Source organism: Crinia signifera, chromosome 2 (genome assembly GCF_055691185.1).
Source record: "Crinia signifera chromosome 2, ASM5569118v1, whole genome shotgun sequence".
NCBI lineage: Eukaryota > Metazoa > Chordata > Amphibia > Anura > Myobatrachidae > Crinia > Crinia signifera.
The window spans coordinates 316,019,760-316,091,848 of NC_139218.1; the positions used below are offsets into that span (position 1 = coordinate 316,019,760).

The following is a 72,089-nucleotide window of genomic DNA, read 5'->3' on the forward strand; positions in this document are numbered from 1 at the left end:
AAAATTATAAACTCTTGTCGACCTTATGAGTGTCAATCGAGTTCCCGTCAACCTAACGCTTACTGGCGATCTAGACGCTGTAGACTATCTATAGGTGTCTAACTAGAAGCGTTCGGCTAAGCGTGGTCGGCCATACCATGTTCGATCTAGACACCGCCGATCCCTCGACCAGATACTCTGAGATCATGCGACTCTTCTGGGGATCTAGGGAACTACCTACAAAATAGTGAGTCTCACACAACTTCCAGTGCTCTGCATATCTCACAGTTCTGTATGACATGACCTCATGACACAATTCCGTTACCAATCCCTCATTCCATATGACATCACCTTATTCAGTAGGACACGCGCTCACTCTTGGTGGTATATTGGTCACTAGAATAACATTGTCTTCCCAGCAACCACATAGATACTATTCCTATCTGTTTGCTAGCATGGTTTAATTACCCAGTCTTGTTTGATTACTGTTTTGTAAACCACAACTGAACATGCTGACACTATGGGGGGGGGATGCACTAACATCCGCTGTCCCACATCGCCGGCATTCACCAGCTACCGCATTCTTAATAATCGCATATGCACTAACGTATGTTATTATTAACGCACTTGTCATAAGAGCACTTGTAATGTGGCTCCGAGGCATGTTGGGACTGATCCGTGACAGATACATACAGTAGGTTGAACTAGATGAACTATTCAGCCTCATCTACTATGTAACTATGTCGCACAGAGCAAATTGTTCGTAAAAAGTAACACCATTTCCCCAAAAGGGTGTAAACATTACTTTTATTCCAAGTCTTTTTTACAGGTACCACTCAATACTCGTCTATATTTACATATAACTCTCCCCTTTTTTTGTCCTCCATTTATAATTGATATTAATAGCGCTCTTTATTCTTTCTCAGTATGTAAGCTCACACAGCAATCCGGAGAGAAGCCCATAGGCTTCCATAGGGTATTGCCAGCTTTTTACGGTACCACAGGGTGCGGGTATTAGTGCATTTGAAAATGTGGTAAAAAACACACAGAAACCGGGGTTTTTACAGCATTTTCAATTTAGTGCATCCCGCCCTTTATAAGTAATTATTAATAATAATAATAATAATCGTCATAATAGTATAGCTTTTGTTTGAGTTGCTTACTTGCCTACTCTCCCAGATATTCCATGCGAAGGGTGTGAGGTGCTGTTGCTGCACTTGACCCCCTGTTGAGTGTTACATTTACTAAGATGGGAGTTCTATTGATGATGGGATGTTGGCCAAAGCAACCAATCAGATTCTATCTTTTATCTTCCAGAAGGTGCTATATAAGTAAGTAGACTGATGGGTTGCTATGGGCAACATCCCATCTTCAATAAAACTCTCATCTTAGTAAATTTACCCCTTAGTGCAGGGCCAGTGCTAGGGTGTCCGGCGCCCTCCTGCAAACCATACATTTTGCGCCCTTTCACATTGCCATTGCAACAAGCTGCAGCCCGATTGTGGGAGCGTATGCAACATGCGATCCTACTTTATGGAGGATCTCCGGTGCATGTACATGTACTGTACATTTTGCATACACCATCTCAGTGCTGTGTCCGCAAAATGTTGCAGGCACTAAAGGTGCCCATACACGCTGCGAGAATCGCATACATTATGGGTTAGATCGCATCGCATGGCATGCATGCAATGTGTGTGCGATGCGATCCGAAAGCAGTACAAAAAGCACTCGTGACTGAGGGGGAAAGGAGGGGAGACAAGGAGGAGATGGAAGAAGCGGGGAGGAGAGGACTGGCAGTGGCACTGGCACAGCACACTGAGAAGAGGGAAGGAAGGGGAGGCGGCGCTGCTGCCTGTTTGTCATTTGATTGACAGCTGACAGGTGCAGGGAGCAATGGGTAGGGGGCGGATCCGGACATGACATGTCATCCAGGCATTCACAGACAGCGCTACATGCCTCAGCGCAAGTGTCTGTGAGGAAGAGGGGGTAGGTCGCAGGAGGAGGACAGTGTGTGCGCGGTGCAGGGAGCTGCTCAGCCTCTCCATACTGTCGCCTGCTGTCAGACAGGCGCTGCGGGCAGCGTGCAGGAGGCAGTGACAGTGAGGGCTGAGACAGCTTTAGCAGAGCAGGGAGGGAGACAGCGCCTTTTCAGCATGGCGCCTCCCTGCTTTGCAGGAGCTGCTGAGTGGGTAGCGCCGGCCCTGCCTTAGTGCCCGTTTTGCAAATTTTTGCTTGCAGCCATGGGTATGGGTCAATAGGTCAACCAAATGAAGGTGGACATAATTACCACTAAAGGTCAACACATGCATTAGGTCGCCATTGGGAAGGTCAACAGTCAAAAGGTCAACACGACTACCTTATCTGTGCTTTGGGCACGGTGTATCACTACGCTCAGCACACTATCCTATTCTCCCTCCTTGCCCTAGTGGATGGTAGGGCATGAAATACCGCCTCGGCTAAAAAAAAAAAAAAAAAAGGGAAAAACCCGTTTACTTTTTAAATGTCGACCTTCCCAATGTGGACCCAATGCATCTGTTGACCTTTTGACCCTGTCGGCCTTAGGCATGCTGACCTCTTGTCTGTGTCGACCTAAGCCCTGTTGACCTTCAGTGGTCGACTCCATGTATGTCAACCTTAATTGTGTCGACATAATGACCGTGTCCCCGCAGCCATATGTAGCTGCAAACAAAACTGTAGCTGTCATTAATCAGTGCAGTTTACAAAATGAAAGCAAACATCTAACCGGTTGCCTGTGGTAACCTATGCCTTTATAAATGTCTCAGTGCTATGCGGAATTGCTGGAATAACATTGGACTACATTAATGTTCACATGAGCCTGCACTATCATTGTTATAGCCTTGGTTATGGTTATGTCATTAGCAAACAATAGTCTCTGTATGACTTTCTCCTGAGGGATTCTACTGCTGAACCTCTCTCTAGTTCACGGATACACACGATTAATATATTTTTACATGTGAACTTGTCGGGTGAAATCAGAAAAGATTCGGTCCTGTCTGAGTTGACGTCTTGAGCCTTTATATACTCAGAAAGAAAATAAAACTGGCATGCATAAAACGTCTGTAATTAGCTCTCCCTGTGCTGGCAGAGCCTATAAATATAACCTGCCCCCATTGTTGTCTGTGGAATAACTGCTGGAGCTTGTGACACAAAAGGCATGAGAGTTATTTTGGTCTTTTCTTTTCTGCAGCTAATTTTAGCTCACTGATGCAGAGAGGGATTCCACTGACGTCAATGAGGCTCTGCACTGACGTCACTGGCCCTCCCTCCCAGGCAGCAGCAGCAGAAAGAAGAACCTGGCAGCCAGAATGCGAGCAGGACAGTGTTCAGTGCAGGGACACAGGAGCATCAGGTTTCCAAGCCTGGGACATGGGCTGCCTACGGAGCTTCCAGACCTGGGGAGAGATAGGAGGGGGGAGAGGGCTGTAAGTGACCCAGGGATCCCAGCTTCTTCCCCCCATACATAGCAGGTGGATGTGTCTGGGTCCTGTGTAACCTGATCAGAGCACTCGGGACTGGAGAGAGAGAGACACACAGAGAGTCCCAGTGTGTAAGTACAGAGGCTGCTATTCTTGCATGTGACAAGATAGATGATAGATTATTTTTATATGTGTATTTTAAGATTGTTTATGTTGTCGTTGTTGCCACTGCAAAAAATACTGTATAAAATAGTTGTCTCCGTTATGTGGACTCGCCATACACAGCACACAGTCATTATTAATCCACTGTGTTGTACCTACTATACATGATCCTGTAACTTGTTTTGCTATGAGTGTAGAGCTGTTATCCATTTAACATTAAAATGTATTGGGAATTCACAGTAGTATGACGACAGGTAACATATGATTATGGTAATATGAGCTAGTGAAATCTGTCAATGTACATGTCCATTACCACAATAAGGGGTGACCATATGAGATTGCAAGGTGAGTGATTTTATACAGGGTAGTATGTGTTTCTGACGTGAGTCACGTGACTAATATTCTCATTGCTTACAGTGGTGATGAGGTGGCATTGCATCCTTATAACTGAAAATTGCCAATAACACTGAAATTACAATATCCCCCAATAAAGGTTTTAATGATTGAAATGACAAATATTAACACTTATATTATTTATGTCACTGGTGTAGTACAATGACATAAAAAATCCCCTGATCCATACTTACTGTAGTTGTTTCCCATATAAATGAACTCATCATTTATTATCTACTGTGTGATGACATGAAGAGAACAAAATCAGGGAGTGTTTGTATAGCGAATTGCGTGGCGTCCCCTGATGGGAGATGCTATTATATTTTTTTCCCAGCACACACCTCTACTTATGTCAGTTTAGAATCCCTGCTCCCCGTCATATCTCTTATATTGCTTTCCTACCGCAAGGCCCAGTCGGAGCCGGGTTCTTGATCCCGGCTCTGATCCCTTAACACTAAGGGGGTTGTTCTGGTTGATTGATACGCAGCCTTGCGAGTCCACCAAACCCTGCCTTGCGACTGGTGGCCTGGCCGCCACCTATTCACAGCGTGTGTTCGCACACACTGGCTGCGAATGGATGTTTGATACAAGCATCCGGTCACCGACCATCGAATGATGTGGAAGGCACACGCATATCTAAGGTTGCTCAGAGTAACCTTAGATGTGCATGCACATTCTGAAGGAAGTGGGTGGGCAGCTGAAATCTGGTGATATTAGCTACCATGGGAACGCCCGGCGTTTTCATGGGAACAATCTGTTTGCCATGGACACATGCACATGTGCATTTCAAAAACATTGCACTCGCATGCGAGCATACGGACCTGCATAAGGTCTTAACCTGCGTCACCCATTATACAGAGGGTGACCTGGGTTTAAACCTTCTTATAACCCAGTAGAATTGCCAGGTTGCTTGACCAGGGTTATTAGGTTTGGTCCTTTCACACCAAACCTCAACCCGGGTCGACCAGGCAGCAATACTGCAATAACCCGGGTTATAAGTGATAAGTTGCGTTGTGAAAGGGATATAACTATATCCACCAGCATTGCAAGCTATATAGACATTGCTTGCAGATGTCTGATCCAATTGGACATAGCAGAAATACAACAACAGTAGGGATTATGGATCCATAGGAGCAATAGCAATGCAACTTTCTAAAAAAATAAGTTTGATTGCAATAGGACATAACTTAATGGAGACACATGCAGGCAGGAGTGTGGTTAAGTGTAGTGAAACCCGGGTGAGCACCTTCTACGCACACCTTCGATGCACTTTGTTAAAAAATAGGGATTTGGCCTCATGGTCCTCATTTTTGTCACTTTGGGTCTCTCAGAGATGTTGGGCTGCCCCCCAAAAACAGTTTGTGTGCAGTGCCAACTTCTACACTGTGACAGGAGCCAAGTGATCCATGTAATGTTACAGGAACCAGCTGTGCCATTGGCACCAGTTGGCACCTCGACAGGTGACACCCAGGAGCACCCTGTAGTGACACCACTGCTTATGGGCATATTTATCAATATTTTGACTAAAGTCATGTGAAAAGGGATGATTCAACCCTTTTTTAAATATTATTTTAGTGTTGCCTAAATGTACTAGAGGGAAATTGGAGGAGAATTCAAAAAAATCTCCTCCAAGCCCTTAATATCGCACTTTACTGTGGTAACTAGATTACATTTTCTATAAAAGTAGCTGATTGGCTGGTCCCGTGACAGTGTACCCACATAACAGTGCATGTGTGGTTACACTTGCATGGGACCAGCCAATCAGCACCTAACTGCTATGTTACAGGGTGGGTTTAAAAAATGAGTTAGGAGCTGGTTCGTCTGAACTTTATCTGTCCACATTGTCTCTATGGAAGGGGCATATGTAATTGCGTCCACGTTCGCTGGATGTGCGGGGATGAACTCTGGTGTTTTTTTTTTAAAGTGTCAATTATTTACAAGGCACGGTTTGCCTTGTAAATGATAGTCACTTTATAAAAAAAAAAGTCAGGGTTTGGCCAACATCTCAGCTCAGACGCTATTACATATGCATAGAACAAGATATGATATTATTCTTCTCAAACAGCGCTCTCACCACCTGGTGCGCGGTCTAAATTGTAATTTCATTGTGCTATTATATATGCCCCCAATGCTTAGTACATGGATCCCACTATCCGGTCCATGTGTGTAATCACTAGGTAATGATATGTGCAGAGGTGACATATCATTACTTAGTGATTACACACATGGACCTGCCTGCATTGTTATCATTGTTATAAGTAAGAGTATTCCTTGTGATCTGAGATATCAGGGGTCCGGCTGCCTAATACCCGTATTACACCCCCCCATCTGGGACTCGTCTGCTACAGGCCTTCCTCCCCATGGAGGCGAGTCTATATTGTCGGAAATGGGCATGAATTGATTAATCTGTGGCTGTTTCTTTTGACAAAATAGCGCAGGTTTTTTTGCCTATCCACTGACTTTCCGACACTCGACAGTAGGAACATTGTCTGCCGAGATCATCTTGAAAGCCAGTGAAAATAGCTGGGATTCTGACTGTCGGGACAGTCTCCTTTAACATGAAGTTAGTAGCATTTTTAAGTAAGTCATGTGGGATTGCTGTTTTAATTGGACCGGACTATTTTTTTCTAAACCCAAGACAGCATGTACATTTCCATTAATGGCTGATATTTGTATGGTTCTATAGGCCCCTATACACTACAGCGATTGAGGCTGATGTCATTGTATATTGTGTTGCCTGGGAAGTTATTACAGCTACTTTGTAATCGGGTTAGTGAGTAAACAATGGACATATAAAAGTATTCCTTGTAAGCAAACTGAAAGGTTATACCCCTTTTACACCAAAAACACCGGGTCGCACCCGGGTTTTTGATCCCCGCTTCAAGCCGGGTGCTACCCGGCGTTTGCACCCTTTTACACCACCGCATCTCCCAGCCGCCGCTTGGAGATGATGTCATCTCCAAGCGCCGATCGCCGCCGCCGGGAGGTGAATGGATGCAGCACAAAGGCATCCATTCACCTCCTCCGCTGCTGCAGCTGCTGTCTGCAGAGCATAGCAGACAGCAGCGGAGGCTGTGTGTGCCCCCCCGCCCAACCTGCGGATGCTGCGGTCCGCAGGTTGGATGTCCCCCATTCATGTAAACGGGTGACCCGGCATACTCGTTTACACCGCCCTCTACCCAGTTCCTAGCCGTGTTCTACCCAGGTCAGGACCTGGGTAGAAGTCCTGTGTAAAGGGACACAGCGTGACCCATTTACACCTTTTCTGACCCGCCGATGACACAGGTTTTTGCGGCGGTGTAAAGGGGTATGAGATTCTACTGTATATATATAGATATTTCTGTGTAAATGAGTTTAGTTACTACTACTACATATGTGCTTGCCTGCATGTAAGAAGTCAAAGGTGCGGATTAAGCAGCGCTATGGATTAAATTAACCATACAAATGATAATGCTAATGCAAATTTAATAACATGTGGGAGTGGTCACACACAGTATATTACATCAAATATGATAACAAACTGCTTAGGTCTGTAAATAGTAATAGAAACCCATCATTACTTCCCGATGTGACATCTTTGTATTGTATTATTTTTGTAACAAAGAGCTATTTCAGCATTTGGGGAAAATGTGTCACACCAACAGCCTCATTGTCATGGTAACTGCATGTTAGAACAGGGACTGTTCCAAGTGATCACACACAGAGCTCGTGCACATAGAAAATCCTACCTAGCATGATTATAGGAACGTGGTTAGAACATTAAAAGAATTGCATAGAGTACAAATACGATGAAGCATCTTTTGGAGGGAAGGGGGTGCATTGTAGAGGTATTAAATGATCATATTTTGATTTAAAAGGAAAGCTACAACAGATACATAGTTGAAAGCAAATGTAGGCCACGTTCTAAGCTTTTTAGTGTTCTACAATTGTAAAAAGCAAGGGTTGTGCACATACTATAGGTGTGATGGATAAGACCTCTGGCTGTATGCACAGCTCCAGCAACTGGAAGCAATGGAAGGAACTGCTGAGCAGAGAATCAATCGCCAGGTTAGATGTTCAGCGGCCAAAGAATTTGCATAGCCAACAAAAAGTTGGCTATTGGCGCTAATGGCAGCTGTTCCTGGACAGGATCGACCATTAATAAATATTGCTTATGGTACCAATGATTAATGACCCCTAAAAACTGAATTAGTGACTTACTATCACTCATAAATTGATATATACATTAAAGCCCCTATAGTGCCAATCAAATAAAAAAAAATCTTCTGTACGTAGTCAGGGCCGTAACTAGGGGGGGGCTGGGGGGTCACGCGCACCGGGCGCTGGAGGTGAGGGGCGCTGTGAGGTCCGGTGTATGTGGACGCTGTAGTGTAGCGGCGGGCCCGCCGCTACACTACAGCGTACACATACACCGGACGGAGTCGGTCCATCTCCTACTAGCGCGGCTGCAGGAAGCTCTGATGACTTCGAAAAGACTTGCCGGACGCTGATTGGCTGAATTCAGCCAATCAGCGTCCGGCAAGTCTTTTTGAAGTCATCAGCGCTTCCCGCCGCAGCGCTAATAGGAGACGGACGAAGATGCGGCTGCAGAGTTGAGTAACCCAGAGTGAGCGGTGAGAGGACTGTGCAGGGAGGGGGGGGGGTCTTCGGCGCCAGGGACAAGGCGTCAGTTGGTCGGTCCCCCCTGTCAGCTGCTAACTAAGCAGCGGGGAATAAACGCTGTGCGCATGCGCACAGCGTCTATTCCCGCAGCCAGGGGGCTGGGGGCATGGCTAGAGGCTCACAGAGCCTCTGGGTCATGCCCCCATAGCGGCAAAATGGGGGCGTGGCCTCGCGGGAGAGCAGCGATTATAGGCCACGCCCCCAAATTAGGCCACGCCCCCGAAAAATTTCGACGCGCCTCCGGCGCGCAGCAGCATCGCTGGGGGGGCATCAAAAGACTGCCTTGCCCCGGGCGCCGGAAACCCTAGTTTCGGCCCTGACGTAGTTCTGCAGCAACATACACCCAATTTTAAGGACACCTACAATTCTGGCAGGGCCACATTTTTTGAGTTGTTGTTAATGTACGTAATATCTTTTTAGCCGTAAAAAAAATGGTAAAACTGGACAGTCAAGTTCTACAGTATGTCCTACACGGTGACTTTAAAGTGAGATGGAAAATGTATACTATGATTCAGTCCTTTTGAAGTTTTACAGACAGACTGACAGGGCTGGTGCTAGGGTGTTTGGCGCCTTCCTACAAACTATAAATTTGCACCCTCTCATACTTCACAAAGGGATAGCCCATGGCCACACAATAGTACCCCATTCCAAATGACACTACACGGTAGCATAATCTTATTCACATTACACAGCACCAGTGCTGTAACTAGTCATTATGGTGCCCTTTGGCAATTGGTGACTGCCCCACCAGTGGAAACGCCCACAGTTACATATAGTTACACATACATAACTGCTGATCTTTGTGGGCTGCCTGCTAAATATGTTTTGTAATTATTTCATGCTTATATCAGTCTGACTGGGTTCTACAGTGCAATGTTGGAGCTAGACCCCAGGAAGTCTATGGCAGTGTGACATACTCTATTATATATCCCAAGGCAACCCCATCCATGGCTGGAGCAGCTCCTACCTGAGACGCTGTCAGTCACTGCAGCCTGGGGTCTCCTTCTCCTCCTACCTCTCAGGTCTGACCTCCAGCACCCGCTGATCCTTCCTAAGTCTCACCCTGGCCCCCTACAGCTCCCATTCCCTCTTGCCTGCCCAGCTTCTCCTTCCTGAGTGCGGAGTCCGAGTTCCCGAAAGCGCAGCCTGTTCACTCGTCACCCCCCGCGCGCGGCGCAGGGTGTGCGCAGTTCTTACCAAATCTCTCACTTTCTGAATGTCACCCACAGTATTTGCTGCGATATCTCTGCCATACATTTGGGTGGTGCTAAATATTTATTTGGGGAATTTGATGCAAGTATTTAATGATAAATGGGCCTTTACCTCTAAAGCAGCCAGTTAACCCATATACGCCAATTAACTGATATCTATTTCTTTTGCTTCTTAAACGCTTCATAATAATAATGAAACTCGAGTGTGTAAAAGCACTGCATGGGAAAAAGACTTTTACAGATCAAAATCCTTTTTTATTGTAAATGCCTTTTAATAACGAATTCTTGCAGAGAATAACTATACCAGTGACTATAGTTTAGGTACTAATTCTAGGTAGCGGCATGCTGGAACTGTGTGCGCTGCTCCATATCCACCCTAGGAACCTGCTTGGTTGCCTCTGACATGTTTTCTAACTTTCCACTTCATTCTCTTTGTGCTATTATTCAAGGCAATTTATTTTTGCTAATATCTAAGCTAAACCTAAACATAAAATTCCTTTTTGTGTTACAGCAACCACTAACAGCACATACAATTTATTGGCAAAATATTAAAAGGCAAAAAAATGGATATGAGAACTTAATTGACATCTTGAATAATAATACAAAGTAAGAAAGTAGTTTGTAATTGTTGAAATTGGGGGTTATTCAGATTTGATAGCAGCCCTGCGATTTTGCAAGAAGACCGATTATTGAATGACAATGCATGCATACAGATAGTAGAGGGTATGCGCGAGCCAAAACAGCGATAAAATCCAGCAGAAGGGTTTTCACTCTGGCAGGGCAGAGCTTATCTGATCGCAGGGCTCTGGTAAATTGCCCCTCTGCGATCATGTCTGCATAACCCCCATTGTCAATATGAACAGCAGGAAAATAATAAATCTTGACCGTGAACTTCCCATCTCCCATAAAGCAGAACCTGCATATGTCAACTTTGCTTTACGGAAGCAGAGCCGCGCTGATCGCCGGCTCCCCCCAACTGACCCTCCGCCCGTGGGAGAGTGGGACTGTCCCGCTGTAATCAGTCATTTGGGAGTTATGCAAACACTGCTCCCCATTACTGACCTGTACCTACACCAAACACTGTTCCCCATTACTGACCTGTACCTACACACCAAACACTGCTCCCCCATTACTGACCTGTACCTACACACCAAACACTGCTCCCCCATTACTGACCTGTACCTACACCAAACACTGCTCCCCATTACTGACCTGTACCTACACACCAAACACTGCTCCCCCATTACTGACCTGTACCTACACACCAAACACTGCTCCCCCATTACTGACCTGTACCTACACACCAAACACTGCTCCCCCATTACTGACCTGTACCTACACACCAAACACTGCTCCCCCATTACTGACCTGTACCTACACACCAAACACTGCTCCCCCATTACTGACCTGTACCTACACACCAAACACTGCTCCCCCATTACTGACCTGTACCTACACACCAAACACTGCTCCCCCATTACTGACCTGTACCTACACACCAAACACTGCTCCCCCATTACTGACCTGTACCTACACACCAAACACTGCTCCCCCATTACTGACCTGTACCTACACACCAAACACTGCTCCCCCATTACTGACCTGTACCTACACACCAAACACTGCTCCCCCATTACTGACCTGTACCTGCACACCAAACACTGCTCCCCCATTACTGACCTGTACCTACACCAAACACTGCTCCCCATTACTCACCTGTACCTACACACCAAACACTGCTCCCCCATTACTGACCTGTACCTACACACCAAACACTGCTCCCCCATTACTGACCTGTACCTACACACCAAACACTGCTCCCCCATTACTGACCTGTACCTACACACCAAACACTGCTCCCCCATTACTGACCTGAACCTACACACCAAACACTGCTCCCCCATTACTGACCTGTACCTACACACCAAACACTGCTCCCCCATTACTGACCTGTGCCTACACCAAACACTGCTCCCCATTACGGACCTGTACCTACACACCAAACACTACACACCAAACACTGCTCCTCATTAATGACCTGTGTCTACATGCCAAACACTGTCCCCACTACTGACCTGTACCTACACACCAAACACTGCTCCCCATTACTTACTTGTAGCTACACACCAAACACTACACACCAAACACTGCTCCTCATTAATGACCTGTACCTACATGCCAAACACTGTCCCCACTACTGACCTGTACCTACACACCAAACACTGCCCCCACTACTGACTTGTACCTACACACCAAACACTGCCCCCACTACTGACCTGTACCTACACATCACACACTGTTCCCCATTACTGACCTGCACCTACACACCAAACACTGCCCCCACTACTGACCTGTACCTACACATCACACACTGTTCCCCATTACTGACCTGCACCTACACACCAAACACTGCACCCACTACTGACCTGTACCTACACACCACACACTGCTCCCCATTACTGACCTGTACCTACACACCAAACACTGCTCCCCATTACTGATCTGTACCTACACATCACACACTGCTCCCCATTACTGACCTGTACCTACACATCACACACTGCTCCCCATTACTGACCTGTACCTACACACCACACACTGCTCCCCATTACTGATCTGTACCTACACATCACACACTGCTCCCCATTACTGACCTGTACCTACACACCACACACTGCTCCCCATTACTGACCTGTACCTACACACTATACACTGCTCCCCATTACTGACCTGTACCTACACATCACACACTGCTCCCCATTACTGACCTGTACCTACACATCACACACACTGCTCCCCATTACTGACCTGTACTTTATCAAACTAACCTGAGAAAACAAACTTTTGGAAAAAAGATAAAGGAACATACTGTCACTTATGCTACCTTTTTAGGTGTATTTGTTGTAATGCTGTATTTGGGGGGCTTGTTATGTTGAACATCTGGCACCCTGAACTAGAGGTCCCAAGCAGAAGGAGAAAAGAGCCAACCACTAGATTTCAGTGTAATCAGAGCTGATTTTGCATTCTCAGTGGCAGTATTATCTGCACTAATGTAATTCTTTGTATAGAACACATTGCTACGGACAGGCCATCTGTCATATGCCACTTTTTCAAAACTGCTGATGTACAGTCAACCTTGCAGTGTTATTGAGCACTCTGCATCTGCTAATTTTGTTACTAATTTTGTTACATCAAATAACTTAATAATGGCAGATTTTTTTTTCTGATATACCTACCAAGAAAATCTTTTATTTTAACTCTATAGTAATAGGCTTTTCTCCCCTTACATTTTACAGGAATAGTATCTGAAATGTTTTGGGTACTTGTGTATTATCACGGCACCCACTAAGCAATTTGCTTAGTGGGCTATTCTGCGTAGGAAAATCGCATTGCATCGCATGCGTGTTTTCTTTGCGTGCGATGCGATTGCATGTGATGCGATTTTCCTATGTAATTTATTCACTGCTCTCTGTCCCGCGGGTGCGATGCGATCGCATGCGATTTCATAGCTTGAGATGCCATTTACTTTACTTGACATTTCTATGCGATGCAATGGGATTTAGCGCCCCCCCCACTATCCACACCACCCCGAAGCGTGGCGAGCGCAGCGGAATGTGTCCTGCCGACCTTTTCATACCCCCACTATCCACGTCGGCGTGGAGTTGATTGTATACAGTCTGGCGAGCCACCGAGCCCCAAGCGTGGCGAGCGGACGCGGATTGCGTTACATATTCCGCGTCCCCTCGCGGATTTTCCTATGGTGCCATACGTATGCAAATTGGGCCCCGGGCTACTACACAAGTACCATGTTTTGGACTCATGAAGCTGTCAAGTGCTTTATTTCAACAAAACTACATGGAAAAGGCTCTTTTACTGCTTTATGCCTATTGCCAAAGGGTTATTGCTGGAGAGATAGAGATTTGTGTGGCCTTAACTCATTCATTGTCACTTGCCACAATCATAAAAGGAAAAGTACTACTGGGTGCCAATAGGAACACATACGGGATGTGGTTACAGTGCCAGCTACTGGACTGCCAGCGGTCAAAATACCAACCTTAATAGGGATTACACACATGCCTATATTAAGGCATTTTCTAAGACTTTGCTTAGTTTGGCAAAGTCGCTTATAAAAGGCTCCTACATCGGTGTGTGTAGGGGCTATAGTGACAGCAATGCAATCCTCCAGAGAACACTGGCGCTGTCAGCTTGCTCCGCACACAGAGCTGAAAGCTTGCGCAGTGTGTGGGCTGTCAGCTCTGTGTGCTGAGTGACAGCGGCCCGGCACTGCCCGACCTAGCATAGCTAGATCGCCCTACACACATCACTATGATCCTTATTCTAGTTCACTCTTTCTGACAAAATCCTTCTTAGATGGACAAAACCATGTGCACTGCAGGGGGGCAGATGTGACTTGTGCAGAAAGAATTAGATTTGGGTGGGGTTTTACTTCAAAGTGAGATCTATATTGCAGTGTAAAAATAAAGCAGCCAGTATTTACCCTGCACAGAAACAAAATAACTCACTCAGATCTAATTCTCTCTGCACATTTTACATCTGGCCCCCTGCAGTGCACATGGTTTTGTCCATCTAAGAAGGATTTTGTCAGAAAGAGTGAACTAGAATAAGGCCCTATATGTGTAGGGCCCATAAGTATGCTGGGATGTCTTAGCGTTAGGCAGGTAAATGTTAGGTTTGGGCACTATGTGTAACTTAGGGGTGGGGTTAGTAACTAAGGAAGAAGGGTTAGAGTGAGGCTGCAGAAGGTGGAGGGCAGGGGCAAATCTAGACTTTTCTGTTGGGGGCTGTTTAATAATAAATCCTGGATTGAGCACATTCACATTTTAAAGAAAAAGGGCCATCCATGAAAAGCACATGTAGTTGCATGTGTACACGCACTAGGGTCGATCCTATTAGATGCAGATGACTCGCACTCGTGAAACATCACAGCACCGGACGCACTTTACGGCGGACTAACTCCGCTTACAAGTGCTCGTACCTCCCATAGCATTTAAACGGCAACTCACACCCTTCGGCACTAGTAGGATTGACCCGACTGTGTACTCTAAAAAAGGTGCTTGATTCACTAACTATTGAATACATTCCTAAAGTAACTAAAGGTAAATTCAACAAAAAAAGCCACCATGGTTGGACAAAGAAGTAAGGTCAGCTATCAACTATAAAACCAGAGCCTTTAAATTCTATAAAAATAACTTGAATGAGGAGGCGTTCGCAAAATACAAAGAATCAAACAAAACTTGTAAAGGGGTAATCAAAGCAGCTAAAATATTATATGAAGAGTGCATAGCCACTGAAAGCAAAACCAACCCAAAGAAGTTTTTTAAATACATAAACAGTAAACGTTTAATTAAGGAAAACATAGGCCCACTAACTGATACTAGTGGAAAAAGTGTTACTGAGGACAAGGGAAAAGCAAAACTGTTAAATGAGTTCTTCTCATCAGTATTTACTAAGGGAGAGCAGACTGTGGAACGAACATTTACCACAAACGGGACAAATAAGCCAGATCTCATTGTGGATTTCACGCCGAAGGAAATAATACTGAGGCTAAGCAAACTCAAAACAAATAAGTCACCAGGGCCAGATGGGATTCATCCGAGGGTATTAATGGAATTAAGGGATGAACTAGCTACCCCCCTACATTATATCTTTAGCAAGTCACTATCGTCAGGTATAGTACCAAAAGATTGGAGAATAGCAGAGGTAGTGCCAATATTCAAAAAAGGAAGATCCCGCTAATTACAGACCCGTTAGTTTAACATCAATTGTGGGTAAACTATTTGAAGGATTTTTAAGGGATGGTATCCAGGAATATTTAGATCATCACCGTCTACTTAGTACTAACCAACATGGGTTCGTGAAAAATCGTTCATGCCAAACTAATCTACTAGGGTTCTATGAAGAGGTTAGCAAAAACCTTGATAATGGAAATGCTGTAGATGTGATTTTCCTAGATTTCGCTAAAGCATTTGATACTGTCCCACACAAGAGATTGATTAATAAAATGGAGAACCTAGGATTGGGTGAAAATATCTGCAGATGGGTAGGGAATTGGCTATGTAATAGAGAACAAAGAGTGGTTGTGAATGGTGCCGTATCAGATATGATACCGGTACTAAGTGGAGTGCCCCAGGGTTCGGTTTTGGGGCCCATTTTGTTTAACATTTTTATTAACGATATTGGGATAGGGTTACTCAGCAATGTATCTATCTTTGCGGACGATACAAAACTTAGCAAAGTCATCAAATCACCAGAAGATGTCACCATGCTTCAAAATGATCTTGCAATTCTAGATGAGTGGGCAAAAAAATGGAAGATGAGGTTCAATGTAGATAAATGTAAGGTTATGCACCTTGGGAGACACAACCAGTGTGCAAGTTACAACCTTAGCGGAGAGGAACTGGGTAATTCCATACTTGAAAAGGATCTAGGAGTCCAAATAGACAGCAATCTAGGATGTAGTGCCCATTGTAATGTAGCTACAAAAAAGGCCAACAAAATTCTGGCATGTATTAAGAGGGGAATGGAAACTAGGGACTCAAGGGTAATTATGCCACTGTATAAAGCATTGGTGAGACCTCACCTAGAGTACGGAGTACAGTTCTGGGCCCCACACTATAAAAAGGACATCATAGAATTAGAAAAAGTCCAAAGGCGAGCAACAAAGCTTATTAGGGGAATGGAGAATTTAAGCTACGTGGAGAGATTATGCAATTTGGGACTATTTACATTAGAAAAGAGACGTTTAAGGGGGGACATGCTCAACATGTACAAGTATATCAAGGGCCAATATAAGGAACTGTCACACACCCTATTTTCTACTAGAAAGGAATCTAGGACGCGAGGGCATGAGTATAGATTAGAAGAAAAAAGATTTCATTCAGCTAGTAGAAAGAATTTCTTTACGGTCAGAACAGTCAAACTCTGGAACTCTCTTCCCAGAGAGGTGGTAACGGCTGGCTCATTAAATGCGTTCAAGGCAAAGTTGGACAAACATTTACTGGAGAAAAACATCCATGGGTACAAATAAGAAATATAATTTGTCTGTAAAATACCAGAACCTACCAAATCAGCAATGGATATCTATACCAGGTTGAACTAGATGGACGCAAGTCTTTTTTCAGCCTTACCTACTATGTAACTATGTAACTATGTGTGGGATCATTGTGCACATGCTTCTCAGCGATAAGTATTACTTGTATAACACTTTTATCAGGAACGCTTATCACCACCGATTGCATAATATTGATTCAATTCTTCATTCCCAATTGTTTATCAAAGTCAAATGCTAATAAAGACTGATAAGATTCTTATATATATTCCCATCAATATTGAGTATTTAATAGTGACTGTACCTAGTTCAGTTCTGTTGTCCTCTGTATGTACAAAAGTCACTGTACTAGAGTAGTGTCTGTAGAAAGAGTTGAATAAAAGAGGAAGCATTGAACATTCTACTTCGTCTTACAGTTTCCCATTGACGCTGACTGTAATTCTCAATAAAGTTACAGTGGATGCCTGCTAGGACACTCTGGGACCTGTGGTTCCACAGAATGTTTAGCACTGTTCTTCTTTTACTGAGACCGTTTATGTCCAGGTTAGGAGTTACCTATATCACCAAAGACAAAGATATTCTCCATTCCTCGCACAGATTTTACAGTATGATAGGCTTTTGTTCTTGGTGATATGATAATAGCTGCGTGAGCATTACCTGCACCACTTCTCCCAACTGTAGTCTTACTACACCTATTGGGGCAGCCAGGGCCGCCAAGAGAAATCCTGGGCCCCGGTACAACAATTTTGTGGGGCCCCCACGGACGGAGCTCCCCGCACACTCTACGGACCCTTGTTATGCCACTGCTTCCAAGGTGGATACAGGGACAACAATTTACACCGTAATGCCTATTACACATGTCACACACCCATTACATATTATACCACATGCCATAATGCTCATTACATGTTATGTCACACACCATAGTGGGCAGTAAACATTATGCCATACACCGTAATACCTATTACATATTTTACCACATGCCATAATGCCCATTACATATTATTCCTCACAACGTAATGCTCATCGCCGATTATGCCACACACCAATGTATTACATATAATACCTCCCATTTTATGCCCCATACTGTAAGTTCTGCTTACCTAAATGCTCATTGCTATGGGCTTCATGCTTGATGCCAGGGGTTAACATGCTCTACCAGGGGTTAACATGCTTGCTGCCATGGGTTTACATGCTCTGCCTGGAGTTACATGCTCTGCCAGGGGTTACCATTCTCTGCCAGGGGTTAACATGCTCTTTGCCATGGGATTAACCTGCTCTGCCAGGGGTTACATGCTCTGCCAGGGGTTACATTTTCTGCCAGGGGATACATGCTCGTTGCCATGGGTTTACATGCTCTGCCAGGGGTTAACATTCTCTGTCAGGGTTTAACATGCCCTTTGCCATGGGATTAATCTGCACTGTCATTGGTAACATGCTCTGCCAGGGGTTAACATGCTTGTTGCCATGGATTTACATGCCCTGCCATTTGTTACATGCTTTCCAGGGGTTATAGTACATGCTTTGCCAGGGGTTACATGCTGACTTCCAGAGTTGGATCTCAGCCCCAGCAGCATGCAGGGAGGCAGCAGACATAGAGCAACCCACCTTCCACCTTGGAATGCAGTGACCTGGACATGGGTGGGGAATCAGGTCTGGAATTGCTGGGCTGGAGACATGGCACTGGCACCTGCTGCTGTTGGTGGCAGCAGCTGGGATGGGAATGTGGGGAGTGGGGCAGCTGGGTGGGGAGCTGGGGCAGAGTGGGTGGTACTCCCGAGGGAGGTGGCCTCTCTCTGTACCGGCACACAGGGACTACCTACCATAAGTGTCCTCCTGTCACTGAGCCATGGTAAGCTCCCAAGTCACATGGATGGCTTTCAGCAGGCCCTGTAGTTGGAGAGCAGAAGGACCTCTGTGATGCTTCTGCCCCCACGTCCACCCACATCCGCACTCCCAATGCAGATGATGAAAAGCTGACTCCGGCACACTCAGACCCAGTGCACTCGCCGCCAAATTTAAAAAAAAAAATGTGTGTCCAGACCGGGGCCCCCCTGACAGGCCTGGGCCCGGGTAAATTGTACCTGCTCCCCCCCTCTCTCGGCACCCCTGGGGGCAGCCATCAGAGGGGGACTGTGGGGACTCCAGTCCTGGGCCCAGACAGAAAGGGGGCCCAATACTGGAGTCTATAAAGTATCATTTGTCAGAATTTCACTTGATGCAATATACAGTACCTGTAGTTGTTAAGTAGTGCGGCCAGTGCTGCGGATATGGGAGGTCTCACCAGACATGCCAGGGATTCGACAAGTGGGAGGGGGGCCCTTCCTAATTTGTCAGTCCCAGGCTCCACAATTTTTGATGGCAGCCCTGACACCTATACTAGTGCTTTGTAGCATCTATTGTGCACCTAATGACTAAAACGCATGTGCCAGGCTAACTTCTGTAACCTTCTCTATGTTATATGGGGCCAGGTGTATCAAGCTTCAAAAAGGGATACAATGAAGAGTGATAAACAGCCAGCCAATCAGCTCCTGTCATGTTTCAAACCCAGCCTGTAACATGGCAGGTAGGAGCTGATTGGTTCGCTGTTTATCACTCTTCATTGTATCACTTTTTAAAGCTTGATACTGTACATCTGGCCCAGTGCACAGTAACTTTGAGCTGTTGCCTTGGTCTCTGATACAGGAATGAATGACAAGCTAACTTACTATTACATAAAACTTATCGCTATATTTTGTAATAACAGTAAATATAAATCTTAACTGGCCATAAATATACCCCCTTTTAACTCCTTGCTGCAACTGACCTCAAAATGAGTTGGAGAAAGAATAGTGTTGAGAGATAATAATTAAGTGTTAAGTAGACAGGATCGATGTCACTACAATATTAGTAACCTGGCACACTCTACGCACTGAGACAGCTTTTTGTAGCTGTATTAAACTCAAGATGTTCCTCTATGCACAATAATTTGTTTCATAAATGTTGAACTTGTGGCGATAGTTGCGTGTTTCATGTCCCACATTTCCTTCATGGCTAAATCTAAAGGACCATGCACACTGGGCGACTTTGAGCTGAAAGACGCTCAAAACAGCAAATTTGAGTGGCTTTCAGCTCAAAGCCACCCAGTGTGTATGGGCCGGCGATGAGCAGCAAGCGCTGGTGTGCATTCCCGCATCATCTTTGCCGGGAAAGCCACTCATCTGCTGGTATTACCAACAGATGGATGGGCAGTATGCACTGAGTGGCTTTCCCCCCAGCGATTACAGCGGTCATCGCTGTCCATACACGCTGGGCATAATCGCATGTTATTCGCTTCACTGTTATTCACTTCACTAGAGCAAGAAATATGTTCAGCAACTAAACCGATAACGTTAACATTACTGGTTATCATCATGTTTCGTGATTTCTTATAACGGAAAGTGAAAACTGAGAAAATCCCATGTCAGGAAAGACTTTAATGTCTTGTTCCACTCTCGTTGGTGGGGGTTTTCTTTCTGAGTGTATACTAATTCCCCTTCCTGCGCTCCTTTACTGGTGGTAGCTCATGGAAGGAATGTACAGAATCTCCTTCTTTTATCACTGGGGTTATGGAAAACACCATGGCTTGTAAATTGGTCTCGTCACGTCTTGATTTCGTCAGTATGTTGCTTGACAACAGTTTTCCACTGTTCTACAACACTGCGGTACACTAACCCCTATCCACTATTAAGCCACATCTCAGCCAGTAACCTGAAAAACACAATAGAAATAGGATAAATGGTTCTTATGGGCTGGCTCCCACCATTATCTTTTAATATTTTAACTTCAGGAGTAAGGTTCCAACCAATCAGCTGCTGTCATTTTTTTAAACACAGCCTGTAAGTAACATTAGGTGATTTGATTGTTAGTACTTTGGGGGTGATGCAGGTTGGTTTGCAAAAGCAAACTCTTCTTTAATGGACAAAACCATGTGCACTGCAGGTGGGGCAGATATAACATGTGCAGAGAGAGTTATTTTGTTTCTGTGCAGAGTAAATACTGGCTGCTCTATTTTTACACTGCAATTTAGATATCAGTTTGAACACACCGCACCCACATATAACTCTCTCTGTACATGTTACATCTGCCCCACCTGCACTGCACATGATTTTGTCCAGTAAACTTTTGCAAAGTAACCTGGCCCTTTTACCTTTCTGCAATCTTTTATACATATGCCCCTTTTTGTGCAAACTAGATTATATTGATAAAAGTTAAACTTGTCAAAAGGACATAAAAAGCCGTTTTTGTTTAATCCGAGAGTAACTCAGCAGTCTGAATTAAATTTTCCGACTGTCGAGTCTCGGAAAGTCTGCGGATCTGCGAAAACAGACGCGGATTGTCAAAAACGGTCGTGAATTAAACAATCTGCACCCATTTCCTACAAAACAGATCCGACTTTATAAAAAGTTGGATCTGACAACCTTCAATGCTGTTGTTAACGGCAGCATTGAATAGGTGAGTGTCGATCTTTCCCCTGTTGGGAAATATCGTCACAGATTGAATACCCCTGTTAGTTTTCATGTGTCTTCACCCATTTGTCTAGCCCACGGGAAGGCAACTCAAGGAAAAAAAGAGCTATATACTGTATTGAAGCCTTTTCTTGTACAGAGCGGTGTTCAGTATAGAGCAATGGATAGGGTGTCCAATGCACTTGCCAGCTGATGAGGAGCTGGATATACTTGTTTTGGTATAAGGTATGAAATGCATACCAAAAAAAAAGGGCGTACATGCTTTTCAAGAGACAAAGACGCAAATATACCCGTCAGCAGGCATATGTCATGTGGATTCTGGCGCAGTGTGACTGAGCAGTAATGTCTAGCCACTGCCAGTTGTGTGATGACCGCTCTGATAGTACTCACATCATTCATGTCGCAGGTACATTATGTGGAGTTGTAGCGGTCTATTTACATGACTTGACATTTCCATTTAGATGACAACAGCAGAAGGTTTTCAAATGTCATTTTTATAGGGAAGAAAGATCAAATTATATTTATTTTAATTATATAAAATGTATATGATCACATTTTTATATTGAGCATGCGGCTTTTTGTATTTATTCATAATGCAAGTGTCTCCAAAGTATAGGACACTTCATTATATTATTTTTATTGTGTACAAATGGAGTAATGGAACTCTAGCATTTACTGCTAACACGGTGAAGCCTCTACACTTTGGGGCATATCCAGTTACACTACGGCTAATTATCAGCGCTGACTGATTCAGTTACTGCTGATTACCCTCCCATTAAGCCCCAGACAGGGCATTTTTCATCACAGCCTCAGTAGCTAATTACCCTCTAGGATTTAACACGCAAAAGAAACCCAAATATTCCAACATTTTACAAGGAATCGACATGTTTCCGACCAGTTAACCTCAGGATAACGAGCATTGCCCCAGGGTTTACCACGTGGAGAAAATACAGCATATTTGAATCACTTCGGACTTTCACATGCCTAATTGGATGTGTCCTTTTGTCCATGCTATAATATGGGAGTAAATATACCCACTTGTACATACAGTATGCCTTGCTTATGTCTGTTACAAATGTTACTGTTTTTAAAGCTTTACATATATCGAGTCTGCATATTCATGGAAACGTCCTTGATTCAATTCAGGGTGCAAATTGCTGCAACTTTAGTTGAGTCTCTAGGCTGGGTACACACTATGGTGATGTTTGGACGATTTACCTGATAACAATAAATCATGTATATTCAGGGGCGTAACTAACTATTTAGCGCCCCCCTGCCGCACCTAACCTGCCCCCCCTTCTTACCCGCGGTCTGCGTCTCGCCCGGCTCTCTGTCGGGACCTTCCTGACGTCACGGTCCCGGCCGGCTCCTGCTGCTACAATGAAAACGGACTCTTAGAAAATGGCTGCCCCCATACTGCAGACAAAAAACTGTCTGCAGTATGGGGGCAGCCATTTTCTAATTGTCAGTTTTCATTGCAGCAGGAGCCGGCCGGGACCGTGACGTCAGGAAGGTCCCAACAGAGAGCCGGGCAAGACGCAGACTGCGGGTAACTATAGCCCCGCAGCCCCCCCGGCGGCGCCCCCAATTTCTCTGCGCCCCCCCGCCACCGCGGGGGCTGCGGAGCTATAGTTACGCCACTGTACAGTATATTGTATAGTGTTTTCACCTTATCACACATAGCTCATTGCATACCCCTCAGCCACCCTGTTCCACCACCTCTGCCCACGGGTATCACAGGCCGCCCAAATGTGTCATAGTGATTCAATGCTGTGTCCTAAGCTCCAATCACTACTGCAGCAGAAGGCGTCTACTTGTAATAGACGTTTCCTGCTGCATTTACATACAGCGCTATTGCTGCTACTGACAAGGAAGCAGTAGCCATAGCTTCTCTGTCCACATCTGAAATAGCCCCATAATATGGACTAGGGTACTACTATGGTAGTAAAAAAAAAGTGTGAAAAAAGATTTATATATATCTTTATTATAGATGATTCATTTATGCTATCATTGGTGTCCCATAAAGTGAGCCAAAAAATGGCAGCGCTGCGGCTTCTTTTGTAACCACGCTGCAGAGGGAGGGTACCGCCCTTATGTTAGTGGTCGCAGCGTTTTCTGTATTGCGGTAGCATTGAATAGATAAACCTTTTTTTTTCTTTTTCACTATCATTACATTTGCAAACAACTTAACCCATTGCACTTAATTCATAAAATGCATTATACATCATGAATGAGTGACAGCATTATACTTTCATACAGCCAAATTCCTTACATAGTCCCTCTCCTTGCATGTGCACAAGCATTACGTACTGTAGTGTCTGAATGGGGACATTCCTGCAGCGCTGCTCTCTTTTAGGGAATATCCAGATGAACTTTTCTTTATGATTTGCTTAGATGCTTCGGATGTTCCCGTAATACGTCTGTACATTCACATGAATGGAACTCCAAGGAACAAGCTATAAGCATTATTTTTAGAACTTGCCAGATACAGGCTTGGAGAAGGACAGCCTTATTTTCCACACTCCTGGAACTAGCACGAGATGAAAAAAAAAAAATACTGTCACCTCTGTTCTAGAGCTGTGCGGTCTGGTTCTCGAGACATCCGAATCCCTCCAAATGTTGTGGATCCTTCAAAACAAGCCCAAACCCTGGGCCTTATTTTGGTTCATTCTTTCTGACAAAATCCTTCTTAGATGGACAAAACCATGTGCACTGCAGGGGGGGCAGATGTCACATGTGCAGAGAGAATTAGATTTGGGTGAGTTATTTTGTTTCTGTGCAGGGAAAATACTGACTGCTTTATTTTTACACTGCAATATAGATCTCACTTTGAAGTAAAACCCCACCCAAATCTAATTCTCTCTGCACAAGTAACACCTGCCCCACCTGCAGTGCACATGGTTTTGCCCATCTAAGAAGGATTTTGTCAGAAAGAATGAACCAAAATAAGGCCCCCTGTCTGGATCTTCCAAGAGATTTTTAGCTTTTTTTCATCAAATTTTATCAATGATTTTATTTTTTAAAATCAAACTAAAAATCGAATCAGAAACAAAAGCACTTAAAAAAACCCACAGGGGTCCATGCACATTCTACCCTGCTGCCAACACTAACTTGTAGCATGCACACATCAAGGAGCAGATTTTATTGCCTTTTTATAGAAATCACGTCTTATCTTGCACCTCCAGTCAAGTCTGTTTTTTTCCTACAATTCTTAATTTTAGGAAAACGAAACCTCAAAAACAAATCTAATTTGCTTAATTAAACTAATGTGGATGTGAAGATGTGTTATGTTTTATGTGTCGTCATAATAATTTTATGATTTAATTCTATATGCTTAATAAATCCTGACTAATATTTTACCACTTGAATTTGAGCTCTCTCAATATGGGCCAGATGCACTAAGCTTCAAAAGTGATCAAATGGAGAGTGATAAACAGCCAGCCAATCAGATCCTACTTGCCATGTCACAGACTGTGTTCAATAAATGTGAGGCAGGAGCTGATTGGTTGTTTTTTTTAATCACTCTCCATTTTATCACATTTGAAGCTTAGTGCATCTGGCCCTATATCTTTTTAACTTTATTAAGTAACCAACCAAACTACTACAGGGAGCAGTAACTTCAAGAATTTGAGGATCTAATGTGTATATTGATTTTTTTATATATATGATTTATTTGTGGTGATACGTATTGTAAACATTGCGCCCGATTCTCTGTTTTTCAGTCTTGTAACATGTAAGCTGTAAAGTATATTTTTGAAGCATGAAAAGTACCCTGGGAAATGTCAGGTGGTTCCGAAACAGAAAAAAATGTCATCTCTTACTACAGTATAATTTACAATGATCAATTTGAAATTTATAGACTCCACATCAGAAATCAGTGTTTAATAGTTATACATATCTCCTTTTAATTTGCATTGTCTGAACATCTAATAATTGTTGTTGTTGTTGTTGTTGTTGTTGTTGTTGTTGTTGTTGTTGTTGTTGTTGTTGTTGTTATTATTATTACTACTTATTGAGTACTCCCTGAAAGGTGCCAGATACAGCACACTGGGTTTATGGAGTGTTGGATAAAAATAAACACAATTTCAACTTGTTTCCTGGAACATCTATAAATTGAATGCATATAACGATCCACATATACTGTATCAGCTACTGCCTCTTCCTGCAGCCACTATGAGCTATTGTGGAGAGACTGTGACTTTTTTTTTTGTAAGCTTAATATGGAAAAAGTTACAGGCTTTACAGACAGTAAACCCCTCAGCACTTGGTATTCAGATGGATTTTGTTCTCATAGTTAGAAAGACTTCACACAATCCATGTAGGAAAAATGCACAACTCCCAACCATGCCACAACTTTACTGAACTTTTTAAAACCTTCCAGAATTGGAAATGCATTGAGGGAACTGAAAAGGCAAAGCTCTGTCATACGGAGTATATTCGTGTATGCCAGCTCTTCCAAGCTCACATCTGGAGATGCATGTTGGGGTAGGAAGAACTTAATGGTGGAACTTGCATCATAACGGCATGCCCACCACAGCATTAGTGAGGAACATTATAGCGGGCAGAGTCCAAGGGTGTGGCTATGTAACATAAATTGCAAGACGCTCTATGGAATATGTATGTGTGGGGATTATTCACTATTTCATGAATCTCCCAGGCATTTTTGGAAATTGTGCAAGTGTGATTATATCTTTATAATATAACAATAATACATTAATGTATTTTTGCTCAAGAACACTACTGTGAGACTTAGGCCCAGGATATTGCCAGGTCGCTGAGGTAACAACTCGGGTCGAGGTGCGATGTGAAAGCACCAAACCTTATAACCCTGGTCTTGCAACCCGGCATTTCTACCCGGTTTATAAGAATGGTTAAACTCTGGTCGCCCTCTTTATAATGGACGACCCGAGTTTAATGTGAATGCGCCGGACCCGGGTTGGAGACGGATCGGACCGGGGATCGTGATCTTGGGTCCGACCCTGCTTTGTGATGTGATAGTGGCATTAGGGAGGTATTTATCAATGCCTAAAGAGAGATAAGAACCAATAAGTTTCTAATTTACATGCTACAAGTGTGATTGACAAATGTCAGGAGCTGATTGGTTGGTACTCTGGGCCTGATTCTAGTTTGCTTGGTAAGCCGACCATTAAACGAGTTCTCCTGGCTTCGCAAATAATGGGAACTGACTTTCATTTGCGAGCACTGGGAAAAAGACGGGGCGTGCGGCTGACATCCTGTGAGGTCAGCCGCCTGCCCCCGGCACACATCGTCCCGCCCATGTACTCATGGGAACACCCAGCATTTTCATGGGGACGCCCATAAAACGCTGGGCGCTCCCATGGGTGACCCCCGTCCTCACTGCTGTCCACCCCGGGCACGCCCTGATCCTTGCAAAATATGCAAGTCGCCGAAGCCATTTGCAAAGGGGAGCTGCACATACGCATAATAGACCATGCATATGCACAGAGCCACAGACATTGTAATGGGGCCGAATTTGCCCCCTTCCTAAAGAATCAGAATGAGGGCCTATCTCTCTCTGAAGGCATCTTCATTAGCTGTCGACCTAGACACTGTGAACCTATTATCTGTATGCTCCCACAGTTACATGCAGATGAGAACTTGTCATAATTAAACATAAAGTAATATAAAGACCAAAAAACACAGAAATAACAAAACTTAATGAAATAAACACATTCTAAAATGCCATCTGTGCAGATCTTTCTTCTCTTACTGATGTATGATTAATGCATGTAATATAAAGTGTTCTTTAGGCAGTGGCTGGGATCCCAGAAAGTTGTTAGCAAAGCAGTACATAATAATAACCACCATGGCATTCCGAAAAGCAGCAGCCCTGGGCCTTTTTCCAAGAATCCAACGCAAACATGCCATAAAGTTGTATTAATTACGCCTGTGTGTGGACCTGCTTAACTGAACCCAGAGAGAACTCCAAAAATAGAATTTAACAATAGGAAAAGTGCATAACCTATTTCTGTTTGCATTTCTCATTGCACGTGTGGATTTCCAGATCTCCCTTATCCATTGCCAAGCGTTGACAGTGTACCATTGTTTTATTTGCAGAGCTGCGTTACTTATCTACACCTGTATACTGTATGCAAACAAGCATCGTGTCATAAAGGTGTCTGACGTAGCACATAGGAAAACATTACCTATTAGAAACTGTACAGAGTGTCCCTCGATTTGACATATTTGCCACATGTACAGTTTTACATCGGATGTGAGCGACCCAAAAGTGACTTTTGGAGCTATTTATGATCAGAGATTCGTGGTGTTTTTAAATAAAGATTTACTAAAGTTCCGGGAAACGTGTCTCACTCTGGAGATGTGATCCTGTGTGCTGCTCTGTAACACTGACCTCCTGGATGTAGATGCTTTCTGGATGTTGGCCCTCCAAATGGCTCTTGTGATGAATGGGTTACTGTAGCGCAACACAGGGAAGCTCAAGGTCATTTGCGATGTGTCCTATTCCGATATGGCAGTCAGAACTTTATTGAATTGTCATTGGGGCGATTCAGGTTCACTCGCGAAGTAGATTTGGTTTGGTAATGGTCAAAACCAAGTGCACTATAGGTGGAGCAGTTGTATTTGGTGGAGCGAGATTGTTAAACCTTAATTATTTTAGCAATCTCAACATCAGAAACATCATTTGTAAAATGAAATAGTTTAAACTGTGAATTAGTTTGCATTAGTATGTATTATTTTGCAATACATTTAATGACACAAAATATGGTGGTGGTGGTGGTAATGATAATGATGTATTGACACATTTTGTTTGTTAACCAGTCCATCACTTTTTATGTACAATGTACATGGGTCCTCATGACTATCCAGCTTGTACCAGGCAGCAGATATTTGTAGTGGTTTGATCTGATAGCTCTTTTTTGGTGGAACATCTACAATGACCATTTTTATTGTTAGTATTTGTAGATTCATTGTTATGGGACATACTTATTACAAATTTCCTGAGATCTCTTATGTTCTTAGCAGATTCTTATCCCAAGGCAAGAACCACGCACACATCTTGTACATGTACAGTGCAGGCCTTGACTTAATCACAAGGTCAGGAGATAGACCAAGACTTCCTTTCAACGTAAAACCACAGCTACATCATGTATCTACTACTGAGCTCTAGACAGTTGTGCTATGTTTTATTATCATTGCTCACCCCATTAGGGTCACTGCTGGGTGAACAATTGGAGGGGAAGTAAAGTCACTACTGCGGTTTGAGTCTAGTAACATATAAAATATACCACAGCTGCTGCTTTGTAACCTTAAAAACTGTCACTCCACAGACTTTTAAAACATTCTTTCTGAATGTATTATCACAGTTTAATAATGTGCATTGTAATTAGTTTTTTTCAAACCATTGTACAATGTATTCAATGCCATTAAAACTATCTAAAATATTACTGTATCAACACGTAAATAAGATTTTTTTAGGTTACTGTATTCAGAATGTAAGTCCATATGTACTGATTCATAATCAGCGTTACAGTGAAGAGGAAACAAAGGTATTCTTTTCCTACATTACAATTAGCATAAATGTATGTGGTAGCTATAACTGTTTACATAGTGAGGTTGGAATACAAATAGGTGTCAGCAGATTGCAGGGGTAAGAGTTGCTGTTGCCCCCCCGCTTGGCCTCTTCTATTGCCAGATATTTTTGCTTACAGCCCTATGGTCTGGTGGTACTATACATGGGGGTATAGCACCACATTTACTCTCTAGTGCAAGCTGATCGCACATAGGCCCATATTCAGATCTGATCACAGTACACATTTGTTCTCAAAATGGGCAAAACCATGTGCACTGCAGGTGGGGCAGATGTAACGTGTAGAGAGAGTTAGATTTGTTTCTGTGCAGGGTCTGTGTTATTTTGTTTCTGTGCAGGGTCTGTGTTGACGCTGCAATTTAGATTTCAGCGTCAACACACCCCACCCAAATTTAGATTTCAGCGTCAACACACCCCACCCAAATTTAACTCTCTCTATGGGCGGGATGTTGTAACATCTGCTGCCCATTATCGCCGGACATCGCATTATTAATAGCGGCATATGCTCTAACATATGCGGTTATTAACGCAAGGGATAGCTCTTGTGATAAGAGCTGTCCCTTGCGATGCGATGCCGGTGCTGGACTTCCGGGTCTGTGACCCGGGAGTCCATCTGCGCATGCTCAGAGCGCCGGAGCCTGCCGCAGGGCATGCTGGGAGGGATCCCTCACACAGCACTGCGGTAAGAAGCCCATAGGCTTCTGCAGGGAATCGCCAGCTTTTGCTGGCGTTTCCCTCCGCAGCGCTGCCACTGCAGAGGAACAATAGAGCATACAGAAATACGGTAAAAACCCAGATAACAGGGTTTTTACTGCATTTCTGTGTTATAGAATCGCCCCCTATACATGTTACATCTGTCCCACCTGCAGTACACATGGTGTTGCCCATTTTGAGAACAAATTTGTACTGCAATCAGATCTGAATAAGGGCCTTAAGGCCTCCATACACTGGTCCGACTTGTCTGAGGCACATGTCGGACCAGTTTTCCCTAGAACATCCCTGGCAGCTCCCCTGGAGAGCTGGCATTCTATTTGGCACTCAATGTGCCATTTTTACATAGGATTTATCCCTTGCTTTTGCCCTCTCACTTACATATATGCATACAATGCCTCTTTCATATATACACACACACCTCCGCTCTCAAACATGCACCTCTGCTCTCATACATATATGCATACACTGCTGCTATCATACATATATACAAGGCCGGTGCCACCACTAGGCAGCTCTAGGCATTTGCCTAGGGCGCCGGCACCTGGAGGGCGGTAGTTCGCCCCTCACCCCCAGCATATAGCTGGCGGCGTCGGCGTCCCTGCAGTGCTGGAGCGGGCAGGGGTGTCCGTGCCGCGGGGGTACCTGCGGCGCTGTCACTGTAAGTGTATAAAGCTGCTGGCGACAGCGGGGTCCCAGCAGTGAATAGAGAATAACTAGCGCTATGCGCGGGAAGTGCTTCTGGGTTTGAAAACAGGCAAGTGTTTTCAAAATCAGAAGCGCTTCCCGCGCTGTCTCGCGCATAGCGCTAGTTATTCTCTATTCACTGCAGGGACCCCGCTGCCACCAGCAGCTTTATACACAGTGACAGCGCCGCAGGTACCCCTGCGGCACGGACACCCCTGCCCGCTCCAGCACTGCAGGGACGTCGACAGCTTTATAATACAGGTACCCCCCCCGGGCACCGGGGCGCCCCCACCCCGACTTGCCTGGGGCGCTCCGGTGCCTTGCATATATACATACACCACGGCTCTCATCCATCCATCCATTCACCCAAACACTGTCTCCATACATCCTACCCCAAAGCACATGCTAGAACATACCCCAGCCACTTCTCTGGGCACCCACCAACGTGACAATAATATAACAAAATATATACATAGACTGCTGACCAGGTTGATGCTGCTGCAGATTCATGGTGTTCCTGACAAGTAGGCAAGAGAGGATTGCTGATGCCGTCTTCCAGCTCCTGGTACTGCTGGCAGGGGGGAAAGCACGCGGCTGCTAGCAGCTGAGGTAACTGCTTGTTTTTGCTGCCACCTTAGCACTGCTGCTGGGGGGGGGAGGGGGGGATGCTCATCCCCCAGTGCCCGCAGATTGCTGGGTATGTGGGGCCCCGAAAGCAGCCAGGCCCCATAAGAAGCACACCCCCTGCACCCTCTATAGTTCACCACTGCCTACGGGGTCTACTTACTGCAGATGCCAAATTATGGTATTTGTCATTGTAGCCTATATATTGCAAAAAGCACCCGAAGAGGGATCCATAGGGTTACTCCCAGGCACTCTCCACTCACGCATGCATGGTTGGATGACTATATGCGCATTCAGTGGCGGAACTTGTGAGTAGTTGGCCCAGATGCAAAAATATAATTTAGGCCTCCCACCTCCAGTCCAACCTAAGTTCACAATATGCCACACAGCAGAGATTGGCAGCAGTGGGCCCCTTAGTACTTATGGGCCCCGGTGCAATGCACCTGCTGCACCAATGGTAGTTCCGCCTCTGTGCGCATTAGTGCTGCGACCACTGGGAAGTATATATGAAGTATTTTCTAGTGTATTCACTTTAATATTACAGATTCAGAGACAGGTGCATATCAAAGACTATGGGGTACTTTTATAAACATGGGAGTTTTATTAAAGATGTGAGAGATCAGATTCTATCTAATAAATTCTAGAAGGTGCTAAATAAATAAGTAGAATCTTCAACAGAACTCCCATCTTAGTAAATGTACCCCTATGTCCCTTTTATGTTATCTTTTTTTTCCCCCATTAATACAAGGCAATATGCCTTTGTGCTAATGCCCCACACACGGGGCAACTGTGCCTTTGTGCTAATGCCCCACACACGGGGCAACTGTGCCTTTGTGCTAATGCCCCACACACGGGGCAACTGTGCCTTTGTGCTAATGCCCCACACACGGGGCGTCTATGCCTTTTGTGCTAATGCCCCATACACATGGGGTGACTGTGCCTTTGTGCTAATGCTCCATACACATGGGGCATCTATGCCTTTGTGCTAATGCCCCATACACATGGGGTGACTGTGCCTTTGTGCTAATGCCCCATACACACGGGGCGACTGTGTCTTTGTGCTAATGCCCCATACACACGGAGCGACTGCTTTTGTGCTAATGCCCCATACACACGGGGCGACTGTGCTTTTGTGCTAATGCCCCATACACACAGGGGACGACTGTGCCTTTGTGCTAATACCCCATACACACGGGACGACTCTGCTTTTGTGCTAATGCCCCATACACACGGGACGACTGTGCCTTTGTGCTAATGCCCCATACACACGGGACGACTGTGCCTTTGTGCTAATACCCCATACACACGGGACGACTCTGCTTTTGTGCTAATGCCCCATACACACGGAGCGACTGTGCCTTTGTGCTAATGCCCCATACACACGGGACGACTGTGCCTTTGTGCTAATACCCCATACACACGGGACGACTCTGCTTTTGTGCTAATGCCCCATACACACGGAGCGACTGTGCTTTTGTGCTAATGCCCCATACACACGGGGCGACTGTGCCTTTGTGCTAATGCCCCACACACGGGGCGACTGTGCCTTTGTGCTAATGCCCCACACACGGGGCGACTGTGCCTTTGTGCTAATGCCCCATACACACGGGGCGACTGTGCCTTTGTGCTAATACCCCATACACACGGGGCGACTGTGCTTTTGTGCTAATGCCCCATACACACGGGGCGACTGTGCCTTTGTGCTAATGCCCCACACACGGGGCGACTGTGCCTTTGTGCTAATGCCCCATACACACGGGGCGACTGTGCCTTTGTGCTAATGCCCCATACACACGGGACGACTGTGCTTTTGTGCTGTGTGATCTAGTTAAGCACAGATCGCTCCGCACACAGCGTTGCACCAGTGTTGAATGCTGAGCGATCTATCACAGCCAGTGTTCTCTGCTGAAAGAACATTGGCAATGACTAGAAAGTATCCCCTCTCCGAAATGCTCAGGATCACAAGCATTTTGGATAAGGGATTATTCCAGATTTCTGGGTTGTTTTTTTTGCGTACTCATCTGGTCTTCCGATGGTCCCCGAACGTCAACTGTGTCCCCTGGTGTCTACGGCGGCCATCTTCAGTGGTATCCCCTGTTTTTGGGACATTTTGTTTTTTTTGGATAAGGAAAACTCAATCTGTATATACTGCAAGCTTGAATGAGCTAGCCTGGCGATTAGCATCATGCGGGACCGCGCATCGCCATTGTTATGGGGCATACACACAATGCAATTTGACTAGATCGCTTAGAAATGGAGCACTGGTCCTCCTGCGCGTCACTATCGCCCGCCCCTGCTAGATCACAGGGCTATGCCTATAAGCAATATGCAAAGTCCCGCTTAGCACAATTGCTCAGCACAAAGCATTGCGCGGTGCATCGCTAGTGCCACACGATGTGCTGGGCGATCCTGCTTAAGCCCATTGTTTGCACCAGTGGCGTAACTAAGGCTCAGCAGCCCAAGCCACTGCAGGGGGGAGCCAGCAATATGTGGGCGCAGTGTCACCGCACAGCAGGGTTGCCGACCCTCCCGGAATTTCCGGGAGTCTCCCGAAATTCGGGTCCCCCTCCCGGAAGGGTGGGCAACCCTCCCGGATTCAGGGGGGACCCCCCGCATCGCGGCATTAAAATGCCGCAATCCTCGGGTCTCAGAGGAGGGGGCGGAGCTAAAATGACACAATCGCGTCAATTTAGCCCCGCCCCCTTAACGGAGATCCCTGAATTCGCTGGTTTACCAGCATGGGGCGGGGCTTAGTGATGTAACGCTTAAGCCCCGCCCCCTGAGCGGCTACTGAAACTCTCCTCTCCGGGCTTCTCCCGGAGAGGAGAATAAGAAAGTCGGCAACCCTGCCGCACAGTACCTGTGAATGCAGGAGCTGGAGGCAGGAGGAGAATGCCGGGGGCTGAGTGTTGGCGGCACAGCAAGGTATGCAAAGTGCTCCCTTGCTGAAATGAGGTGTGGTGTCTGGCTGCTGCAGCCTGCACCCGTCTGTGACACTGACAGCAGCGTGGCCAGCTTCATACATAACGATCTCCCTCTCCTCCTGTCCCTGCCACACTTCACTTGATTTATACAGACTGTGGCAGGCTTTACAATCAACCTAAATCCTCACAGTAAAGCATATTACAGTGAAGCTTTAGATTGATTATAAAGGCTGCCACAGTCAGAGAGTGAGCTGAAAGAAATGACTACAGGATCTTCGCTGTGTCCAGCATACCTCCCAACTGTCACGATTACAGCGGGACAGTCCCAATTTTCGGGTCCTGTCCCGCTGTCCCACCCGCGGCAGGCATTGTCCCGCTGCGGGGGGTTGCAGTTGGGAGACCCCCCAACCTAATAGAATAGACACTGTGCGCACAGCGTCTATTCTCGTATGAAAATGAGGCAGTGGCTAATTAGCATAAGTCACACCCTCATTTGCATATGCCCCGCCCCTTTTCGGGCGCTCGCGCGGCTTCGCCGCACGAGTGTCCCTATTTCATCAACACAGAAGTTGGGAGGTATGTGTCCAGAGTCCGGACACCTGCTCCTGAAGCCTGCCTGCCAGGTCTGAACTTCTCTGTATTGTCTGTTTAGTGGAGGAACAGGCAGATAAGGGATAACTGTGATGGGAGGGACAGGAGGCATAATTGTTATGGGTCATATCAGCGATTATAGAGATGGGGACAGGAAGTATTATGGATGAAAACAAATATAATTATTGTATGATAGGGGGGGGGGCGCAAAAAAAAATTCTGCAGGGGGGCGCAATATTTCTAGCTACGCCACTGGTTTGCACGGAGGGCAGCGGTCGCCCCGTGTGCAGGGCCGCCAAGAGAAATCCTGGGCCCCGGTACAACAACTTCCTGGGGCCCCCATGGACGGAGATCCCCGCACACTCTGCGGACCTGGTGTTACACCACTGCTTCCAAGGTGGATACACGTGCAAAAATTGACACTGTAATGTCTATTACACATGTCACACACCCATTACATATTATACCACATGCCATAATGCACATTACACGTTATGCCACACACCGTAATGCTCATTGCATATTAAGAAGTTAACATGCTCTACCAGGAGTTAACATGCTCTGCCAGGGGTTAACATTCTGTGCCAGGGATTAACCTGTCTGCCCTGATTTACATGCTCTGCCAGGGGTTAACATGCTCTGCCAGGCGTTACATGCTCTTTGCAAAGGATTTACACATACCCTCCAACATGGCCCATTTCATTAGGTACAAAATGCTCTGTTCCTGTGGCAATTACAGATGTGAGCCTGCAGCACAGTCCAATATTCAAAAAGGGGGGGTCACATATACTGCCACCCCAAGCATCACTGTCCTGGACACACTGGCAGTTGATGTGACCCCCCCTCTTTGAATTTTGGACTGTGCTGGAGTCCAACCTCTGTAACTACCACTGGCAGGGAAGTCCAGGAACAGAGCATTTTGTACCTAATGGAATGGGTCATGTTGGGGGTACTTGCCACCAAATAAAAAAAAAACCTGTGTGTCCAGACCAGGGCCCCCCTGACAGGCCTGGGCCCGGGTAAATTGTACCTGCTCCCCCCCTCTCTCGGCACCCCTGCCCGTGTGTATGCGCTTTACATTGAAGGATCAATACCTGCTGTTTAATGACACACAGGTGTTTTTCAGTTGTCTGGATCTGGTGGACCTGTATAAAAGGGGCCTGGAGGTTAAACTCTAATTGCACCTACAGTATGATAATGTGGCCATCTGTAAACCCAGCATCTAAAGATAAAATAAAATGTTATAGGAGCTCGGAAAGAAGCGTCATATCTATATAATCTCTCAAGCAAGTCATGTTTTCCTACTGACGTAAGTGGCGTGTTATCTCTATTGATTACTACTTTTAATGCTTGACTGCCACATGCGGTATGGAGAGTAATTACTAAGTAAGTGTTACATGGATTTTTCTTTACACACTTCAATTGACTAATTACCCATAAACCACAAAGTGGAACCAGAGGCCAATGAGGTCATTATATATACATAAATACATACATTTATTTTTGTTCTTTATTTTAGCTTACTGATAGCTTTAGAAAGACATGTTTACATCGATCAGTTGCCAAAATGACAAAGCATAAAGCCAACCTTTTATGTGAAACTTCTCATTTGATACATTTGGTCATGTGCTATAATTTCTTTGGATAGAGTACAAAGTACCCACCATTGCCATTAATGCGAAGTACAAAGTGCTGCAATATACAGTACATTGTTTACAGGAGGTGAGCGAAGACAATGTGTATTTTCCTTTCTAACAGTGTGATTTAAGGTCTGCGCTTTCCCCCTTCTTGGCGGCTGTCATGGTAACTAGTGAGAGCACGTTTCTAATAATGCTGGGGTGATTAGTAACAGGCAGGATAGGTTACTATGGTGCTGTGGCTGGGCCTTGTGGAAGGCAGGGGTGGATGCAAGCCTCCAGGGATAGGAATACAGTTTAGCAGCAACTTTATTACACCCAATTGAATATACACAACCACAAAAGCAAGTACGCAAGTGTTGCAGATGGGATTGTGAAGTCTATGCACAAAACAAACACTATTTACACCAGCTTACGGTAGCACAGAGATGTTAACCCTTTCAAGTGGCAGACTCCCACCATATCACTGGCCTCTATTGAGGAAAGGTCATGTGTGACATGTAGGTAGATTTCCAGGTACATGTTGAGTATCCCTTATCCAAAATGCTTGGGACCAGGAGCATATAAATAAGGGATAATTTGGGATTTGAAAATATTTTTTTGTTTTTTATACTCACCTGGTTCTCAGGCCGTCCCTTGCCCCCCCCCCCCCCCCCCCATGGTGTCCATTGCGTGCATCCTTGAGCCCAATAATGCATTGTGGTGACATCACCGGAGCACTCACGCATTGCATTATTGGGAATGGAAATGCCTCTGAAGATGGACGCCGGGGGACCAGGTATGTATAAATTGGTATCTGAAGGTAAAAAACATAAAAAAGAAACCCTGATTTTTGGAATATTTCAAGTTTTGGTCTATGGATGAGGGATATTCAACCTGTACTACAAAACACTTTGCTAATCTGTGACTTCTAAATGTCTCACTCAGGGCTCCATTGAATATCAGTACTTATTGCTGGCATCATATTTTGTTTAGTATCACAGTAATAGTAACTAATGGCGTCTGGTTGGTAGACCTACAGTAGAAGATAGCAGTCCATAGAGTGACCTCAAATGGTCAACATGCAAAAGGTTGACTGGGTAGAAGGTGGGCAGTGTTTAGGGTCAACAGGTTGTAAAGTTGAACACACAGATGGCCGAAACAAGCTTTTAATCATTTTTATTTTTTATCCTTTTTCCTGATTTAACATCTACATGGACTATGGGGGTTATTCAGACCTGATTGCTGCTCTGCTATATTGCAGAGTCCGGTGACCATATATACGCTGCCACACCCCGTGCAAACCTTCAAATTGCTTCGCACAGCTTGCAAAACTAGCTGGATCAGGGATTCTCTGCAAATCCATTAGTACGCCACTCACCATTGAATGTTTTTTCCACTGTGTGCAGCCTGTGCATAGCCCAGCACTTACTCTGTGGCTGACATAAAAACCAGTCGGATCTTGGCTGGAGCTGACGTCACATGACTTCCCTCAAACGCCTGCGTTTTCCCTGACACTCCCCAAAAAGGTCCATCCCCAAATGCCGGCTTCCTGTCAATCAACTTGCATATGGGGAGGGGTAAAATAGAGTAGCAGGATGGCCTTGCACATGCGCGCTAATATCCGTATGCATGTTCGCAACCGTGCGATCAGGTCTGAATGACACCCAATGATTGGGAATAGAAACCTATGCCAAGTGCAGCAGTAGCGGACTGGGGGCACTTTGCCCAAAGAGTGGTAAATGTAGATCGTATAAGAGGGTAAACCACAAATTTTGCACATTTCCTGTCAACCTTTTGTACCTGTCAACCTTTTCTTTAGGTGGGCCATTTGACCCTGAATCTTTTTTTTTGTGTCGACCATTTGGGGTTGACCTACCGACTGCCAATTTCTTTACTGTAGATCCTTTGAGCTACACCTGTAAATAATATGCCGATAGCATGTAACAAGACTCGCCTCTCCAGTGGTGTACAGCTCTGTAGCTGGCAGCCAACCTCTGGTATAAGCAACCAAGTGAGAAACTGTAGTAAGCTAAGCTGAATGACGGTCATAACCCCTAAAAGGGGGATATATTCCATTTTCAAATGGAGCCCTCGGCCTGGGTTAGAAAATGTTGAATGAAAACTAGAATGTTATGTAGTGGTGAAGAAGAGGAAGAATACTCGAGTCTATGGGTAATAAAGCAAAACTGACATTATAGTGAACCATTATATACAAATAATACATGGTTTGTAACAGAGGCATATTTAGACCTCATGTGGCCCTAGACAAGATACCGGTTAGGGCCTCTCTCAAACAATCCATTGCGCTATGTTTTTGCTGCTCATTGCAGGCGGCATCGATAGAATACCTTGGCACATGCACAGTCTACTGATAATTGTTTAGCTGCATTGAACATCAGAGTTGTGTGTAAATCTCTATCAGGCCCTAGGTCTTTTGGAAATAGACTTAATACCTGTGTCACATGTAAAGTAAACGGACTGCCCACATACACTGGATGAAACCATTTTGTGTATCCAAATATTTTTTATCTTATCAAAGAAAATCAAAGGGACTTTGGGCAAGTCCATTTGAGGGCATGACGTCTTTGTTGGGCCCCTTGTGACCTCCTGGGCCCTAGGCAGGTGCCTAGGATGCCTTGTTGGAAATCCATCTCTGGCTTGTAATGTTCGTCATATGCATGATAAATACTTTGTCCAACTTTTACAATGGTATTAGAATTGTGTATGTTATTTCCCCACCAGGAGCAATGCTATGGCTGATACTTATTTAATAGAGGGGACTGTTCTCTGAGCCGACATGTGCCGACAGGCGGTATTTCATGCCTTACCATCCACTAGGGCGTGGTGGGATAATAACATAGTGTGCCGAGCGTAGCGAGACACCGGGGACGCGGTGCACCTAAAACTGTGTCCATGTCGACGGTGCTGACATTCGGGTAAAAAAAAAACAGTCAACATTTTGACTATTGACCTAACCCATGTCAACCTAACGCATGTGTCGACCTTGTCCCTTGTTGACCTAGACCCCTGTTGACCTTCCAGAATGTCGACCCAATGGTGTCGATCTAATGACTGTCGACCATCTTATGGTCGACCAATCCATCCACACCCTAATAGAGTAAGTAGAGATGTGAGTTGCTCCAATTATTACATAGCTGATCCAAGGCAACAGAAGGCATGGTTGTAAATTTACTAAGATGGGCGTTCTATTTCACATGTGATATTGCTCTGGGCAACCAATCAGATACAATCTATTATCTTCTGGTTGGTGCTAAACAATTAAGAATTAGATTCTGATTGGTTGCCTATAGCAACATCCCATATGAAGTACTACTCCCATCTTAGTAAATTTCCCCATGATGTCTGGTGGATACTATACTGCATGCCCTGCCTTGTCAAGTACAACAGAGCCGGCCATCTATAATATCCCACTCTGCGAAACATAGATGGTCTATAGCAGGGGTGGCCGGACTTTTGTAACCCGGGATCTACTGTTTGTACACTAACGTACCGGTGATCTACCGGCGTCTCTTCCTGGGCCAAAAATTGCCCTCCCAGTGCAAAACGTCCCTGAAATAATATAAATAAATGGTCAAAAAAAGGTTAAATATACAATAACAAATATAATAGAACCAGTACCGCACTTTTAAAGCACACCATGTGGCCGATTCAGACCTGATCTCACAGGTCCAAATTCGTCCTCGTCCCCGATGGTCAAAGCCCACCCCAAAATTGGCAGGTAGCGAGTGCTGGAAAAGTCAGTCCAGATTTACTTAGCGAACAGTGGAAAAATCAAAATGCGGATGCATGTGAGGGTATGTGTTAGCGTACACAACCCCTTGCATGCTAATGGGGGGATTCGCTCAGGAGGGGGGACGTGCACTCAGCGGGGCAGCATTTACTTGCTCGCTAGGCTGCAAATATACGAAGCCTAGCGAGCAGGTCTGAATCAGGCCCATTATTCCACCTCATTAAAAGGCTTCTGTCTGTTCTTCCTAGCACCTACTCTTTGGCCCTTATTCTGGTTGGTGCGGTAATGTCCGAGTGCGTTCGTGCCGCCGATGTTTTGTGTCTGCGCATGTGCAGAGGCGTCTCTGCGCATGTGCGAACGGGACGCACGGCCAAATTCCGCATGAAATGTGTACACTACGAACAGGGGGTGGAGAGGGGTGTGAAGGGCTGTTTGGGCTCATTACCATATGTTTACACCCCGCGTTTCATGGGCATTCCCATGCAAACGCTGGGCGTACGTATGGTAATGCGGCCGTGACGCACGTGTAGGGGGCGGACATATGACATTGCCGGATGTCAGCTGCCCGCCCAGATCCCTGCTTTTGCACTGAGAAATGCCCGTGTGGTCTGAGGTTGCGGGAGCTGGCGGACCACTCGGTCCTGCATTCGATGTTCTGCGACCATCGAATGATGGGGGAGGTTCCAAGAGATGGATGAGGTGTATCCGTAAGAAATTCACTCGTGCTCCGTGCGGTCAGCGGATTACCGCATTCAGACTGAGTGAGCGATCCGTACGAAAGGCGGGGTTTAGGACACACGGTCCTGGCCGCATATTCGGCTCCGGCCGCACCGACCAGAATAAGGCCCTTTGTCCCAGTGCACTAGTCGAGGGATCAGATCCTCACACAGCAAACGAGGGAGAAGAGGCTGCTACCACTGGGCATGTGCAGCAGTTTTGCTCCGCCCCTTAAACCGCATGATGTGGCGACAGCTCTAGTAATTGTATTTTATACCATTGCTATTGTCATCATTTGAACCATTTGCCAAGAGGAGGGGGGTTTCTGGACAATTGGAACACCCCCTCTGTGTCTACCTATGCATGATATGGATAGCTCACATGATCTAGTAATTAAACAGTAGTTAAACAGGTGAATTGTTTTGAATAAAGCTTTTGTTTAAAAATTTGGCATGGTGGTCCTACTAAACAGACTGATCCCATCAACGCTGCACAGTGATAAATGAACTTGAGGTAATTTGCATGTGGTGTTACACAGCACTGATTTATACTGTGCTTTGTGTAACTTATTGCAGTAATGTGTCATTTTTGTATTTGATTATGTCAGTTGTTTGTGTGTATTGCATAACTTTATGAAGGCAATCGTTCACTTATGTTAGCTAATACTAGATATTTCTTATTTGGTCTTGAGAGCTGAATGATTGATCCATGTGATGTTCCCAGACATGGGGCGGGGTACTCCCTCTTCAGAGAGCCTAATTCTGAGTTGGATGCATTTGCAGCCTTCTTGCTGCACTTGAGAAGGCGACTTTAGGCTGATACTGATACAAAGTGTGCAAATGTGCAAAGACTGACATGCCCCAGATCCAGTCAATGGGGTCGATCCTATTAACCCCGAAGGGTGCGAGTTGCCACTTAGGTGCCGTTTTAAGACTGAAAACGGCACCCAAATTAAGCCTAACTCACTCCCTTCGCAGGGCCGAATTCGCTGAAAAGTGCTTGCACCCATATGGGTGAACGAGAATAAGGGCCCTTGTGTGTGCATACGGGAATAGGTCATTTTATACAGCCTGAAAGCAGACAGTATTTGGATATTTGGGATCTGGTTGGCAGGTCAAGACAAGCAAAAGTCAACATTGCTATGGTTGACACAAGAAAAGATTGACATACTTTTGGGGGATCTTTGTCATTGTTTGGTACTTTACCATCCACACGGACTATGATTGGGAATGGTACAGTGTACTGAGCACATTGAGGAACATGGGCCAAAGCAAGGCGAGCAAAGCAGTACACTAACTGGGGGTGATGTGTTCACACTGTCACCAGAAAGTGAAAGACACCTCATCCTTTTTCTTGTGACTTTTTGACACTGGTAACCTATACCTCCCAAATGTTCCAATTTTTCGCAGGAACGTTCTGTTTTTTTTGGGGGGATGTTCCCACTTCCCGCCCTGGGCCGGCAGTGTCTGGGGGAGGGGGGGGGGCAGTTGGGAGTTCCCTCTGCTATTCGTGAATGAAGGGGCTGGGGGCATGGCTAGCAGCTCACAGAGCCGCTGGCCAGGCCCCCACAGTGGCTAAAACGGGGGCGTGGCCTTACAAGAACATTTTAAGTATAGGCCACACACCCAAAATGTGCCTCTCTTCAATGTTGGGTCACTGGTGTGGTTAACATTGTGTATGCTGACTTTTTGGTGTTGACCTAATGAACCACAACCTGAATATTCAGGCGAAAACCTACTCTTTAGACTCAAAACAGTTTCCCAGACATTAAGGAGGCAGAGGGGAATTGTGTGACAAATTATAGACTCCCACATACAAAATGAAGGGAATAATTGCTAGGATAGAGATTCACTAGCACTGAAAAGATTGACATAAGCAGTTGGAATTACATTTAGCATTGAGGAAATCTAATACTTACGCTGTAATTATACATTTAAGAATAATAGACATTTGCTTGATAAATGATTTCCTGCAGCCACCATTTCTATTGCTTTGTTTAAACAGGTCCTTCCCAAATAAATGTTCTATATATTCCTTTGTTGTGTACCAACCTCATTAAAATGTGGTAACCTGTCAGGGTTTAATACTTTCTTCTGCTTTGCTGTCACCTTTCAGCAACATGTTTACATAATCCATGTAGTATAACGCACTTTCTCCTGCACAGTCAGACTAGTACAGTACTGTGTGTATAGATAGATGGATATATAGATATAGATGGATATCTATATATATAATATGTGGGCGATGTAAGCCATGATCCACCTCGTGTCTACTCTGACATCACAGGCACATGACACCCGTGCTCCACTCTCCCCGGTCTGATGACTTTATACACACGCTGCATATGGAATCCCTTCTGCCGTAAATATGCAGAGAATCCCAGGGAAGCCTCCCGCCCGTGCTATATCCGACGCCTGATGACGTCCATTCGGGGTCTCCCCTCCCCTGGCTGCTATTTCAGAGCCGCGTCCCTCCAGCCGCCGGCCTATTAATAGCGGCTGGGGCTATTAATAGATCAAACAATGTGGCCTGCGTCATAGGAAACAGCGTGCGTCACCGGAGACATTCCAGGCCGGGCTGCCGGAAAGGCCACGCCCCCTCCTGCCTTCTATGGAGAGCGGAGTAGAATCACCCGCGTGCGTCATACACCCCCTGTGTCAGGGCACCGCCTCCTAGTGCGTCACAGAGGCTTTAATAGAATGTGGATGCAGAGCTGAAACACAGAGAGCAGTGCAGCAGGGATCGGGAGGGAGACAGGCAGCAGCAACCACAGCACTACTCTGCAACACGCTGACCCCCGCGGACAGCCCACCCTGGGGACATCCAGCTGACACCTCTGGTATGTCATGACCGGTCTATGCAGCTCTCCCAATATGCACATGTATGTTTCTTTATAGCATCATTTATTCTGATTTCAGTGACAGATGGGCGATCATCTATATTTAATATAGGGTTTCTGTAGATTATTGCTGGTGTCATTGTGTAAAACAAAGCAATAGATCATCATTGCACCAATTAACGATTTGATTCTTCAATTCTTATTTTAATTGCATATATTATAGATGGAGAAGCATAGCAATAGTGTTCTGCAAGGCTAACGGTTTGTTTGCTGCTGCTTATAAATATATGTGCATTGCATTTCTCTCCATTGATTATTGCTATTAGTTGCTTGTTGTATCCTGTAGGTTAGATGCAATTCCCTGCTGGTCTAGATGCTGGTACTGGGTTTAGCGCTTGGCTGTTTTGTAGCAACAGGTGCAGGTCTGTACCATGAGACCATCTTCACCCAGACAGCAAGCATCCACCTTACATTGTGCACAGTATACATGCAGAATAACCTGCATATGAAGCTTATTTCTATATGGAGTAGGATCCTTCTATTCCTCTACAGTGAGGGGTGGTCGTTCTAATTAAGCTTTCTGCCTTGTGTGTTAGTGTGCATCTGCACATGCATTAGCTCCCACTAGTGTCTGCAACATTAATCCCGGCTTCTTTCCACTGTGCATGGTTACTGTTCATTGCCTCTCTGCTTGGTATAATCTGAGTAAGGCATATCACTTTAATACAGCAGGAATAACATGCAGGCTATTTTGACTCAATGTCTGTTGATAATCGGACAGTTAACTGTAGATGTGGCTAACTTTTCAATGTTTAACATTATTTACCCATTAATGGATTTTTGAGTTGGACTTTGATGACATGTTCAACTTTTTTTTTTTTTTAAACTTGCCAATTTCTAGTCTAACCAGTCTGTGCACCATACTGTACGCCATAAAGCAAGGTGTTTTTCATAAAGTGTGTTTTCCTATTTGTATAAAAGATAAGATGCATTATATAGAAGTCTGGCCTATCAGGAGCCAATCTTGTGCATTGCTTTTGTGTTCCGTTGCAAAGTGCTTTCTTGGCTCTATGCAGTCTCCTATCTCCTGCTTCTGGCTGAATTTCCTCTAGGGAAAACTCTAACCTATAAGGCTTATAAAACCGTTTTATTGTGTTGTGTTACAATGGTGTTTGTCAGCTGCTAAACAGCGAGAGTAGCGGTATCCCTGTAATGTACCCACACATTGAAGGGATGACTCTTATTTTGTTTACTTGTCAGATTAGTTTGAAAGCGTTATATTCTAGTTGTGGTGTTTTTTTTATTTTTTTTATTCTAGTCCACAAATTCATTTGGTTCTACTCAAAAGGTTATAGCCGTGCAAGTGTAGTTTCGAGAGCTGCAAATGCTGCGTAAGCTCTTGGAATTCAGAGGTGTAAATAAAGGGGTGTGTGTGTGTGTGTGTGTGTGTGGGGGGGGGGGGGTCTCTCTGCGTAATGATGATTCACTCTTTAGTGGAGTATGATGTAAGGAAGTAGAAAATGTAGCGGCAGCCGAAATGTCTTCGTACAATCCAGTTATCCTAGCAGCTCTGTCTATAAATATGGTGATAATACTGACAGCTATGCGATGACCCTCATATTTGGCGTTATAATTTTGCTTTTTATTTATAAAGATAGATATATAAAATATTAGTTGTTGTGCCCACAACATCATCTGTCAAGCGCCCAAACACAAATTTGAATCTGTTAACTTTTAATGTAGAAACAATTCAAGTTTGGTGAATGACCAACTGTCCTATTTTAAAGACCTGCAGGTGACCTGGAAAACCTTGGTTTCATTCCCAACAAGGCACAGTGTGGAATTTAAATATTTTCCCAGTGCTTGTCTGGGTTTCCTCTGGGTATTCCAACTTCCCCCAACAAACTAAAAATATACTGGTAGGTTAATTTGCTCCTGACAAAAAATGAACCCTAGTGTGTGTTTGCATGTACAGTACCTGTGTTTAGGGTTACTAGATGGGCCAAGTGCTTTCTTATCTGCTGTCAAATTGTAATGTAGCCCACAATATTGTAGACTCTTCCCAGCCACGTCATGTCTCGTATGTCGGGACTTATACAATGGATGTACCGTTTAATGGACAAGTGTCAGAACGCAATCATGCAGTGATAATGTGAGCCTATCTGGCTTAAAGTCAATGACTTGTAGTGTTGACAACTAAATTTATAGCACTTTGTGCTTAAAAAAGAAAGGACTGATACTTTGCAATGTCAAAGGAGCCTTGTCAGACAGCCTATTCCTGCAGAAATAGATCACTTGTTTCCTATTGAAGCCACACTGATGTACCATTGACACCTGCACCTGCTATTTGTCTTGTCATCGCTTCTGTTCTAAGTTTGGTTCCCTAATGATCATTGTTCAGAGTGCTTTGTATGGTGAAATGTTTAATGTGGAGGTCAGCTATTTCCTAACTACTGTTCGTGCTTGGCAACATGTGGAAACCCAAGTTCGGCATGCTCTTCATTCTGCCTGCCAGGGCATGCTTAGACTTGTAGTTCTGTGAGACTTTAGTCCAACCAAATATGATGAGATTGTACATTACATCAGCAGAATCATGAGACCTAAGATAATAAGATGGCTTATAGAACCTGAGATCTAGATCAAGCTATGACCCAGTCCAGAACAGGGGAGATCTGGCCACCACCTCTGTAAATAAATATATATATATATATATATATATATATATATATATATATATATTTTAAAGAAATATCTTTATCGGAGTTTAAATTTGTATTAAATTAACCTACTTTCCCCCCCCCCCCTTTCTTTGTCTAGAAATGCCCTGTATTCAAACGCAGTATGGAAGTCTGTCCCAATGTGCAGGCCCAAGTGACAGTTATGTACCAGATATCTTGAACTCCGAGTTCAGTAAATTCACCATGGACCTTGTTAACAGTGAATTTGCAGCTTCCACTTCTTTGCCCAGTTTCAGCACCTTCATGGACGGTTACACTGGAGAATTTGACGCTTTTCTCTACCAGATACCTTCTTCAAACCCCCAATCCTCGCTGAAGGTAGAAGAGTTTCAAGTGTTTGGCTGTTACCCAGGTTCCTTCACAAACCAGTTGGACGAAACCATGTCCTCAAGCGGTTCGGATTATTATGGCAGCCCTTGCTCCATCCCATCTCCTTCTACGCCCGGTTTCCAGAATCCTCAAGTACCCACATGGGAGAGCTCTTACGGAGCTTACTCTCCAACTCAGAACTACGACAGCATGCGCCCATGGACTGAGCAGCAGAAAAACTGCATTCCGCAGCCTTCATTTTTCTCCTTTGGGACACAATCTCACAGCCAAAACATGGCTAATTCATTAAAGATGACTCAAGCGCCACATAGACTTGAACAGCAAGTTGTGGATCCTGATGTTTATGCATTGGCACAAAACTCTTCTGCCGGATTTTCCACAATACCCATTGGTCAGGGCCCTGTGGCACTGGACAGCTCTGTTTTATTGGATGGTCCTCTATCCCCCTCAAAAGCACGTAGTCCCAGTTCAAATGAGGGGCGTTGTGCTGTCTGTGGAGATAATGCTTCATGCCAGCATTATGGTGTGCGTACCTGTGAAGGATGCAAAGGTTTTTTTAAGGTAGGCATTAATAACTTTCTTTCCACTGGTAGACTGTCATTGCTTTGACTAGATGTTGATTGCCTCACCTGTTGGGTTCCGATTGCCCTGCAGACTTGGCTGGTGGTCCTGGCACATGTACTTGGTTCTGAGCCACCCAGTCTTTGCGCTTCAGCTGATACGCGTTCCTAGGGATGAAGAAAAAGGGCTCGTCCCAAAACTGTCCTGTGGTGTTAAAAACCAGCTGTCCACCCCCGTGTACAGTTTCTTGGCCTGGTTCTATAGCAGTTGATCATCTCTGCTGTCTTTTCCAAACGTCAACTGGAAGGATTGAGCAGGGGCAAACTGGGGATAAGAGGAGGAACCCTACACCAATTAGACAGTGGCTAGGGGACCAGAAGTTTCCATCAGGCAGCAGGTGTTGGAACGGTGCGGAATAAACTGCAACATTAACCTTTCCATGATGGTGGCTAGTAGTTTCAGGGGCTATAGGAACCATGCACATCCTTCCTTCCTTCCTTCCTTTTTTTTTTTTAGTTATCAAATGCAATTCATTTTTTTTGTAATGGTATGAATTTGGCGAAGTCCTATACCGTATTTTGCTTCTAAAATAAAACATTCTAGTAAAACCTGCAGCATTGCTTTTTTACTTATATTTTCTTGCTGCGAAAATACCATATTAACTATACAGGTTGAGTATTCCTTATCCGAAATGCTCGGGACCACGAGCATTCCGGATAATGGATTTTTCCGGTTTTTGGAACACATTTTTTAGGTATACTTACCTGTCCCCTGGTGGTGCCCCGATGGTGCCTCGGCGTCCACGGCAGGCCTTCAGCACCGTCTCCAGCGGTCCCAGGAGTGCATTGCGCGAGTTCCCAGGTGTGCAGGTGACATCACCGGCGCCCGCGCGCACTCACGCAATGCACTCCTGGGACCGCTGGAGGTGCCGGAGAGGATGCTGAAGGCCTGCCATAGACACCAGGGGACTTGGTAAGTATAAAAAAAGGGTTGGGGGGGATTTTTTTTTTTTAAATAATTCGGATATGGGATATAAGGATACAGGATACCGTACCTGTATTTAATTTATTCACAACAGACTTTTTCAGTATCTGATTGGTCTTCTCCTCCTACTTTAAATGTATTGGCTGGTGTCCCCCACATTTGCAGTAATCAATCTCAATATGTCTAGCATGAGCAAACTGTCTACAGTTTCAAGCAGTCACCAAATAATTTGCTTTTGCACATCTTGGTCTAGGTCCATCTGCATTGTAGGGAAATCAGATGCTTTAGAAAAGATGCTCGTCTAATTAAGATAGGTGAATCGCTGCCTTTTGCTTGGAGCCAAATGTCAACTTGATATTAGGAACAGTCCGACACTAGAGAAATGTTACAAAAATAAATGGGAACAGACAGGGCTTTGTGTCGGTTTGGCATCTTGCTTCCCGTGACAATTGTTGTCTTTTCTCCCCACAGAGGACTGTACAGAAAAATGCCAAGTACATCTGCTTGGCTAACAAGGACTGTCCCGTGGATAAAAGGCGCAGGAATCGCTGCCAGTTCTGTCGCTTCCAGAAATGCCTTGCAGTTGGAATGGTAAAAGAAGGTAGGTAGTTCTCCAAATTCACATTTATCACATGATGAGTAGAGAACTTGTAACACTCTAATGCAGGCATGTCCAACCTGCGGCCCTCCAGCTGTTGTGAAACTACAGATCCCAGCATGCATTACCTAATAGCAGAACTGTGGCAAGGCATGATGGGACTTGTAGTTTCACAACAGCTGGAGGGCCGCAGGTTGGACAAGCCTGCTCTAATGTATCATAATACAAGTGCAGGAACTCTTAAAATATAAATGCAAACTCTCAAAGGGTTAAAGTCTACTAAACAATAATGGGGTGTTCTGTCTGATTTGCAGAGAAAACAATCTGAAGATATGAAGGGGCAGATGTAGTATTACCCCCCATAACGTTTTAGAATGGGTCCCGCTTCTCCTGCATAAGGAGGAGAATCGCGGCTCTCCTTATTGGCGGCCCCATCAGCGCTAAACATGCACTTTTAAAAACACCTTAATGCCTTCAAGGCTGTTAATACATCGCGCTGGCCGCTAATTGCTGGGGGGATTGCGCGTGTTGTCAAATGTTTCCCGACGATTTACGGAATTTCCGTCACTCAGTACATTGAATACCGACTGTCTATGTACTGTCAGAAATGGCCAGGATTCCGTCTGGATGTCCCAACAGTAGTAATCTGGGCTTGAATACCCCCTAAATGTGCTACTGTCCAAGAATCATAAAGTCCATTGTAAATCTAAGTTTGTACTATTTATTCATTTGTAAAGGCCATGAGGCGAGATGCTGCAAACAAAAAATGACGTAAAAACCCAGTTTTCAGGGTTTTTACTGCATTTTCATATGCAGCAAAGCCCCGCCTCTGGGGCTTAACTGCCTGGAGTTATGCCAGTTCTAGATGGCGTGACCCCATGGAAGCCTATAGGCTTCCCTTGGAGCCACTCCGCACGCCCCCCGCCGATCTGCGCCACCCCCCTCACCTGTGTCCGAGCAGCCTCCTGCTGTGCGGCCCAGACCAGTGATCTCCTCCTCCCTGCACCTCTTCTGAGTGCAGGGAGGAGGAAGCGGAGCCGGGTATGGGTACAGGGAGGGAGGGGGGACCCGCTGCACATCGCCGGCCAAAACGCAAAGGACAGCTCTTATCGCAAGATGCCTTAATAATCGCATATGTTAGTGCATATGCGATTATTAACTATGCGAATGCTGGCGATGTGCAGCGGCATTTATTAGAGAATCACACCCATAGTGATGTTTTACTAATTCCCATGTATTGTAACATCAAATTTGGGAATGTACAGTTCTAAAACTTGAATGTGTAATTATTAAGCAAAGTATTTGTGAATATTTCTAATACCAGTACAAATTGTTTATTTTGCAGTTGTGCGTACAGACAGCCTAAAGGGCAGGCGGGGTCGTCTCCCATCTAAACCAAAGCAAGTTTCAGAGTGTTCTTCGCCAATTAGTCTTATCAATTCACTTGTGAGAGCTCACATTGACACCATCCCCAGTTCCACAAATCTGGATTTTTCTCAGGTAAGTTACGGAGTCATGATTTCTCTACTTGCTTTAAGTTGTCATCCAATAGTGAGCAGCTCATATAAGTTTTTTTTTAAGTACTATCTATTTGTATATGGGTAGTATATTTCTAACCTTATCGCTTTAAGTGAGCCTGCAATTGCAGAGATCGGTCTTTTTCCTAAAACTTCTAGAACAGGCTTGTCCAAACTGTGGCCCTCCAGCTTTTGTGAAACTACACATCCCAGCATGCCTTGCAATAGTATTAGCATTCCCTAATAGCTGAACTGTGTGGCAAGGCATGATGGGACTTGTAGTTTTATAACAGCTGGAGGGCCATAGTTTGGACATGCCTATTCTAAAATGACTGTTGAATCTGTCGTCTTTTTGCTTTGAATGTTGCAGGACTTCAGTCTGTAAAAGCAACAGAATATGGTTTCTGTTTTATTTCTTCTGTGTGTCTTGTTTCCCTCTTTGTCTCACTGCCATGTTATCCTTTCCACATTAGTACCAGGAGAATGTCCCCATCCAGATGGAGAAGGAGAGTCCTGTTGATGTGCAGCAGTTCTATGACCTTCTGTCTGGTTCCTTGGAAGTCATTCGCAAATGGGCAGAGAAAATCCAGGGATTCCTAGAGCTCCCCAAAGAAGACCAGGACCTCCTGCTGGAGTCTTCTTTCTTGGAACTCTTCATCCTACGACTTGCTTACAGGTAAACCTCTATCACTCGCTGGAGTGTGTATAGAGCGATTCATCCATAATAAACCAGTTAGGAAAGACTGACTGATTCATTAGGAGAATGTCCATTCTCTATCAATGAAGAAGCTATAGGCAGTAGGAGTCAAAATAAAGAAAAATGATTACGGTTGTATACTGTGCTCTCTTTGCAACACAGTTATTTTAACTGGGTGTTTGTATTTTAATTTGGGACATTTTGTATGCACTTAAACTGATTCCTTAGTAATCAGTGTACACTTCAGCATTATTAAAAGCAAGAAGAAAAAAAACACTTTGAGGCTTAAAATGTCATGGACATAATGTGCCTCCTAGTTGACTTAAGACCACCATTTTATTTTTTAGGCAGCATTAGTGATTATTCTTGTTTTCATCGTACATAGTTCTAGAACACCACGCTTTTTGTCGGTGTCATAAAATAAGGCTAGATTTTCACGTATGTTATATATTTTGTGCTTTTGACCATATGGTGTTCCTTGCATGACCCTGACTTCATTCTCTGCAAACAGTTCCAAGCCGGAGGAAGGGAAGTTAATCTTTTGCAATGGATTGGTGCTCCACCGTATGCAATGTGTCCGAGGCTTTGGTGATTGGATAGATTCAATAATTGAATTCTCACACAGCCTTCAACGTATGAATATTGATGTCCCATCGTTTTCCTGCCTTTCTGCCCTTGTTATCATTACAGGTAAGTTGCAGAATCTAGCACCACTGTTTACAGGCAACTGTGTGACATTGAGAAGCTGGCTTCACAGTAAGCCTTTCACTTGTACTAGGGGCTGTTGTACTAAGCCGTGGAGAGAGAGATAAGCTAACAGCCAAGCAGCTCCTAACTGTTACCCTACGTACTGTTTGGAAAATGGCGGTTGTGGGCTAGTTGGTATTTTTTCCCCTCTCCAAACCTTAGTAAATTTGGCCCTAAGTATCTTTGAAGGTCTGGTGTTCAGAATATCAACGCCAGCATACCTAAGGAGGGAATGCAGACAGGCTACACCTAACCTTCGCAGCCCTCCAGTCTGCACATGTGCATGACAGCATCCCCCCCGGTGGGGACCAGGCAATGCCAGAAAGGCTTCCCTAAAGCTGAAAACTCTGCATTTAAATATATGGTGACAGATGTACTAAGCCATGGAGAGAGGTAAAGTACAGCTTCTAACTGCCATGACAAAGGCTGTATTTGAAAGTGTTAATTGGTTGCTAGTTTATCTCTCTCTCTCTCTATACTTTATCACTCTACAAGACTTGATACATCTGCCCCAGTCTGGTTTATACCACGATGAGATAATGATGCCAATGCAATCTATTTTTCTCCATCTGGATAATAAATAATTGACTTTTTGGAAGCATTGTTTTTACGTTAAGTTGCGTCTCCTATAGTAATAGTGTTTTCATGACATGCGGCAGGCAGATGTCGGAGTCTCGGCATACAGTAGCACAGCAGCTGAAGAATGCACCTATACAGATGTAGGAAACCTCACTTGTTAAGGGAGTGTAGTTGTGGCTTCTATCTGTTATGCCCCTTTCACACCACACAAATAACCCGTGTCACTGTGTGGTGTGAATGGACCTTTGAAAAATCCCGGGTCCAGCAACCTGGCAATCCGACCTGGGTTAAAAGAAGGGTTTTTTATGGGTCAGATCCAGGTTGCTGGGCAATGTGAATGGATTACCTGGGTCAAATCCCCCATTGACTCTGACTCTGCCCTGCCCCCTTATGACAATAGAGACTCGCACAAGTCCAGGGTGCGACCCGTCATTTCCGATGTGAAAGGGGTATTAGATATAAGTGACTGGAACTGGTAGTGCTACCTCTACTGTGCAGGAAGCAGTCCAGATATCAGATGCAGTTCTTATCACAACAGTAGATAGTTTTATTCTGTTGTGTATTGGCTCGTCCCATGCTTGTGCATTATTTCATTTATTTTTTTTACTCAAATATGGGTATAAATTGCTTCACAATACTGCATTGATCTACAGTCATTTATTAATCAAGACTTTTTTGCATGTCTGAATCTGTATATTAAGTGCTATGATGCAGCGACCACAGTTGTTGTTTTTTTTTTTTACTCCAAGTTCAGTTCTTCTTGTACAGATTCAGACCCAGTCTCTCACATATCGGTGCAGTCTCATGAATTGGTAGTTTTGTTATGAAATTAATACCCATATTTGAGCGAAAGACACTGTGCAGCTCGCTTTTGTGTCAGACGTCTTGGGCTGTGTGGTATATTGAGGCTCGTTGTAGGAGAACACATCGGTACTACTGCACAGTTCTATGCTTAAGCAGACTGTAGGCTTGTACTAACATACAGATCGTATAAAGTTGTACCACAACTCAGAAGTTGTGCATTTGCCATTTGTGTACACATTAAGGTTTATTTGTTTTCTAAACCGTTTTATTTTTGGTCTCCATTGCAGACAGACATGGATTGAAAGAGCCTAAGAAAGTGGAGGAACTTCAGAGTCGTATTGTTAATTGCCTTAAAGAGCATGTACCCTCAACTCTGAATGAGCAGAACCGATCCAGCTGTCTGTCCAAGTTACTGGGAAAACTTCCTGAGCTCCGCACACTCTGCACGCAGGGTCTTCAGCGCATATTTTACCTGAAGTTAGAGGACCTTGTACCACCGCCTCCAATTGTAGAAAAAATATTCATGGACACACTTCCCTTCTAAGGAAACATTGCACTTTTTCCTCTAAATCCAGAGAAAAGGAATCCCACACTTGGGAGATGTATACTGTTACAAACTTGTGGAACCTTTTCTTTGACATTAGGTGCCTAACCCGTTCGATCCTGTCCTTGGTGGGATCTTCTGGGTCTTATATGAAGACTTCATTTTTATTCTAGAAAATCCAGATGTGCCTTTGGCTGAGACAGACTTTATACTTGTTCGTCTTTTGTTTCACTTTCAAGAGTATTTTTGTTTTTATTTCCAAAATACTTTTAGAATTCATGTGGCTCCTAAACTGCCTTTCCAGCACTCCAGGGCTAGACCAGTCCTTTGCAACAGACTCTTTAGAGACGGACCCCACCTGCCCGGTCCGGACTCTCAACTGTTTTTTTAAACAGGCAAAAGAAATGGACCCTATTTCAATCACAGCCAGTTTGTAAAGTCTTGTACATAAATGAAAAGCAAACTGTATATAGTATTAAAATGCAAAGCTATCCTTGTAATGGTCACTATGGTTTTCACAGTGTTCTGGGCTGTGTGTATATATGTGTAATTTTTAAAAAGAAACATTTATATTTGTGTACCTTACTGGATTTACAGTATGTGTTTTTTCTGATTAATATATATTTAATATATTGAATAAAAAATACTGTAATAGTAGCAAATGTGTGTTCTTTGGCAGGGTTTCCTTAAGTTTGTCATGACTCTTAGGGGCCCATTTATCATTGATCGGATTTTCAATGCAATCTGGGCGGAATATTACTGCCCAGGATCACATTGTAAAATGCGATCATCCCCCACTCGCAGGGACAGGGCTCTGAAATTAGCTCGTCCCTGCGATGTGCTGAGCCGGGCTCCGGTGGTCTGCGCATGCGCGGTTAGTGCTGACCGCACTGCCGGGGCAGTGATACATTTGGAAAGCTTCGCATCCCCCATAAAAACCTATGGGGGAGGCGGCCGGCGGCGGTACAGTTGAGATCGCAGCAGAGTTTGGAAATTCCTGCTGCGGTCCCTCCTGATACATTCGGGGGATACTTTAATATTTGCGGCTAACTTAGCGGCAAATATTGATTGAAAAATGCGCCAAAAAATGAGAACAGAGTGTTGTCGGCTCATTGTAAATGTAGCATTTGTTAATATCATGTGAGTGTCCGTAGCTGAAGGCTTGTTGCATCGGTGCCCACTGCTATAGAAATGGTCTCTTACTCGGGTCTGAGCAGGTTCTTGCCTATTCTGTTACCCATAGAGTGTTAGCATCCGTACCCGTTACCCATAGAGTGTTAGCATCCGTACTATCTAGTGTTCTGCATGCATTTTTATAGGCATAACAATATAAAAGTGGGATACGGTCACTAGGTCGACATGCATGACCACTGAAGGTTGACCGGCCTTAGTTTGACACACAAGATCGACATTGCTTCAGGTTGACATTGGGAAAGTTGGCAGTCAAAAGGTTGACATAGGGTTTTCACTGGGTTTTTTAGCCGACATGTGCTGACGGGAAGTATTTTATGCCCTACCATCCACTAGGTCGTGGAGGGAGAATATAATAGTGTGCCCGAAGCATGGCAAGCCATGCGAGGGAACACAGTGCACCGATACTGTGTCCACATTCAGGCCAATTTTACATATATATTTTTAAACATGTTGACCCTTTGAGTGTGTCGACCTAATGATCCACACCCATAAAAGCAATAGGGGATGTTTAGCATTGTCTTACAATGGTACTGTGCTCTGTCGCATTGTAATTAATGGTTAGCTAGTATGTGCATATGCATTTTCCTCATCTGTATATATCCGTCCACCCAGTACTGTAGCCTGTGTGGCCTAATGCTAATCCAGTTGGAATATGGCATGTTAGGGGGATGGCTATTGTGACACCACTAATATCCCCCAGTGATGCTGGAGGAATTCAGGCTGCTCCATTAATGTCCTGACCATCTTTATCCTCTGATGTTAGGGACCATCTGTCCACCTATAAGCTGCCAGTATATATATATATATATATATATATATATATATATATATATATATATATATATATATATATATATATATATATATATATATATATATATATATATATATATATATATATATATATATATATATATATATATATATATATATATATATATATATATATATATATATATATATATATATATATATAAATTTTTTTGGGAACAAGTTAATGACCATAACATATTGGGAGTTCCCGTATCACTAACACTGCTAAGTTTTAGGATTTAAGGTCCTGATTTAGATTTCATCGCTGATCTGCAACGTAGATTGCAGCCACCCAGACAGAGAGAAAACCCGCCCTCGCCACGGGTTTGCAGCCACCCAGACAGAGAGAAAACCCGCCCTCGCCACGGGTTTGCAGCCACCCAGACAGAGAGAAAACCCGCCCTCGCTGCGCTTGCCACGCTTCGGGTTCGTGTTAATAGTGGGGGTGGTACAGCCTGAAAAATTACATTTGGGGGCCATTGAACATGTTTGATACTAATTTCAATGCATTTGGATGCATTTCTGTTAAAAATCGCATGTGATGCGATTTTTTTACTATGCGATGGACATCGTGGGAGCCGTGATTGTACACAAGTACCAAATAATCTACTTATGACTCGACCACTGAGGGTCGACACAGACAAAAGGTTGACATGGGTTTTTAGCAGGTTTTCGTCCCGAATGTCAACATAGTGCACCGTGTCCCCTCGCTGTGCTTGTTGCGCTCGCCATGCTTCGGGCACGGTGCCTCGTTATGCTCAGCACACTATTCTATTCTACCACCATGCCCTAGTGGATGGTAGGACATGAAATATCGCCGGTCTGCTAAAAAAATATATGTGAAAAACACGTCGACCTTCCAAATGTTGACATAATGCATGTGTCAACCTTTTGACCATGTCAACATTTTCTATGTGTTGGACCTAGACCCGTCGACCTTCAGTGATCGACCCAATGACCGTGTCCCTTTTGTACGACCTAGTGTTCCAACCGATAGGTTTCAACTAACGACAACTTTAACCTTTTACATTAATATTTGACTCTTAAAATATAATACCGTTTGCTGTACATGTGATGGTCCCTGACATTAATACCACCAACGTAACCTTCAAAGATCTACAGTAATGTGACAGACATGTGATCAACATGGTCAGAGGGTTAGATGTCCTTTTCTATGTTAAATCTTATATAACCATAATTATTGCAAGAATACCATCGGACATGTTATTCCCTAAATCAAGGAAAAGTTGAGAAAGATGTGAAAACCTCTCAACAAATGTGTCTACCATTGTAATGTTGACCTTCATTGTCTACTCTTCACCTGCTGACCTAGTGCATGTCACCCATATGGTGTTGATCTATTGACTAAATCTAGACATTGGAACCCACATTCTACAACGTGACGTAAAAGTGACTGGTATACATTCCTGTTCGTATTTCTCCTAAAAAAAAAAAATCAAATCTTGTAACTGTAATTAGGAAATATAAACACGTATTCCGCTCCTCTTCTCCCCCCCCCCCCCACCCCCCCCCCCCCCACACACACACACACACACACACGTTTGTTTCTTAAGCCTCCAGGTGTGCACATGATGGTTTTAGGCAAATGCAGCTAAAGTAGAAAAACTTGCAGCTGTATATAGCAATGGATTACAAAAATAGACGATGGGAACTATGGACCTTATTCTAATCCATACGCTCCCCTACGCATTCGCACAGGTTTGGCACTGTATGCACATGTGCAGCCTCTTAGTGTGAGTGGGCACAACAAATTGATTATTTGCCATTCCGTTCGCACCTAGCAGTGTGGTGGGAGCGAGGAACTGTGCCCTTGTGAACGCCCAGTGTTTCATGGGCGTTCCCATGTAAATGCCCAGGTGATGCGTTTGCATGGGGTGTGCAGTGGATGTCAGCTGCCTGTCCGCACCTGCAAACTCCTCCTCCTGCTTTCTGCACTACAAGTCTCAGCAGGTAGCACCTCATATGTCCAGGGTGTGCAGTTTAGGGCCCCTCCCCCTATGTACTATATATTGTGTATTCATACACACTGGAAGGAACTAGAGACGCCTTCCTCCTTAACTAGCACCCCACCCACCTGTCCCAGATTGATTTTAAATAGGCTGGAGTCCCAGCATTCAAGACTGCACACCTCAGCTTGGCACTATGAGGGTAAGTCCTACTATACATATATGCTGAGTGTTAGTCTGTGGGACTGTGTTTGGGGCGCAGGGCTCTTTGGGCTGCTGTTGCTGGGCTGCTCCATGGCATCATATCGTACACTTTCAATCACCCCTTTAGTTTGTTTAATATATATGTAGCACCCTTCACATTTATTATTACTTCTTACCTTGGTAAGTCCTATCACATATAATTTCCCCTATCCCTTTTACTATCACTTTAATTTCACACTAATGTGATGCCATGGGGTGGTTCTGCTGGGCTGGCCTCGGGGGCCCTGTGCCCTGGACCTGTCCCAGAGTAGTGTTAGGGACTTGTCCTATTGAGGTAACCTGGATGCGGTGGACAAGCCCATACTAATGGCCATTACTATGCTAATAACCTCAAATGCAATATAGCAAGATATTAAAAGGTCTAGCATTTATATTTAGTGTGCACCTTCAAACTCCTCCTCCTGCTTGCTGCACTACAGGTCTCAGCAGGTAGCACCTCATATGTCCAGGATGTGCAGTTTAGGGCCCCTCCCCCTATGTACTGTCCGCTTCCCGTGCAGGAAGCCTGCAGATCTAAAACACCAAAGAGGTGTCTGCGAATGCTTGAAAAATCATTCGATGGTTGGCAACCATGCATATATCACACGCAAAGCTGCAAATTTCACAGCTTTGTGCGTCAACCAGAATCACCCCCTATATGTAAATCATAAGATCTAAGTGGTGTTGACATTCCAAATGAAAATTCAGGTGGCTGGCTCTGAAACATGCAATTTTAAGAGGGAAAGTTTTGGAATCCTTGTGTTTTACATGTGCCCCATAAAAAGAAAAAAAGAAAACCCTAAATGATGAAGCGAGCCTGTGAGGATATACGTTTGCAGTAATTGTGGAAACGAAACATTACGCTTGACGACCTTTTGACCATGTTGGCCTAAAGTTATTGGAAGATGCAAAACAGGATTGTAAACCTTTTAATAATTTAATGGGTTAAAGATGCTATTATGTATGAGATGCATATTTGTAGTATCCAAGTGCCCTAACATTTGTGTTCCATGGTCCTCCTGTGGCGTATAAAGGGTATATTTCCATCTATTTTAGCTTAAAGTGACCATTGCTATCATGGAGCTAATATTCTGTCTAAAATATACAAATAAAGTATGTAGACAACCAGATGACATATGAAAAAATTTATTTCATTCATTTTTTTTTCTTAATTCCTAAATATGAAACTATTGGCCTAGGGGTGCCGTGGATAAAATTCTCATCCTATAGGGCGCCTTGATTAAAAAAAAGTTTGGGAACCACTGCCGTAAAGGGTTTTAAAAACCATCTTAAATTCAAGAGGAGTCTCATAAGTTTGTGGGCACCTTTAGACCCTTTTAGACTTTTCATGAGAATTGCTTGAAGTCAGTCATACTCTTATTGAAAAGCATGATATATATTTGTTGGTGTCAAGCGCTCACCTAATGAATATAGATATAGTTGTAGTGATACTGTGTATGAATAGAAATATAAGCAAGAAAGTTTAAGATCAGTATTGTGAAACAGAGTATATTTATTAATGTATGAAAAACAATACAATGAGGTGAAAGGCAAATAAATGAATATGAGAACAATTGGGTATAGGTCATGCATTAAGGTGTAGAGCCCCTGGGGAAAGGGGAATGAGGGTGTCAACAGACCCCTTTTTACCATAAATCACCCGCGTGATTTATGTCTCTGCACTTTTATGGGGTGGTCCTGATGAAGCTGGTGGCGACACGCGCGTTGACCAGACACACTTCGTGTGTGAAATATCCCCATGTCCCCTTCCCCCATGAAATGTATTTTGATTGATGTATAGGGCGTTACAGTATCCACTCACAGAGGGTGCATCTGATAGGAGCTGTGGGGTCAGAACCTGACCACGGTCTCCCAAGACTCAGATGTGATTACAGCAAGCCAGTGCAAATACAGCACCCGGCCGGTGCGTCCCTCTGTTAGGCGCAGTGTCAAGTGACGGAGCGCGGCGCGGGTCTGCGAGTTGGAGAATCACAGCCTCACCACTGACTGTGATCTCCTCACAGACACCGACGCACTACCAGCACAGCCGGGAACAGTGGCATACGTACAAGCCACTTTCCCTGCGGAGAGGAACGAAACAAACGGCGGAGAACACTAACAGCCGATTTGTGTTCCCAATAACAGATCTAACGGGTACACTTTAGATGTGAAATACGGCACGTGTACTACCAGCCGGCCCCGTAGTCTGTTATTATTTAAGACTGTGCTACACACTGCGCAATATCTGTGCAGATACTAGGCGGCAACCCTTTTTTGATGTTTAAAAGGACCAAACAGACATATTTACTTTGCTGTCCTAATTTATCTGCACAGTCCTTGGGAGCAATCTGTGTTATAAACGAATATTAAACAAAAGTAACTTAATTAAGTTTGCCTCCTTGGCGATTGTTTTTATATGTCTCAAATCTTAAAATAAACAATTAACGGTTAAATTTTATTAATTTTTCTTGTCCTAACAGTGCGTCACGTACATAACAGTCTTTCTTCTCTTCCCTTGTTATTGGGAGTGCCGTACTACTGTGCACTCAAAGTCCAGTGTAAACAATTGTCAATGTTCAAATGGAGGTATGAACTCCTGGTGGGGGGTTAGGCAAAATGCAGAGTCCCGCAACTTTACATCTTACCCTGTCCTGCCGCGGTGCGGTGCCGCTCGAAGCCCCGATGTAAAAGCCAGCTGGTCAAATCGGCGCTTGTGAGCGGGGTAGATGAATGGAGTCCGTGTGGCGTGGACTCCATCTGAACATTGACAATTTTTTTACACTGGACCTTGAGTGCACAGTAGTACGACACTCCCACCCCATAAAAGTGCAGAGACATAAATCATGTGGCTGTGGTTCAGGTTTTAAGTATATCCATGCCTAGCCACAGGTGACTGAACTAGTACCTCAGTCAATAAGCTATAACCATCTCTGCCGAGCTATACATATACTGGGGTTCATTTACTAAGATGGGAGTTCTATTGAAGATGCAATGTTGTATTGGACAGCCAGTCAGATTCTATTAGTTATCGTCTAGAAGGCGCTAATTAAGAGGTAGATTCTGATTGGTTTGCCATATCAAGATCCCATCTTCAAAAACCTCCACTGTATTAAAAACCTGTAATGTTAGCGCACAGTGGGAACCACTGAGCTAGACTGTGACTGGATGACTATTTTATGATATACTAGACTTATTGGATCCACTGATCATCAGGGAACACACGATACAATACCTAATGATGCAATATGTTCTGTGTTCTTACATGTTTCCTTGATTAGGTAAGACCTGGTTCAGCAAAATCACGTTCAGCAAAATGGCAGCCATTAGTGACAGAGCATGGAGGGATTAATAGTTTCAATGTGGTTGAACATCTTGGGCAGGCACATCCCCTCTTGCCTTGACTATACCTATAGCATCACCCAGAGCACTTTCTTTTATAGGAACAAATGTGCTGCAAGTCAGTGCTCATATAAAGTTGCAAGTTGACTGAAGAGGCGTGGTGTCACCTTTACAGGAGATGACACCACAATGCTGGCTACTCTGCAGCATGACATTATCCTGAGCACCTAGCTCCTGTTACTGAGTAGGAGCAGTGCAGACAGAGACTCAGAGAGTAGCACAGCATCTTTTGGGATGCCGGGGATGCCCACAAAGTGATGCAAGTGTGGGACTTCCCATGAGGGCGTGCCCCCTGTAGGACTACCCGAGAGGAGATGCCTCCTTTTTTGGACGTGCTGGTAATGCAACACATAGTAGCTCCTATCTTACTTTTATTAGGATTAAAGAACATTATACTTAGCAGACTAAGTGGTATCAATGCTTAGAGAGAGAGATAAAGTACCAGCAAATCAGCTCCTAACTCATTTTTTTCAAACACAGAGGTAGATGTATGAAGCAGCAATAATGGAGGAGAAGTGAGCCGGAAGAGAAAAGGCCCATGGTCCAATCAGCACTAAAGTAACATCTATAACAGGGTTGCCGACCCTCCCGGAATTTGCGGGAGTCTCCCGAAAATCGGGTCCTTCCTCCCGGCCCCCGGAAGGGTGGGCAACCCTCCCGGAATCAGGGGGACCCCCACTGAGCCCCCCCCGATCGCGGCATTTATATGCCGCAATCCGCGGGTCTCAGGGGAGGGGGCGGAGCTAAAACGGCACAATCGTGACGTTTTAGCCCCGCCCCCTCCTTGGATATCAGTTATTTAGTCTATTTCCCGTAATGGGGGCGGGGCTTAATGACGTCACGGATAAGCCCCGCCCCCAAAAATCGTAATGAAAGCTTCCTCTCCGGGCTTCTCCCGGAGAGGATTTTCTAAAAGTCGGCAACCCTGATCTATAATTTGCATAATATAAAATTATACAAAGCAGCTGATTGGTTTCTCCTCTAGCTCACTTCTCCCTTATAACTGCCTCATACATCTGGCCCACAGCCTGTAAAGCGGGGGTGGCCAAACCTGTCCTCAAGATCTAACAACAGTGCATGTTTTCCGGGCAACCTGTGGATCTATAGTAGGAATGAATGCAGCTGGTTTGAAAATGTGACAGTTAGTAATGACTGCAGCTGTGAACCAGCTAGGTAACCTGGAAAACGTGGACCGTTGGTAGATCTCGAGGACCGGTTTGGCCACCCCTGCTGTAAAGTAACAGGAAGAAGCTGGCTCTTTATCTCTCCCAGCTTTGATACCTCTCCCCAAATTACAATTGGTTTATCAACACAGCACAATCCTATTAAACTGCTGACATAAAAGCTGTATGAACTGGACACGACTGTGGAAGACCGAAAAATATTTTGTAATGTAGTTATGGGGCAGCGGAATGCCTGTGCAGTGTTGGGGCACAGAGGTTAAAATGATCTAATTTCTATACACGATCTGGCAATGACAGATCTATCAAGTCTTGTGTCCTGTGTCTGACAGTAATAAGTTGTGAAGGCCCTAGAAGAGTATAACAGCTGCAATGCTCCATCCAGTGTTAAGAGACAGACCTGAGATGAAGAAATGATATATATCCCAGACCACTTACCAATAGAGGTAACAACTATTTTAACCTTAACACTTCTTCCCAAAACAGTGTTTACGATTTGTAGAACACAAATTGCTCATCTGAAATAGCATACTAAACAAGTACTTCTAACTGTGAAACCTAATATGAACTTTACGTATAGGGCAGGGGTGTCCAAACTTTTTGTGATGCGGGCCAGATTTGGTAAGGGGAAAATGTGTGGGGGCCGACCATTCAGCCTGACATTCTTTGAACCATTTATCACATCAGAATAGTCCCCCACTCTGCCCCCATTCACTCTATGCCCCCAATCTGCCCCTTCACTGTACATTCCCTAGACTGCCCCCCTTCTCTGTATTTCCCCCAGCCTGCCCCCGTTCTCCGAATATCCATAACTGCCTCGATTCACTGAATGTCCCCAAGCCTGGCCCTCCTTCACTGTATGTCCCCCAATCTGCCCCCGTTCACAGCATGCCCCCCACTCTGTCCCCCAGCCTGCCCCCCTTCTCCAAATTTACATCACTACCTCCATTCACTGTATGTCCCCAAGCATGTCCCTCCTTCACTGTATATCCCCCATCCTGCTCCCATTCACTGTATGTCCCCCAGCCTGCTCCTCCTTCACTGTATGACTGCTATTTACAGTATGTCCCCCACTCTGCCTCCATTCACTGTCCCCCAGCCTGCCCCTCCTGCACTGTATGTCCCCCACTCTGCCCCCATTGACTGTATGTCTCCCTGCCTGCCCCCACAAGGGCCCCAGTGGTCCCTTGTGTGAGCCAGAGGATGGAGAGGAAAGCAGGCACTGCAAGGACAGGAGACAGATGCTTGGACTCCCGCTGTCACCCTCCTCTGCTCTACATGTTATGGGAGCAAGCTTCCCCCTTGCTGCCCCCCCCCTCTCTGCACACAGCTGCCACTGTGATTGCGGAGGAGGGTGATATACGATTGTAGCAGCAAGGGTTCTGCCTGATCTGCCTGCTTCAGGCTGGAGGCTGCGGGTCGCTTGACGTGACAGCACGGGCCGCTATTGGCCCCCGGGCCGGACTTTGGACATGCCTGTCAGGGCCGGATTAAGGTCTGTGGGGGCCCTGGACAACAAATTTGTGGGGGCCCCCCACAGATCATGGCGACGTTGCCACACCCCCCCCCAGATCATGCCGATGATGCCGCGCGCGCCCCCCACCCCAGTTAGCTAGCTAGCTAGCCGCCTTACCCCTTCACTCAGCAGGGACCTGCAGATCTTCTCTGTGCGGTCCCGGCTGCAATGTAAATGGAAAATGAGAGGGGGGGGGGGGAAACGCACTGGCTGGAATGGCAGTATAATCTACAGAGTTTCAGCTGTACATATGAGTGACCAACATTTTTACTGCGGCAACTAAATGATTTGCAGTGTCCGGTTGGTGGTGCTCCCAAAAGATGTTCAGTAATAACACTGAAAAAAAGGGGGGTTGTCACAAGGGTGACTGCAAGGGAACATACATAAGGTTTTTTGGGGCACACTTTAACAAAATTAGTTGAGATAATATGGTTTAATGATATTGGGTTAAAATTTAAATTTTTATTAGATATGCGCTAAAAGGAGAAAAAGGTGAACTGATCACTTGTTTTGATTGACAAATGAGTAGATTGGTCACCTGACGGTGAGAGTCCTGAACAATGTTACTAAAGCCGGCGTAATGAGAGGATAAGTATACGTGCCACCTGTCGGCCAAAGTCACAAATGACAATAAAGAATACAATTTAAATGTATATGAGGTTCGACAGAGTGGTCTATTGTGGACGCTTGACACAAAAATACAATTAATGTATATATACAAATATAGAAATGTGTAGCCTCCGTCTAACAGATAGATAGAAGGTACAGTGAGATAAATACAAAGAAAAAGGGGAAAGTCTAGATTGAGTATAAATGTATAAATTTATAAGCTTGGGTCAGACACTGGGTGCTTCTGCTATTCCGTAGTATTACTACACCGGATATTCCCAGTGGGTCCCCACCACAAGTACTAAGCCGGCCAATCACTGCTTAGCTGCTGAAATCGGTACGGGATCAGGCGATCCAGTGATGTATGGTAGTAAATTTACCAAGTGAGAGGGCACCTGTGTTGATACCCAAGGAGATGTAGAATGCTTCTGCTTTCAGAGGTGTCACCAGTATGTCACCCTGTTACCTGCCTGTATTGCAGGGGGATTTATGGTATGACACAACTGATGAGAGAGCATAGAACTAGATAGATCAATAGGAAGTGGGTAGGTGTCTCCGGCGTGTCCCACCTTCTGCTGTCCACCATCTACTGATAGTATCCAATGGTGGATGAGAGAGGCGGGTAACGTCCACCCCTTCCCTGAGGAATAGATATTTAGACGTGAGTGAATTGATAGGAGACAGAGCGAGATACAGGGAGGGGGGAGGGGGGGAAAAGGACAGAGTGGTGAGAAAATGAGAAATAGAAAATTAGAATTAGTAATTTAAATACCGGTTGGTATAGATACAAGGATTTGACCGTTTCTAAGATAAAAAATAATGGATGTGTCCTCTTTGCTGATGCAAATGGTTTGTCACCAGTATCAGTATAATTTTACTGGGACCACTGTGATAACCTGAGGAGTTTAATCCTAAATTGCCTGGTCTGTATGGATTCAAGAGGGTATTGTGGGTAAATTGACATCTGTCATTCCCCTGACCCGGACAAAATAGTCAAAATGAAAAGGTACTTTTGTACAGTAATGAAGCTCCGTTGTAAAAACAAATATATATATTGCAGAGAGATATTTTGCGCAGAAAAGTATATATATTTGCAGACAAATATGGCAAATGTATATTAAATTGACTTTTGCCTTATACTGTTCACAGAACGGACAAATATTTCCACAAGGTATCTGATGTATATATATCTCCTGTGAACGAATATGGCAATTATGTAATCAATTAGCTTTTGCTTTGCGTTGCTCACAATAAAGATGAGTTTTCACAAGGTATCAGACAAGGTATACTGCAATTTCACAAACGATGTGGTACGTATGCTAAGCACTAAAGATCAGTTGTGCTGAGCTGAAGAGATTTAAACATGCAGTCGTTTTTAACAGTGCAGGCTCCCAACGCTGGGTTCCAGGCGCTGAGAGGAAATGAAAGGGTACTTAGCTGTGTTAGCCCTTAAGGCTATAGGGCAAGATGAGCCGGGATGAGCCGGGTTCTGGAGGTAGCAGTGGAAGCGTGATCCACTGAGGGTTGGCGCCCGTCACCCGATTGACAGGGATAGCGGGGATGCCGTGAGGAGTGGGGTGCCGAAATCGGCAGTAGCGACGGAGGCTGGGGGTGTGTCAGAGGCGTCGTCCTGACACGTGTTTCGCTGGCTTCGTCAGAGGACGCTGTGCAATGTAAATGGTCCATCACAAAATGTCCGCCAGCGTACAGCAGACAGTTTCACAGAACTGCGAAAAAGAACAAAAGAATAATGACTGCACCTTAATACTGCGGCCCTTGATATCCACTGGACTCCTTGAATCCCAAATACAAATGCAACAAAAAAGGGATAATCACAGGCGCTGTTTCCCCTTTACTTTAAACCAATTTGTTAATTAGGTACATCAACTCCTTGATGCCAGAAGATTCTTCCGTCTGATGGTATATAATAGGACACAGTTGACTGACCTTCAACTAGTGCCCTATGTGCACATAAAGGTATCTTTCAATCTTCTAAGTGACAGTGTACGGCTGGCCAGATCTTCTCACAAGATAACCATAAAAGTAATAACTCACCAAGGGTCTGTGCCCTATATGCATCAAAAGGTTTATTTTCCTCTCAGACCTTCTCTAATAAAAGCATCAGGCAGTCGAATCCAGCTCGCCATACAAAAACATTTTATTTCCACAGATGATGAACAGTAAAAGATAGTAAATAAAATCCCAATAAAATCAAGAAAGGGATAACGCAAGGATGGACGCTGGGGTCCTGTGGTTGGTTAGGGTACCCTCCTTTCCGGATAGAAGGGTTCCCCGGCTAGGACAAAAGATTTTAAAAAGTCCAAGTTGCCTACAGGTTCCCAGGTTGTCCACTCATCTCCACCAACGCGTTTCGGGCTTGTGAATAAGCCCTTTTTCAAGGTGTAAATGCTGTAAGCTCCTCACCAGTTTATATACCGGTTCACAATGATTCACTGTGAGGTCGCTCACAAAACATGGAAAATCCTACATTTCCCTACTTTTATACAATGATTCAAAAGACTTCTCTAAAAACTAATTCTTCCTTCTGGAAGAACAACCAGGTGTTCTGTCTTTCAGGCAATCCCTGACCCTTCAGAGATAAATTGATATTGCTCTTATTCTCGTTTTTTTCTTGGTTGAGGGAAAAAAGATGGCTGATTCAGATGAATTACTGTATGGCAGAAGCTGGACTGATTATTTGGAAATAGGTCTCTTGCTTACAGTGCTTGGAATTCACTTACACTTCTAGCTGAAGTGATTACAACGAAGAAAACCACTTTTAACCTGAAAAACCTTTGAAGACTTATTGCAAGAGCTGAATAGGAGATGATATTAAGATATTCTGAATTAAGTTCAAGCCTCATGGAGCTTATCAATTTAAGCTGGGGAAAAAACGTTCTTACTGCTGGACAGTTTTTTTTCATCATTGTTTTATAATAAAAAAAAAAATTATTATTATTTTTTTTATGTACTTTTAAGCTACAGTATTTATCGTCCAGAAGGATACTTAAAACAGATATTTGTATTTTCAAGTTTCATAATCAACCCTTTTATAAAACCACCCACCATGCAAGAATTCTAAAATCTGATATTGCTCAGATTTCTTAATGTTGAATTAAGTTCCTATCCAAGAATTAATGGTCTTCCAGGCTCTATAATATTCTTATGAAGAAACTTTTTTTTGCTTACCTGTAAGAGGACTAGAATTATTCTATCAAAATGTTTTTGTTTTAGCAATGTCCACTTAATCTTCATGTAATCAAACTCACTTGCGAGATGTAGACGAAGAAGTGGCTCCTTAAACAACAGATTTGACCTGAATGGCAACATTCAATGTTCCTCTATTTACCTCTGCATTGATGTTATGGACTGTGCTCTCCTTAGCCACAAGGGTTAGATTGCTCCTACCATTGCCTGTTCAACCAAGATCTTCCTCAAAGTGAGAGCTATTAGAGGGAAGAAGGTAAATAAATAGCCTTGGTGCAAGTTGAAAGAGTCTCCATGTCCTGTTTTTGGGAAAGATACTGTATGGCATTTAAAGTAGTGAGGCAGCTTTGTATTCCGATATAAAGTAAATAAAAAAGTTTGCACACAATTATGTACTCTTCAAATCCTCATGCGTACATGTGGAAAAAGACAATTAAATCAGTCGATTACAGGTATTTTTTAAACACCAAAATGTGTCACTGCACAACAGGATTGCCAGGAAAGTAAAAACGAGTCTTCTCTTCTATAGAAAATTTTAGATAATGGCCGGATCTGGGGTATAGCTATAGCTAGCATTTTGATAACGTAAAATCATTTTTCGATACTTTCGATACTTTTTAAAACTATATACCTGTAGTATAAAATAAACCAAATTATAATGATAGCTAAAATGTGTTCCCTACCTCCTGTTTCCATTATCCACTTCTTCCATCATCATATATATATGTTATTTCTAGAAGGTGATTATTGGTGACAAACTTTTTTTTCTCCCTTCATACTTAACCAAAATCGGTAAATGAGGTACTATTTTAAAGATTAAGTTCTCCCCGTCTGCCGAATTGTTCATTTACAATTGCACATTGTATTGTTTGTTGGGGTGCCACATACCTGCCCCATGCATTGCATACCATTAGGAAACAATAGAACCATAATAACATTTAAAAACAGTTTTAGATTACACAATCTTTAGCATAACTTACTCATGACAATGGAATAAATGATACTATAACTTTCAAGCTTTCACTTTACGTCAGGCATGTCCAACGTTGGCCCTCCAGATGTTTTGAAACTACATATCCCAGCATGCTTTGCAATAGTTTTAGCATTCTCTAATAGCAAAACTGTGGCAAATCATGATGGGATGTGTAGTTTCACAACATCTGGAGGGCCAACGTTGGACATGCCTGCTTTAAGTTATAAACATTTAACATGTACCATGTCAGTTTATAATATAACAACAGAAGCATAAAAAAAAAGTCTATCAATTACACTTTCTTGCAAAAGTATTGTATAAACTGATAAATTTGTTACATAATCATTATCAACATATATATTATTTCTACAGGGTGATTTTTGGTGACAATTTTCTTTCTTCATACTTAACCAAAGTTGATAAAAGAGGTAGCATTTTAAAGATTAAGTTCTCTTCTGACAAATTGTTAATTTAAAATTGCATATTTTATTGTTTGTTTATAAATCGAAGATAAAAATTGCCTTTTGGCCCATTTGCATGCAAAATTTCCTAGTCCTGTTTTATTTCAGCTTTCCCATAATGTGTCACATCACTCCTGCTCCTCTTACTTCCTTCTTCCATCACTCACCGCTGCCCCTATCACACCCTCCTTCCATTACTCACCCCTGCAACTCCCACTCCCTCCTTCCATCACTCACCCCTGCAGCTCTCACTCCCTCTTTCCATTCAACCCTGAACCTCTCAATCTCCTTCCATCCCTCAATCCCTCACCCTTGCAACTCTCACTCTCTCCTTTCATCACTCACCCCTGCAACTCTCTATCCCACCTTTAATCACTCAACTGTACCTCACTCTTTGCTTCCCGCTCTCAACCCTGCACCTCTCACTTCCTCCTTCCACCACTCATCCCTGCAACCCTCCTTCCATCACTCACCCCCTTTTCCTAGTCACCTTTATCGCGTCACAGTCAGGATGCAGTCCCAGATCCCAGCAGCAGCAGATCTGTAGGGTAGCACTTGCACTTTCAAGCTGACCCTCCTTTCACCAAAGACAAAGAAGAAGAGGCCATCTTTATATGCAACAGACAGTGCATAATGTAATGCACTGGAGTGGAGTGATAAACAACCAGCCAATCAGCTCCTACCTGTCAACTCAGCATGTAATATGTCAGTTAGGAGCTGATTGGCTGGCTGTTTATCACTCTCAAGTTAATCACAAAAAGGTGGATTTTGCTATTACTTACTACATCAAGAGAAGCTTCACATCATACTGTACAGCTTTTTCATAATTCCCAAATGTCTAAGCAAGTATTACGTAAAAAATGTTTCCTCCAATACTGCTTGCAGCAAAGCATTCCACAATCTATAGATTACAGGCCTATTCATCATCACAAAACTCCCATGGGTCGGCGCATGGGAATGCCCAGCCCATGGGAACTCCCAGCATTTCATGGGTGTTCCCATGAAAAGGCGGGGCATTCTTATGCTAATACAAGTGCAACGCGGGTGCGAGGGGCAGGCAGCTGACAGCTGCCCGCCCTCTTCCTGTACAAGCAGCATACATATCTAATACACCAGAGAGTGTGTTAGATTTGCGTGCACCTTCCAAATCATTTGATGGTCGCCGACCATCAAATGTTTTGGCCCCCACACCCAAGGCTGCAATTGGATTTTTATGCTAAACATCCATTTGCAGCCGTGTGGGGAAACTCACCGAACGAGGCGGCATTTCATCCAAACACAACGCTGTGACTTTCACAGTGTTGCGTGTGGACCAGAAAAAGGTCCTTTATATGATGTGTCTGTGGATGAAGGGAACAGGGGAGCACACAGTGTAGGATGTAGAGGAAGACAGGGGAACTCAAATACCCACTGCCTTTCCCTAGTCATCCTTTGCCATCCTGTATCTCTATGCCATCCCCCTGTCCCCATCTGCCACTGTCTGCTTCCCCCTGTCACCCACTGCCTCTCCCTAGTCACCCTCTTCCTTCCCCCTCCTCTCTGCTTCAACCTCTTTTACACTGTCATCCACTACCTCTCCCTGCCATCCACTGCCTTTCCCTGTCACCCTTTGCCTCTCCATCAACCTCTTTCACCCACTGTCTCCTTCCTGTCAGTCACCCACTGCCTGAGCCTCATTTCCAAAGCTTTCACAGCAGGTATAAACTTTAATATTCAATCAATGTATTAACACATGCAGGGCAGGTACTGTAAAAGAGCTCTTCTCTGCTGTTGTGTAAGAAATTATGTGATTGCATTAGCGGTCACTTTACTTCTGTTTTGTGCCTCCACAATGCTCTGCGGTAACTTGCTGGGGTCCTGTAATAATTTTTACTATTTGACAGGGTCCCAGAGCAAAATAGTTTAAGAAACCCTGCTTTAGATAAAACAAATTCCTAACCTTCAGCTTGATACATATGGTCATTTGGTCAATCCTGGTGAATCTACTTGATATCGTTTCCTTCTAGAAGAAATTTCAAGTGATTCACAATCAACACAAACTACTGCATCCTGATCCAAAGGGAAAGCTTGTCCAACAGCACCCGTTGCAGCTCCTTTCTCAGTGTACGCTACCATTAATGACCCCTAACCCTACATCAGCTTGTTCTTTGATGTGGCGCCATAGATAACACCTGTGCAGATTGCAGGCACCGGCCACAGCCTCTATAAAGAAGGATATGCTGTTTCCTATTGTCATGTTTGCATTGCAGCGAGCAGCTAGCTATACTGTGGGCTGTATGCCAGGAGAACCCACTCTACCTACATGGTGTCAGTGCATATCACCATTGCTGGTTTCCAGTGTAGGAGGAGCCTGTCGGTCAGTTGCTGGCCCTGTACACAAGGACTGACTCACTGATGAACATAAATAGAAGTCTGCACACTTGCACTTCCACATCTCACATTGCAATTGCAGGCATCTTGGTTACAGTTAGGTCATTCCTATTGCAGACATCACCAATTTCCCACTTTGTATGAACAATTTTTGTATATGTTTCATATCGGGAAGATTCACTTTTAAAAATAGCCTATGAATGACAGAGGGAAATATTTAATAACAAATATTTTATGTTTCACCAAGTGGATCTGCAGGACTCTGGGATCTGTCAATCACTCTTACGGTGGACCCCTGTTTACTTATTCCACAACTTTCTCTACATTTCTCTACATCTACATTGTTTGCATAGCGAAAAATGCATATGCTTATGTGCAACGGCACCACCCCTATCCGTACGATTCATTACATAGCCTTCACCAATTTGCACCTGCACCACCATTAGTGCATAGAATTAATCAAAAACAAGTATTTATGCAAGCGTTATAACAAAAGGTAGTGGGAAAGGTGCGCAATTAATTATAGTAATGCAGCCTGCTATTCATTAAAGAGGTACACCACCTCTGAGTATATATGGCAAAACAGAATAAATGAATAGCTACGGCGCAGAACCATAAAGAATG

The 72,089-nt window shown here is 44.4% G+C and overlaps 1 protein-coding gene across 2 annotated transcripts; it reads left to right on the forward strand.

Annotated features, from left to right (window-relative positions):
- The first annotated feature begins 3,280 nt into the window (after positions 1-3,280).
- On the forward strand, positions 3,281-54,144 carry NR4A1 (nuclear receptor subfamily 4 group A member 1). Of its 2 annotated transcripts, none has more exons than XM_083169024.1 (7): positions 3,281-3,547; positions 46,251-47,062; positions 48,518-48,647; positions 49,990-50,144; positions 50,635-50,837; positions 51,370-51,548; positions 53,276-54,144. In XM_083169024.1, the coding sequence occupies exons 2-7, from the start codon at positions 46,253-46,255 to the stop codon at positions 53,530-53,532; spliced, it is 1,734 nt and encodes a 577-aa protein (XP_083025150.1). In that variant the 5' UTR covers positions 3,281-3,547; positions 46,251-46,252; the 3' UTR covers positions 53,533-54,144. The 2 variants fall into 2 exon arrangements, with proteins under 2 accessions (XP_083025150.1, XP_083025148.1); XM_083169022.1 differs by lacking the exon at positions 3,281-3,547 and adding an exon at positions 43,283-43,433 and having other exon boundaries at positions 53,276-54,143.
- Positions 54,145-72,089: the final 17,945 nt, after the last annotated feature.

Excerpts from the sequence above, each read along its gene's own strand:
- NR4A1 (XM_083169024.1), top strand. The coding sequence starts at position 46,253 with ATGCCCTGTATTCAAACGCAGTATGGAAGTCTGTCCCAATGTGCAGGC. Across the intron at positions 47,063-48,517 it reads GATGCAAAGGTTTTTTTAAG|AGGACTGTACAGAAAAATGC; the intron begins GTAGGCATTAAT and ends TTCTCCCCACAG. Across the intron at positions 48,648-49,989 it reads AGTTGGAATGGTAAAAGAAG|TTGTGCGTACAGACAGCCTA; the intron begins GTAGGTAGTTCT and ends TTTATTTTGCAG.